Below are 70,671 nucleotides of genomic sequence, written 5' to 3' on the forward strand. Positions count from 1 at the left end.
CAGGTGTTTGACTAGGAACACGGTCGTTAAGCAAACCTGGTTTCCCTGTTTACTTTGCTCGTCAGAAGATCAAAAAAAGGGATATCACGTGACCCCTGGCACACTGTGACCGTCATAAATATGAGTCAGTGGCCAATCTTGATCCCATGATCATGGGGATGCTGCCAGGGTCATAAGTGTGAAAGCTGGTCATGTCCCTTTTTTCAGTTCCGTTCTAACTTTGAACGGTCGCTAAACTGACGGTTGTAAGGCGAGGATTACACCCAATCTTTGGCGATATCCTTTTCAGCCCCCAGTTCCTAGCCATGCTTACTAGAGTCTCCTATCACAACCACAAATTTGTTGTGAAGCAGCTGCTGGACCTCCTCCGAAGTAAAATCGTGTATCTCTGCCAAACGGTAACGGACTTTTTTCATGGCAAAACCGGAACTCGGGTCCCACCTCGGGCTGAGATTCTCCCCTGCTGGAAAACACAGAAGACAGTCAAAACCAAGAGAGAACAGAATAAAAGACTTTGGAAAGGACCTATGAGGTCATCTAGTCCAACCCCCTGCTCAAGCAGGAAACCCTACACCATTCCAGACAAATGGCTGTCCAGTCTCTTCTTGAAAACCTCCAGTGTAGGAGCATCCACAACTTCTGGGGGCAGGTTGTTCCACTGGTTAATTGTTCTCCCTGTTAGGAAATTCTTCCTTCATCCTAGCTTGCTTCTCTCCTGGATGAGTTTCTTGTTCTGCCCTCCGGTGCTTTGGAGAACATCGAGTGAAGGCTTACTCCAGAAAACAGAATAATGGTGTTGGAAGGGACCCGGGAGGTCTTCTAGTCCAACCCCCTGCTCAAGACAAAGGGCTCTCCAGGGCTCTTCTTGAAGACCTCCAGGGATGGAGCACCCACTCCTTCTGGAGGGAAGCTGTGCCAGGGGTTAATTGTTCTACTTGTCGGGAAATGGTGGGTTAAAACAGAAAACTAATTCCTCGTTCCTTCCCGGTTTTCAAATTCTTCCCATTCTCTTGGTCAAGACCCTTGGCTTTACCTACCACAGAGAGACTGATAAGCTAAATATTTAGGACAGGATTTTTTCTCAGCCTGGATGCAACTAGCTTATCACAGAGAGAAAGAGGGAGAAGGAGAGGGAGAGAGAGAGAAAGAGAGGGGGGGAGAGAGAGGAGGAGGAGACAGAGAGAGGGAGAGGGAGGGAAGGATGGAAGAGGAGAGAGAGAGAAAGAGAAAGTGAAAGAAGGAGAGGCGGAGAGAGACACAGAGTGAGGGAGACAGAGAGAGAGAAAGAGGGGAAGAGAGAGGGAGGGAGGAGGAGACAAAGAAAGAGAGGGAGAGGGAGGGAAGAGGAGAGAGAGAGAAAGAGATGGAGAGAGAAGGAGAGGGGGAGAGAGACAGAAAGAGACAGAGAGAGAAAGAGAGGGGGAGAGAGGGAGGGAGGAGGAGACAGAGCAAGAAAAAGAGGGAGGGAGGGAAAGAGGGAGGGAAGGAGAGAAAGAGAAAGAGGGAGTGAGAGGAGAGGGGGAGAGAGACACAGAGAGAGGGGGGGAAGAGAGAGAGGGAGGAGAAAGAGAAAGTGGGAGAGGGAGGGAAGAGGAGAGAGAGAAAGAGGGAGTGAGAGAAGGAGAGGGGGAGAGAGTGAGGGAGACAAAGGGGGGAAGAGAGAGGGAGGGAGGAGGAGACAGAGAAAGAGGGAGAGGGAGGGAGGGAGAGAGGGAAGAGGAGAGGGAGAAAGAGGGAGTGAGAGAAGGAGAGAGGGAGAGAGACACAGAGAGTGAGAAAGAGAAAGAGAGGGGAAGAGAGAGGGAGGGAGGAGGAGACAAAGAGGGAGAGGGAGGGAAGGAGGGAGGGAAGAGGAGAGAAAGAGAAAGGGAGTGAGAAAGAGAGGGGGAGAGAGAGACACAGAGGGAGAGAGAGAAAGAGAAAGAGAGGGGAAGAGAGAGGGAGGAGACAGAAAGAGGGAGAGGGAGAGAGGGAGGGGAGGAGGGAACAGGAGACAGAGAAAGAGGGAAAGAGAGAAGGAGAGGGGAAGGAGAGAGGGAGACAGAGAGAGAAAGAGAGAGGGAGAGAGAGAGAGGGAGGGAAGAGGAGACAGAGAGAGAAAGAGAGAGAACAATCTCAAGCAAACAAAGTTATGAAAAGTTGACAAATAGTTTTTTTTTTTTTTTTTAAAGCACGGTAGTAAAAAAAAACATTGTTCAAAGCAAGAGGAGCCGAATTGCAAATTGCAAACTGCCAGAACGAAAGGGCAATTTCCCTGGGATGGAGACAAACAGAAAAACAAACAAACAAAAAAAAACCAAGCTAATCGCAGATTCCTGTTAACTCCTATTGTGGGAACGGGGAGGGGCAATCACCCTGAGAACTGAAAGGCAATAAAAGATGTAAGAGCAGAACCTTTATGGTTGGGGGGTTTCTCTAAGGGTGGGCGTCTTGCTGCCCAGGAATGCTGGGGGTTCTTAGCCTGGTGTTGAGTTACGCAACTCAGTTAGCGGATCTTTGCAAAGCTTTATCCCGGGCCAGATGCTTAGGAATAGATTCCAGATAATAATAACAATTATTATTATTATTATTATTACTAATAAAATAATAATAATTATTATTATTATTAAAACAGACAAGCACCTGCCACATAACACCCCGGACTTAACAACTGTCGATAAGAAAGACAAAAAAGTCTGGATAGTGGACGTGGCAGTGCCTGGAGATAGCAGAATAGAAGAGAAAGAACTGGAGAAGATAACAAAATACAAAGACCTACAAATAGAAATAGAAAGACTGTGGCAAAAGCAAGCAAGGGTAGTACAAATAGTCATAGGCTCCTTGGGTGCAATCCCAAAACAACTGGAGCACCACTTGAACACCATTGGCATTGACAAATTCGCTATTAGTCAATTGCAAAAGGCGGCCTTACTAGGAACTGCTTCCATCCTGCGACGAGATCTGTGATACCATCAAACATCCACATCTGCCTATCCCAGGTCCTTGGGAAGGACTCGATAGGTAGACAAAAATGCCAAATCCAGTCTGAACATCTGGCTGACTGTGCGATGATCCATAATAATAATAATAATAATAATAATAATAATAATAATAATAATAATAATAATAATAATAATAATAATAATAAATAATACCATCAAACATCCACATCTGCCTATCCTAAGTCCTTGGGAAGGATTCAATAAGTAGACAAAAGGCCAAATCCAGTCTGAATATCTAGCTGACTATGCGATCATCATCATCATCATCATAAAGTTGGAAGGGAACCTTGGAGGTCATCTAGTCCAGCCCCCTGCTCAGGCAGGAAACCCTATACCATTTCAGACAAATGGCTGTCCAGATCAACTTTGTGATCCATTTCAAAGTAATCTCTCCTATTATAGATAGACAAACAGATGGTCCTTGATATACAGCCATTTATTTAGTGACCGTTCAAAGTTACAACAGCGCTGAAAAAAGATACTTATGACCGTTTTTCACACTTACAAGTCTGTGGCCACATCTGCATGGTCACATAATCAAAATTCAGACGCTTGGCAACTGCTTCATATTTACGACGGTCGCAGTGTCGGGGGTGTGTGTGAGTGTATGTCACGTGATCCCCTTTTGCGACCTCCTGACAAGCAAAGTCAAATGGGGGAACTTAACAACTTAACAACTGCAGTGATCCACTTAACAATTGCTGCAAGAGAGGTCGTAAAATGGGGCAAAGTTCACTTGACAAATATCTCACTTAGCAATGGCAATTTGGGGCTGATTGTGGCCGTAAATTGAGGACTACCAGTATATAACTTCTAATCCAAAGCTTGAGTACAGTATAACCGAAAGAAAAAAAAAGAATTCTTTAATTTACATTAACTTACATTAAATTTACATTAAAAGAATTAATTGCAGGTCGTCCTCGACTTACGATCAGAATGGGGCCCAAGGTTTCTGTGGCTAAGTGAGACATTCATTAAGTGAGCGGATCACATGACTCCTGGGACGCTGCGACCGTCATAAATACGAGTCGGTGGCCAAGCGTGTGAATTTGGATCACGTGACCACGGAGATGCTGCCACCGTCGTAAGTGTGAAAAAAACCGGTCGTAAGTCGCTTGTTTCAATGCCTTGGTAAGTTTGAAAGGTCACTAAATGAACTGTTGTAAATCAAGGATTACCTGGAAATGCTTATATTGTTATTTTTTTTTCTTTTTTGTATTTGAGTTAAAGTATATTATTGATTTTACTATTTGTATAGTTGGATAAGTTTATTTAGAATTTGCTTTTTTATTTGTAACCCTGTAACCAGCTCTGGGAAATGAGGGGAGGAGGGAGGGAGGGGGTTATTTTAGGGGGGGATATTATTAAAAATTTGTATAAAACTTTTCAATCAGAAGAAAAAGGATTACCTGTGTAGAGCAGTTTCAATCTTCAGTGAATTGCTACAACCCAGATTGGGCGAAAAAGTCATCATGGGACGAATACAACAATATTAAACTGTCTCTCAAGCAGAAACCCAGTTTTTTTACAAAGACGACATCTCACTTTTGCCCAAGTCAATAAATTACTCTCCCTTCCTGGGGTGAACCTAACTCATCTGCGTCCACACATTCATTGGCTTGTGGTTGTGTGGAAGTGGCCAGCCCAGTGGTTTGGATCTTAAGATAAGGTGGACTTGTAAGAAGAAGGCTACTGAGTGATTCACTAATACTGTTTATGATAATTAATTATATCAGTTATTGTTAGCTAAATACACGTTAGTTAAATACATGTACCCAGACAATATGTTGTTTGCTAAATATTGAAAATGTTACCAAGCCCAACCCTAACCTAAACCCCAATCCTAATCCCGACCCCATTTTATCCCTAACCCTATTAAAAGTAATAAAATTTATTATAATAACAATAATAAAAAAGATAAGGCGGACTTCAGCTCCCAAAATTCCCCATCCAGCGATTGTGAGCAATGTTAAGATGAGTGGATTTACCCAGCTGATCTGATCATCATCATAATAATAATAATAACAACAACAGCAGCAGCAGCAGAATAGACGAGAAAAAACTGGAGAAGATAACAAAATACAAAGACCTACAAATAGAAATAGAAAGACTGTGGCAAAAGCAAGCAAGGGTAGTACCAATAGGCATAGGCTCCTTGGGTGCAATCCCAAAACAACTGGAGCACCACTTGAACACCATTGGCATTGACAAATTCGCTATTAGTCAATTGCAAAAGGCGGCCTTACTAGGAACTGCTTCCATCCTGCAAGGATACCTGTAATACCATCAAACATCCACATCTGCCTATCCCAGGTCCTGGGTAAGGACTCGATAGGTAGACAAAATGCCAAATCCAGTCTGAACAGCTGGCTGACTATGCGATGATCCATAATAATAATAATAATAATAATAATAATAATAATAATAATAATAATAATAATAATAATAATAATAATAACAAAGTTGGAAGGGACCTTGGAGGTCATCTAGTCCAACCCCCTGCTCAGGAAGCCCCTTCCAAAGGACGACAAAGATAGTCCTTGACTTACAACCCCAAGGGGAGTCCAAAATTTCCTTGACTTACAACCACAAGTGGTCCAAAATTTCCACTGCTAAGTAAGAGTTGTTGTGAGTTTTGCCCCGTTTTACGACCCCATTTAAAAGACAAAAGTCTTTCCAAGACAGCAAAGTCGACATTTTGGAGCGAGAGCTGGTTTGAAAGTGGGGTCAAAGAGGCCATCTAGGTTAAAACTGAACAGCCCTCCCTCAACAGAGGGGGAGGGATAAAACACACACACACACACACACACACACACACACACCATCTATTCTATTATTTCCTGATAGTGAGAACAATCAACCAGTGGAACAGCCTACCTCCAGAAGTTGTGGGTGCTCCAACACTGGAAGTTTTTAAGAAGAGACTGGACAGCCATTTGTCCAAAATGGTATAGGGTTTCCTGCCTGAGCAGGGGGTTGGACTAGATGACCTCCAAGGTCCCTTCCAACTTTATTATTGATATTATTATTATTATTATTAAATTATGCATATATACCCATATACATACACTTTTCTGGCCCAGAGAAACAACACAGTCTAGTTCGGATGTACCTATACCTACACGGGAAGAAAAACGAATCTTGCGAGTCTACCACACAGAGGGCAAAGGCAACAAAAGCTGGTCCTACTAGAAAGTGCCCAAGGCTAGGTAGGGTCCCATGCAGTATCTCCCAAACCAACGACAAACCTAGTTTTTATCACAACTCGGCAGCAGGACTTTATATGGCCCTGCTATGTTTCAGGAGCCTGCAAGACCCGGCCTTGACTGACTGGCTGGCTGGCTTGCATAGGGCTCTGAGAGCAACAAAGATGATCAGGGGACTGGAGGCTAAAGTATATAAGGAAAGGCTGCTGGAATTGGGGAGGTCTAGTTTAATGAAGAGAAGGACGAGGGGGGACAGGATAGCAGTCTTCCAGTATCTCAGGGGCTGCCCCAAAGAAGAGGGAGTCAAGCTATTCTCCAAAGCCTCTGAAGGCAGGACAAGAAACAATGGATGGAAACTAATCCAGGAGAGAAGCAACCTGGAACTAAGGAGAAAGTTCCTGACAGTTAGAACAATTAACCAGTGGACCTCCTTGCCACCAGAAGTGGTGAATGCTCCAACACTGGAAGTTTTTAAGAAGAGACAGGACAGCCATTTGTCCGAAATGGTATAGGGTTTCCTGCCTGAGCAGGGGGTTGGACTGGATGACCTATAAGGTCCCTACCAACTCTGTTATTCTGTTATCCTTCCTTCCTTCCTCCCTTCCTCTCTCCCTCCTGATTCCTCCCTTCCTTCCTTCCTCTCTCCCTCCAGATTCCTTCCTTCCTTCCTTCCTTCCTTCCTTCCTCTTTCTCCTTCCTCCCTCCCCCGCCATCCTTAAAGAGCCGAAGCAGCTTTCTTGGGCAAGGGTCAGACTAGAAGACCTCGAAGCTCCCTTTCAGCCCGGGGATTCTAGAGTTCCGCCACCAGCCTTCGGGGCAAGCTAGAAAGTCGCCATCCGCCTCCCCCCCCCCCCCAATCCCGGAGGAGAGGTGACGGGTTGCCTTTTATACCCCGGGCCAGGCTTTCCAAAGCCAGGCAGAAGTTCAACAGGAGAAGCCCTCACTTGCCCTTCCCGCCGCCGCCGCCGCCCCCCCCTCCCCGAGCCGAATGGGGAAGGAACGAAATACCGGAGTTCGACCGACGCGCCTCTGTCGGAGTCCCGGTTCGCGGAGCGGAGCTGCCCCCTCCCTCCCTCCCCCCCCCCCGGAGGCTCGGCCGGCTAGCCGCGCGCTACTTTCCTCCGGGGCCTTCAAGCCGGATTCGCCCGGAGCTCCGAAGCGGCCGATGCAAAAGGACAATTGAGTCCGGCCGGGGGGCAGGGCCGGGCAAGGACCAGGTGGAGCCGGGGGGGGGCGGAGGGGAGGGCCTGGGGAGGGGGGCGGGATTTGGAGGAAAATAAATGATGGGGGGGGGCAAGGGTTCCCACGCAACCTGGGAGTTCCGAGAGCAAAGCAGCCCGGCATTATCCGGACGAGGAGTCGCGACTCCGAAGAGCCGGTCTGATCGGCGCTGGGAAAAAGAGACCACCGGGAAAGCCCCGGATACCCCGGAGAAAGGGAAAGCGGCCGATCGCCTCCAAGCGCTTGCCCGGAGATGTGTCGGCGGGACTGGAGGGAAGTTTGGCTCTGTGACACACACACACACACACACACACACACACACACACACACACACTCTGGAGGAAAGTTTGTCTCTCTCTCTCTCACACACACACACACACACACACACACACACACACTTGGACTGGAGGGAAGTTTGGCTTTTTCACACACACTCATAAACAAACACACACACACACCTGGAAAACGGGGGGGGGAGGAGTTATTTTAGGAAGTTGGGAACTCTGGGGCTAAAAGGTTGAAGGGGGTGGGTGGATGGGTGGGTGGCCATCTAGGTTCACCTCCAGAAAGTAGGTTTGTTCCCTGTTTATGTAGACGTGGCTTGCCCCCCCCATCAATGTTGTTGTTGGTGGGGGTGGTTGTTTGCTGCTTGTTTACAGCCTCACAAACACTGTATATGAAGCCTCCTGTATATAAAGAGAGAACAACCCCCCCCCCTTCTAACATTGATGATGTTCCCTAGTTGGGTCATGAAATGTCTGCAAGGAAACAAGCTCAGAGAGCACGAAGGACCCCACAGTCCCCCCCCTCCTCCTCCCCTCCTCCTCCTCCTCCCCCTCCTCCTCCTCCTCCTTCTTCTTCTCCTTCTCCTCCTCCTCCTCCTCCTCTTCCTCCTCCTCCTTGCAAACCCCACTCCCTTCCAACTCTGATGATGTTCCCTAGTTGGGTCATGAAACATCTACAAGAAAACCACCCGGATCAGAGAGCACCAAGGACCCCACAGTCCTCCTCCTCCTCCTCCTCCTCCTCCTCCTCTCCACAAACCTCAATCCCTTCTAACACTGATAATGTTACCTAGCTGGATCATGAAACGTCTGCCAGGAAACAACCAAGCTCAGAGAGGACCAAGGACTCCACAATCCCACAATCCTCTTCTGCTATTTCCTCCTCCTCCACGCTGATGACGTAACCTAGTTGGGTAATGAAACGTCTGCAGGAAACCACCCAATTCACAGAACACCAAAGACCACACCGTTCAATCCTGACTTACAAATAGTCTTTTTTTTTTTTTCCTTCTTGCTCCTCTTCCCCCTGGCTGGCTGGGAGATTCTGGGAGTTGAAGTCCACACTCTTAAAGTGGCCAAGTTTGAAAAACATTTTAACTTGGGAGAGACACTGACGGAAAGATTACTTGCAAGTGAAAAGTAAAGAGAAGAAACCCAAACAGAATTGATTCGGCATGAAAGCTTTATTCATTTATTCATGCTTTCTGCCCTGACCCTCAATTGACACCAATTGCTATATATACTTTTCTGGAACGAAGTATGTCAGAGATGGGTAAAATGCAAACCAGCTTATTTTAGCCAGTTGAAAACAACTTTTCGAGCATATTCAACTTTGGCCCATATAGGGAAACTTTTTCCCATTCACGTGGAACTGTCTGAAGTCTTTCAGTTCCTCAAAAAATTAGACTGGTCTGAAAAAGCCCACTTGCCTAATTCTGCACTGGGGGTGTTGACACTGAAGGAGGGAGGGGCAAAAACTGTCCAGATGTGCAATGTCCCCAGTTGTATTTTTTTATTTAAAAAAAAAAACACACTTTGCATGATAGACAGACAGATAGAGACGGACAGACACAGACAGATAGAAAGACAGATAAATAGCAAACAGACAAATAGCAAACAGACAGACAGTAGATAGATAGACAGACAGTAGATAGATGATAGACGGACAGACATAGATACATAGGTAGGAGAGAAGATAGATAGAGAGAGATGGCAGACACATAGATAGATAGATAGATAGATAGATAGATAGATAGATAGATAGATAGATAGATAGAGATAATGGATAGATGGAGAGAGAGAGAGATGGTAGACACAGACGAGATATAGATGGATAGATAGATAGATAGATAGATAGATAGATAGATAGATAGATAGATAGATAGATAGATAGATAGATGCATTTATTTATGTTCTTATTTTTTAAACCTATATGCTGGCTATCTCCCTATCAGTTGACCCAAGGCTTGATTAGTGTTAAACAGATGTTATTTTATTTTTTAAATTTGTTGGCCATCCATCTCAACATATAGTGAAGAAATAAAATGAAGGAGAGGGATTGATCTGCAAGTCCCACCACGCTGGTGAGCTGGAGAGAGGATTGGGGCCAGGAGAAGGGTGGGTGGAGCAGCTATCTGGATTTGAACCCAGACCACCGAGGGAGATCTGCAACGGGAATTAAGCCTAACTAAGCGGAATCAAGAGATATTTTTGCAAGACGGGAAGGAAATGCAGGTGGTATAATTTTGGCAGAGCGCATCTAAGCATAGCTGGAGTCTGCAAGGTCACAACACTGTCTTCTTAGTAGACAGAAACCCAGCATAGTCTTGATTCTGGATTAGTGGCAGGACTTCAAGAGGAAGTCGGTTAGACCGAGAGCGAGTTAGCGGAAAGTTGTGGTTCTGTATTTGACAGGTGCACAGGGCAATGCAGTTTCAACACAGGGTCTCCGAGAGGTCCTGCGTGCTCTCTGAGCTGGTGGTTTTCTTGCAGATGTTTCATGACCCAACTAGGTAACGTCATCAGTGCTAGAAGGGAATGAGGAAGGCAGAAAGGAGGAGGAGGAGGGGGAGGAGGACAACGATGACTGTGGGGGTCCTTGGTGCTCTCTGAGCTGGGTGGTTTTCTTGCAGACGTTTCATGACCCAACTAGGTAACATCATCAGTGCTAGAAGGGAGTGGGGTTTTCAGAGAAGAGGAGGAAGAGGAGGAGGAGGAGGAGGAGGAGAAGGAGGAGGAGGAGAAGGAGAAGGAGAAGGAGAAGGAGAAGAAGAATGGCTGCAGTCTTGGGTACTGTCTGAGCTTGGCGCTTTCCTTGCAGACGTTTCATGACCCAACTAGGGAACATCATCAGTGCTAGAAGGCAGTGAGGTTTGGAGGAGGAGGAGGAGGAGGAGGAGGAGGAGGAGGAGGAGGAGGAGGAGGACTATGGGGTCCTTGGTGCTCTCTGAGCTGGGTGGTTTTCTTGCAGACGTTGCATGACCCAATTAGGTAACATCATCAGTGCTAGAAGGGAGTGGGGTATGCAGGGAGGAGGGGGAGGAGGAGGAGGACAAGGACTGTGGGATCCTTGGTGCTCTCTGAGCATGGTGCTTTTCCTGCAGATGTTTCATGACCCACCTAGGTAGCTTCATCAGTGCTTTGCAGAGAGCAAGCCCCACTCCTTTCTAGCATTGATGACATTCCCTAGTTGGGTCATGAAACGTCTGCAAGAAAACAACCCAGCTCAGAGACTATCAAGAACCCCCCCCCCCGCCCAGTTCAACCCTGGGCTAAAAATATTTTCTGAGTTCAGAGTGTTTATTTTTGTTTTCTTGCTTTTGATGGATCCACTCGGGAGCAACCTTATTAATCATTGTGTTTTGCTCAACACCAGTTCCCCTTGTGCCTGGTGTGTTGCTTGGAACGTTCCAGAGCCTTGAGTGGCTTTGCAACCCATCATAAAGAAAGAGCCAGTTTGGTGTAGTGGTTAAGCTAGAAAGCTAGAAAGTGGGCGACGCTGTGTTCTAGTCCTGCCTCAGGCATGAAAGCCGACTGGGTGAATTTGGGCCCAATCCCCGGGAGACGGTGAGTTCTAGTCCTGCCTTAGGGATTGATTACCAATAGGAGGATCCAAGCCAACCACCCTTACTGCTGTACAAATTTTTGACACCTCAGAAACAAAAGACACACAGTTGTTGTTGTTGTTGTTGTTTCAGTTTTCTGCTGAGACAGCTCCTTTTTTCTGAAAATGATTCTCGTTCATTTTCGGTTCTTGTTCCCCCTTCTAAAAATATACCTGAAACTTTTGCTGTCTGCATTTCTTTTCCTGTAAACAAAAAAAAAGGGGGGGGGGGTAGCCAGGAAGAACGTTAAGCCTTGGGGCAAAGGGGTCCTGATTCGTGCTTATTTTAATCCAACCCCTTTATCTTTTATTCTTTTTTCGTTTCTTTTCTGCAGCTTGCTCTTTTTTTTTTTCTTTTCTTTTATACCTTACACTAGTTGGCCAAGTGTGGTTAGATACACAAGGGATTTATCTCTGGTACAGAAGCACTGCAGTGTGCCTGCAAAGCAACAGAAGAGGAGGAGGATGGAGGAAGGAAGGTGGTGGAGGAAGGATGAAGAAAGGAGGAGGAGGGGGTGAAGGGAGGAGGAGGGGTAAGAGGAAGAGGAGGGGGTGAAGGGAGGAGAAGAAGGTGGAGGAAGAAGATGGAGGTGGAGGAAGAGTCAAAGGAGGAGGAGGAGGAGGAGAAGAAGAGGTGGAGGAAGAAGAGGATGAAGAAGGAGGCAGATGGAGGGGAGCAAGGAGGAGGAGGGGGTAAGAGGAAGAGGAGGAGGGGGTGAAGGGAGGAGGAGGAGGAGGAGAAGAGGTGGAGGAAGAAGATGGAGGTGGAGGAGGGGTCAAAGGAGGAGGAGAGAAGAAGAGGTGGAGGAAGAAGAGGATGAAGAAGGAGGCGGATGGAGGGGGTAAGAGTAAGAGGAGGAGGGGTGAAGGGAGGAGGAGGAGGAGGAGAAGAGGTGGAGGAAGAAGATGGAGGTGGAGGAGGGGTCAAAGGAGGAGGAGGAGGAGAGAAGAAGAGGTGGAGGAAGAAGAGGATAAAGAAGGAGGCGGATGGAGGGGAGCAGGGAGGAGGAGGGGGTAAGAGGAGGAGAAGAAGGTGGAGGAAGAAGATGAAGGAGGAGGAGGAGGAGAAGAAGAGGTGGAGGAAGAAGAGGATGAAGAAGGAAGAGGAAGAGAGGGAAGAGGAAAAAGAAGGGAGGAAGAAAAGAGGAAGAGGAGGAAGAAAAAGCCAATAAAAGGCAGAAGTAAAAAAAATAATAATAAAAGGGATAAATAATAATGCTGCAGTATTTTACGTCTCTCCTCTTCTCCTTTCCCTTCCCCACCTCCCAGTCTAAAGGTCCTTCTTCCACCAAGCTTACAGATTAATTCCTAAATCCCTCCTCTTCCTCTCCCATCCATCTCCTCCTTATCTTTTCTCTTCTTCTTTGGCCTCCAATTCTCTTCCTGTGCCTCCGGCCTCGACTTGGAGACAGTCCCACGGAATTGGTAACCTTGACGGGCTAAACCTTGGAAGGAGCGTTTCCCAAGACCCAAATGGGCTTGCGCATTGCCAACCTGCCAAAGGATTTTGCTTCCCGCTATTTCTGTGTCGATTCTGAAATTTCAGATTTGGCCCTGAAAGGGAAGGAAAGAAAACGGAGTCGCTCGGCTGAGACGCAAATGGAGCTCTGAGGAACCAGAGCAAGCAAGACGCTATCAAGGCCTGTAGCATTAGAGTTTATTCTTCTACGTTGGTGCGGAGATACAGCAATTCTCAAGGTTGGCCCCTTCCAGAGGGGTGGACTTCAACTCCCTGAAATACAACAGGGTTTCCTGCTTGAGCAGGGGCTGGACTAGAAGACCTCCAAGGTCCCTTCCAGTTCTATTCTATTCTATTCTATTCTATTCTATTCTATTCTATTCTATTCTATTCTACATTTTCTATTCTATTCTATTCCACATTTTCTATTCTATTCTATTCATTCTATTCTATTCCACTCAAATGCCTGGGACAGAAATTTTGCTAAGAAAGAAAAGAGATTTTATCAGCCCAGGAAAAACGTTCAGATATTTGACAGAAGCACAGAAGCCCTGGAGGTTTTAAAGAAGAGACTGGACAGCCCTTTGTCTGGAATGGTAGGGTCTCCTGCTTGAGCAGGGGGCTGGGCTAGATGACCTCCAAGGTCCCTTCCAATTCTATTCTATTCTATTCCTGTTCTGATTCTATTCTATTCTATTCTAATTATTTCATTCCATATATTCTATTCTATTCTATTCTATTCTATTCTATTATTCTATTCTATTCTATTATTCTATTCTATTCTATTCTATTCTATTCTATTCTATTCTATTCTATTCTAATCATTATTCTATTCTATTCTGTTCTGTTCTGTTCCTGTTCTGATTCCTATTCTATTCTATTCTATTCTATTCTATTCTATTCTATTCTATTCTATTCTATTATTCTATTCTATTCTATTCTAATCATTATTCTATTCTATTCTGTTCTGTTCCTGTTCTGATTCCTATTCTATTCTATTCTATTCTATTCTATTCTACATTTTCTATTCTATTCTATTCCATATTTTCTATTCTATTCTATTCTATTCTATTCTATTCTATTCATTCTATTCTATTCCACTCAAATGCCTGGGACAGAAATTTTGCTAAGAAAGAAAAGAGATTTTATCAGCCCAGGAAAAACGTTCAGATATTTGACAGAAGCACAGAAGCCCTGGAGGTTTTAAAGAAGAGACTGGACAGCCCTTTGTCTGGAATGGTAGGGTCTCCTGCTTGAGCAGGGGGCTGGGCTAGATGACCTCCAAGGTCCCTTCCAATTCTATTCTATTCTATTCCTGTTCTGATTCTATTCTATTCTATTCTAATTATTTCATTCCATATATTCTATTCTATTCTATTCTATTCTATTCTATTATTCTATTCTATTCTATTATTCTATTCTATTCTATTCTATTCTATTCTATTCTATTCTATTCTATTCTAATCATTATTCTATTCTATTCTGTTCTGTTCTGTTCCTGTTCTGATTCCTATTCTATTCTATTCTATTCTATTCTATTCTATTCTATTCTATTCTATTCTATTCTATTATTCTATTCTATTATTCTATTCTATTCTATTCTAATCATTATTCTATTCTATTCTGTTCTGTTCTGTTCCTGTTCTGATTCCTATTCTATTCTATTCTATTCTATTCTATTCTATTCTATTCTATTCTATTCTATTCTATTCTATTCTATTCTATTCTATTCTATTCTATTCTAAACATTATTCTCTTCTCTTCTCCTCTCCTCTTCTATTCTATTCCTTTTCTGAGTCTATTCTATTATTCTATTCTATTCTATATTCTATTCTATTCTATTCTATTCTATTCTATTCTATTCTAAACATTATTCTCTTCTCTTCTTCTCTTCTCTTCTCTTCTATTCCTGTTCTGAGTCTATTCTATTCTATTCTATTCATTATTCTATTCTACTCTGCTCTGGATGTATTCACCCTCTCCAAATATTTTGAGCCTTAAGCTCTGCCAGGCCTGGCGCCCAGGAAGGGACACCAAAGTAGAAAAAGAAACCAGCTAGAGAGATTCGGTGGCAAACACACCAAATATTGTCTTTAGATGCTGTAGATGTGAAGTACAAACAAGGACAAACAAGTCTGGACTTGCCCAGGAACTAACTGTAAAGCTACAGCTTGGGCTGGGTCATTTTCATTTACAGAAAGGCAACTACATTTTGGAAGAAAAAAAATTAAAAAGGATTTTTTTATTGTCTTCTCTATGCTATGGGCTACTTTTCAGTAACGGGGATCTGAAAGGAAAAGAGTGATGGACACAAACCAAGATTGTCATGAAAGAAATAAAAGTTATTCTTTTACAAAATGTAACAATCAAGCTCTAATGTAACAATGTACGAGACTGTATGTTTAGCCCAAATGTATTAATGCAGTGTTTCTCAACCTTGACCATTTTAAGGCATGTGGACTTAAAATGGTCAAGGTTGAAGTCCACATGCCTTAAAATGGTCAAGGTTGAGAAACACTGTATTAATGTAATGTAAATGTAACAAGTGACCACAAGAAGTAATCAGCAAAGATAATTAATTATGACCTACTTGAGTAGAGATTACAAATAAAGATAAGATCACAAAGTGGAAATTACAAATAAACAAAGATAAGACCACATCGGATGGACGGAAATTGCCAGGATGACCTTTGAACCCAATCCACTTTGGGTTCCATGTTTGCAAATGCCTTTCTTTTCTTCTTATTATTTTTATGTTTTTCTCCAATAAAACTTTGTTTTGTTAACCAGACTTGTCTTCGCATTGTGAGCATCAAAATTTGGGGTTTATACCTCTCACAGTCGGTGAACTAGCGAAGCGCTGCTACGGGGCTCCCAGGACGAAATTCAGCTCCGGAATACTGCTAGTCCTCAAGGGCCACAGCTGAGCCCAAAATGTCTGTTGACGGACTACATCTCTCATCCTACCTAACAACTTGCCTGAGGTGGTTTAGAACAGGGGCCTTCAAACTTGGCCTTTTACGATGTGTGGATTTCAACTCCCAGAATTCCTCAGCCAGCAAGGAGAACTGGCCTCTTTATGACTTGTGGACTTCAACTCCCAGAATTCCTCAGCCAGGCATGTCTGGCTGAGGAATTCTGGGAGTTGAAGTCTACAAGTCATACAAGGGCCACTTTTGAAGACCCCTGATATAGACTTTAAGAGTGGACTTCAACTCCCAGAATTCCTCAGCCAGCATGCCTGGCTGAGGAATTCTGGGAGTTGAAGTCCACATACAAGGGCCACTTTTGAAGACCCCTGATATAGACTTTAAGAGGAGTGGACTTCAACTCCCAGAATTCCTCATCCAGTGTACCTGGCTGTGGAATTCTGGGAGTTGAAGTCCACAGGTCTTCAAAGTCCCTAAGCTTGAAAAACACTGCTGTAGCATGACAACGACAGGACATCCTCGCCCAAAATGTTCAGGGAAACATTGGTTCAGTCAGTTTTGCCTCACGTTACGACCTTTCTTGCCACGGTTGTTAAGTGAATCACGGCTTAGGAACACCGGTTGTTAAACGAATCTTCGTGGTTGAATGTGCTTCTCGGAAGGTCGCAAAAAAAAAAAGGGGATGACATGACCCCGGGACACTGCGACCGTTGTAAACGTGAGTCAGCTGGCCAGGGTCCGAATTTGGATCCGTCGTAAGTGTGAAAAACTGTCATACCTAACTTTTTCCAGCGCCGTTGTAACTTGGAACGGTCACTAAGACAGTGGTTCTCAATCTTTTTAATGCCGCGACCCCCAACCGGTCGTAAGTCGAGGACTGCTCAACCGATCGTAAGTCGAGGACTACTCCACTGGTGCAGCACCGTTTGCAGAATGGGACTTTTGGCGGGCTCAGCAGGGCAGAGACAGCCTGGACAATTCCTGTTGGCTTTTGAAAGCCAATAGAATTAGACTCTATTGAAGAGAGTCTATTCTATTGGCTTTCAAAAGCCAATAGAATAAAAGGGAGAAGCACAGCTAAGGAAAAGGGGGGGGGGAAATGGCGGACTGCGTTGTTTGGCGATCCCCAGGTTGAGAACCATTGCACTAAGAGAACTGTAAGTTGAAGGGTGAGCTGTAGTTGAGATGGGGCCTATGAGGCTGCACTACAGGGAAAACAAGATTCATGAATGTTAGCAAACCATGGGCAAACCAGGGGCAACGAGCAAGGAAGTATTCTCAACCCTGGTCGGGGATGGGCTTCCCCAAAGGTGGGTTCATTCCTGGGGAATTTATCTGCAACAGGAAAGGGAAGTTGACCCCCAGATCAACTGCTGGCCTCCTTCAAATTCCTTGATAAGGCCATCTGCTTGTTTTTTTTAAAACCAGGATCCAAGGTCAAAAAAATTAGAAACACAAAAGCTTGTCAACAAAAGCTTTTCAGCAAGGCCAGACAAGAAGCAACGGATGGAAACTCACCAAGGCGAGAAGCAACCTAGAACTAAGGAGAAACTTCCTGACAGTGAGAACAATTAACCAGTGGAACTACCTGCCTCCAGAAGTTGTGGATGCTCCAACACTGGAAGTTTTTAAGAAGAGGCTGGACAGCCATTTGTCTGAAATGGTATAGGGCAGTGGTTCTCAACCTGTGGGTCGGGACCCCATTTGGGGTCGAATGACCATTTCACGGGGGTCACCAAACCATGCTGTCCGCCATTTTTTTCCCTTTTCCCTAGCTGTCCTACTCCCTCTTATTGGTGGCCACATCCACTTGGGGGTCACCACAACATGGGGAACTGTATTATGGGGTCATGGCATTAGAAAGGTTGAGAATCACTGGTATAGGGTTTCCTGCCTGAGCAGGGGGGTGGACTAAAAGACCTCCAAGGTCCGTTCCAACTTTTTTTATTATTATTATTATTATTATTATTATTATTATTATTAGTACTACTACTACTCCTCCTCCTCCTACTACTACTACGATTATCTCAAGAAGAAAGATAATTGTTTCCAATAGTTGGTCCAGAGTCACCTTGCAGGAGAGAAGGGCGGCATCAAAATTTAACAAATAAATAAAAATTAATAAATCAATGGAATTAAAAAATTAAACTGTAAGACCACACTTGGAATCCTGCATCCAGTTCTGAGCTGAATGTGCAGGAGATGGAAGAACATATAGAGGATAGAATAACAGAATTGGAAGGGACCTTGGAGGTCATCTAGTCCAGCCCCATGCTCAAGCAGGAGACCCTATACCATTCCAGACAAGTGGCTGTCCAGTCTCTTCTTCAAAACTTCCAGTGTTGGAGTATTCACCGCTTCTGGAGGCCGGTTGTTCCACTGGTTAATTGTTCTCAATGTCAGTGAATTTCTCCTTAGTTCTAGGCTGCGTTCTCCTTGATTAGTTTCCATCTGTTGCTTCTTGTCCTACCTTCAGGTGCTTTGGAAAACAGATAGACTTCCTTCCTTCCTTCCTTCCTTCCTTCCTTCCTTCCTTCCTTCCTTCCTTCCTTCCTTCCTTCCTTCTTTCTATAAGGTGCACAAGAAATGTACATGTTATAATTTTTCATTTCTGTTAAAGGAATTGGCATATAAAGGCACTTAGCTAAGATATTTTTTTAGGAAAGGAGATGTAGTAAACTGGAGGGGTAGAGAAAAACTATACACTGACTTAAAGCATACTTTTAGAATAGTGCACACTATTGTAGAATATAGCTCATGAATAACACATTATTCATTTATATAAGGTCTGTTCTTTATAAAAACTGCCTGGAGGCAGTATTTTAAAGTATAACTATGAACCAAAGTGCAGCCATGTTTAACCAAAGCACGAACTCTGTTACAGACATAGCTTCTATCTAGATGAAAAGCAGGCACTCTTAGAGATAAACAAGGGAAGACATAAATCTTTTATAATTGCAATTAACCTGTTTGGGTAACAGCTCACCTTGTAAACAAGGCTATACCTCTAGTTAGCAGGATGTTACAAATGCTGCCACAGACAAGGAAGGAAAGATAAGACAGGAACAAAAGGGGCTTTTGATCTAATAAATGGAGGGTTTGGTAATTGTAATGGTTACTAGGCGGTCGGAAAAAGCTTTTGACCAATTGAAGCCTATCAATTGAAAGGATGTGGCCTGATGCACGAGGACAGGGTATAAAAACCTATGCAGAAATTCATTCAGTGTGGCCCTTTATTTGCATTTAGAAGGGTACAACGGCTTTTGCAAAAGCTTTAATAAAAACTTGTTTGTTTTCCAACACCCTTGGAGTTGAATTTTTATTCCTCACCCTTCCTTCCTTCCTTCCTTCCTTCGTTCCTTCCTTCCTTCCTTCCTTCCTTCCTTCCTTCTTTCCTTCCTTCTCCTTTCCTTCCTTCCTTCCTTCCTTCCTTCCTTCCTTCCTTCCTTCCTTCTTTCTTTCCTTCCTTCCTTCTCCTTTCCTTTCCTTTCCTTTCCTTCCTTCCTTCTTTCCTTCCTTCCTTCCTTCTTTCCTTCCTTCCTTCCTTCCTTCCTTCCTTCCTTCTCCTTTCCTTTCCCTTCCTTCCTTCCTTCCTTCCTTCCTTCCTTCTTTCCTTCCTTCCTTCTCCTTTCCTTCCTTCCTTCCTTCCTTCCTTCCTTCCTTCCTTTCCTTTCCTTCCTTCCTTCCTCCTCCTTCCTTCTTCCTTCCTTCTTTCTTCTTCCTTCCTTTCCTTCCTTTCCTTCCTTCCTTCCTTCTTTCCTTCCTTCCTTCCTTCCTTCCTTCCTTCCTTCCTTCCTTCCTTCCTTCCTTCCTTCCTTCCTTCCTTCCCTCTCTTGTATCCATCCATCCCTCTGTCTCTAAGGTGCTAAAATGATCAAAAGCCTGGAGATTAAAACATAGAAAGAACGACTATGGGCTACGGGACTTGGGTTTGGGCTAGTCTAAAGAAAAGAAGAAATAGGGGAGACATGATAGCAATCTTCCAGTATCTGAGGGGCTGCCCCAAAGAAGAGGAGGGGGGTCGCGTTAGTCTCCAAAGCACCAGAGGGAAAGACGACAAAAAACAATGGTTGGGAACTGATCAAAGAGAGAAGCAACCTGGAATTAAGGATAAATTTCCTAAACAGTGAGAACAATCAACCAGTGGAACTGCTTGCCACCAGAAATCATGGGCACTCCATCACTGGATATTTTTAAGAAGAAACTGGACAGTCACCTGTCTGGGATGGCATAGGTTCTCCTGCTTGAGCAGGGGGCTGGACTAGAAGACCTCCAAGGCCCCTTCCAACTTCTATTCTATTCTATTCTGTTCTATTCTATTCTATTCTATTCTATATTCCAATATTTATTCTCTTCTCTTCTCTATTCCATTATTTATTCTATTCTATTCTATTCTATTCTATTCTATTCTATTCTATTCTATTCTATTCTATTCTAATATTTATTCTCTTCTCTTCTCTTCTCTTTCCTATTGTTATTTCTATTCTATTCTATATTCCATTATTCTATTCTATTCTATTCTTTTTTTGAATTTTTTTTATTTTTTTTCCATTTAAACATTATAAAAATACAATACAATTTTAAAATAAGAAAAATTCATAACCATTGGTGCGACCCGCCCATTCCCCCCAGGCTGCGTCCACCCTTTCTTAAAACATTTCCTACTTCCCTCCTCTTTCTCTCCTCCCCTCCTACTCTTTTCCCCTCCCCCTCTCCTCTCAATACCCTACTTCCTCTCTACACCTTCTCTCCTCTCATCCCTATCAAACCCATGAACGCAGCACAAGGGGAGTGCCCGGGCCCCCGAGCAGGGGGTTGGACTAGATGACCTCCAAGGTCCCTTCCAACTTTACTACTATTACTATACTACACTTACCCCCCCTCTTACCCTCCCTCCCATCCCCAACCCCCCTCCCTTCACTTCCCAGAGCAGAATACAGGGTTAATAATAACAAAATTTATAATAATAAAAAAAGAAAAGAAAAAAAAAAGAAAAAAGAAAAGAAAAAAAATCATAATTAACCTTTAACTCCATAACCTATCAGACAATTCTCTATAATATTTGTTATAATATTCATTCATAAAATAAATGAAACTTTTTAATTCCATACTTTTTCTGAATATAATCTATCCATCTTCTCCATACAATAATATATCTTTCTTGTGTATGATCCTTTAAATAAGCAGAATTTTTTGCCATTTCTGCAAAACTAGATACTTTAAATATCCATTCTTCTAAAGTAGGCAAAGAATCTTTCTTCCAGTATAAACCTACTAATAACCTTGCTGCAGTTAATAAATTCAACATCAAAATAGTTTCTTTTTCATTTAAATCAACGAAAATACCCAGTAAAAATAGTTGAGGAGTAAACTTTATCTTCCTTCTAAAAATCTTTTGAATGTTCCACCAAATCATAATCCAAAAGGCCTTTACTTTTTTGCAATTCCACCAAATATGAAAATATGTCGCATCATTATTACCACATCTCCAACATTTGGGCTGTGTATTTGGATACATACAAGATAATTTTTTAGGATCTAAATGCCATCTATAAAACATTTTATAAAAAATTTCTCTCAAATTTTGAGCTTGTGTAAATTTAACATTTCTTGTCCAAATTGTCTCCCATAAATCCAATGAGATCGGTTCCTATATATTCTGAGCCCATTTAATCATACAATCTTTAACCAGTTCTGTTTCCGAGTCTAACTCTAATAACACATTTTAGATTCTTTTTATATGAGCCGGACTTTGGTTTTTAATCTGAATAACCAATTGTTTATCTTCTAATGTTATTCCCTCTTTCTTATCTACAGTCCATCTATACACTATTTGTAAGTATTGAAACCATGACTGTAGAATATTTTCCTGCCTTAATACATCTAGGGATTTCAAATGCCAATTCAAACCAGACCAGATTAACAATTCTTTATACGAGATTTTATCAAAATTTATCCCCTTAGAAGTTCCCGCAATTGCGTGTCTGGGAATCCCCCAGATAGGTATTTTATAATTTAATCTATAATAATACTTTTTCCAAACACGAAGTAGGGCATTCCTCAAAATATGTGATTTAAAAGTCCGATCGACTTTCTTATTAAAAATTAAGTATGCATGCCAACCATATATTAAATCCCAACCTTCCAAAAAAAGAATATCCATATTTGTTAAATTAAGCCAGTCACTTAACCAAGTTAAGGCAGCTGCATCATAATATAATTTCAAATTAGATGCCTTAAGTCCCCCTCTTTCTCGAGCATTCTGTAATATCTTAAACTTGACCCTTGGTTTCTTCCCGGCCCATATAAAATTGTTAATACCCTTTTGTCATTCATCCAAATTTGCCTCTTTTTTTAGAATAGGTATCATCTGAAACAAAAAAAGAAACTTTGGTAGAACATTCATTTTTACAGCTGAAATTCTCCCCAACAATGACAATTGCAATTTTTTCCAGTCTTTTAAGTCCTTTTGTACTTTTACCCATAATGGTTCATAATTATTCTTATACAATTTTCCATTTGAAGCAGTTAAATATACTCCCAAATATTTAACCTTTTTTACCATCTGAAAACCTGTGGCTTTAATCAAACTTTCCCTATCATTAACTGACATATTCTTAGATAGTATCTTGGTCTTGTAATTATTAACTTTAAAACCAGAAACATTCCCATACTGTGTTATAAGTTCTAATAAACTATTCTATTCTATTCTATTCTATTCTATTCTATTCTATTCTATTCTATTCTATTCTATTCTATTCTAATTCTATATTCCAATATCTGTTCTATTCTGTTCTGTTCTATTCTATTCTATATTCCAATATTTATTCTATTCTATTCTATTCTATTCTATTTTCTATTCTATTCTATTCTATTCTATTCTATTCTATTCTATTCTATTCTATTCTATTCTATTGAGGGAAGTTAGCCCCCCCAGAAGGAAATATTAAAAAGGAAAATATATTTTTCACCAAAAGTATTTTTTTTGAAAAGCAGAAACCAAACCTGGCCCCAAATTTCTTTGTTCCAAGCAAGAGCTAGCCTCACAGAAATGCAGATATAAGACCATCAGGAAAGTTGGAGCCAGGAAACTCAAAACAAAGAAACTCTTAAGAGTCATTAGCCCAGCCCCAGGGAAGCAGGAGATGACTTTTGGGATATAATAGGACTAACCCATTACCATCAAGTATACCATAGAGGCACACCTAAAACAGGTCAGAATATGTGACACAGGAAAAAGCCTCAAAGTTCATGCCACAGGAACAGGAAACTATTCCAAACAAAAGGCTAGAGGGGATATAAAAACCTACAACATCATGTGCTCAGCCCTTCTCTCCTCTGCACTTTCCTGAAGAACCATCTCTCTGCAATAAACTGTAACCTTCTTCCCAAAGCAGTCGCCATGTTTGCTTATTTATTCCCGGCTTGGATGAACCAGGATGAAGACTTTACTTCTAACGCTATATCCCAATATTTATTCTATTCTATTCTATTCTATTCTATTCTATTCTATTCTATTCTATTCTATTCTATTCTATATTCCAATATTTAGTCTCTTCTCTTCTCTTCTCTTCTCTACGGTTGCAGTGTCCTGGGTGATCACGTGGTCCCCCTTTTGCGACCTTCTGACAAGTCAAAGTCCACGGGGGGGGGGAAGCCAAATTCTCTAATTTGCCAATTTAACAGCTTCAGATTGCTTATTTACATGGCTAATTTAACAACTCCAGGGATTCACGGAACAAAGGTGGGAAGGAAAGTCGTCAAACGGGGCCAAACCCACTTCAGAAGTGTCTCACTTAGCAACGGAAATGGGGGGGCTTCATTGTGGTCATAAGACGAGGACTGCCTGGTGTTTTTTTATTTATTTATTTTTTAATTTTTTATTTTTTTTTATTAAGTACAAAGAAAAAAAAAGGATTAAAAACACTGAACATGGTAAATTGTCTTTCACTGACATCTCAGTCCATATTGTACATGAATTACATATAATATACCTATATACAACTATACGTTTCTAGTCTCTATCTCAGTTTATCTCTTTACTGTGACCTCCATTTTTTCCCCCTCCATCTATAAAATTTATTCCATATTCGATAAAATTCTGTTTCTTCCTGATTTTTTTAATCTTTTAGTTATCCTATCTAGTTCTGCGCAATACATAATTTTCTTTATTCGTGCTTCCCCACTCGGTACTTCCATTGCTTTCCACTTTTTTTTTTTTATTAAAAGTTTTAAAAATTTTATACAATATATATCCCAAATCCCTCCCAACCCTCCCCCCCTCCCCCATTTCCCAGAGCTGATTACAGGGTTACAAATAAACAATCATAATCTAACTAACATTACCTAACTCTACAAACATTCAAATCCATAACATGCTTTAACTCAGTGGTTCTCAACCTGTGGGTCGGGACCCCATTTGGGGTCGAACGACCTTTTCACGGGGGTCGCCAAACAACGCAGTCTGCCATTTTTTCCCCCTTTTCCTTAGCTGTGCTACTCCCTTTTATTCTATTGGCTTTTGAAAGCCAATAGAATAGACTCTCTTGAATAGAGTCTAATTCTATTGGCTTTCAAAAGCCAATAGGAATTGTCCAGGCTGTCTCTGCCCTGCTGAGCCCGCCAAAAGTCTCATTCTGCAAACGGTGCTGCACCAGTTGAGTAGTCCTCGACTTACGACCGGTTGAGTAGTCCTCGACTTACGACCAGTTGGGGGTCGTGGCATTAAAAAGGTTGAGAACCACTGCTTTAACTCCTTTTCAAAGTAAATATTAACAGATTAAATACAAAAATAATAATATAATTAAACCATAAAACTAAGAGTAATATAAATTCTACCATATTAAACTGTTAGCAATAATCTGAAATTTACTCATAAGCTACATAACATTGCTTTCCACTTTTGAGCAAATAGTATCCTTGCTGCTGTTACCACATGGATAATTAAAGATGTGTCCTCTTTATTTACATTTTTCTCTAGTATTCCTAACAGTAATGTCTCCGGTTTGTATTGAATGTTTTGCCTAGTCATTTCTAATGGGGTGGGGGGGCTCCATTGTGGTCGTAAGTCGAGGACTGCCCGGTGGTTTTTTTTTATGATTGATCCTGAAACGGCGGAGGTGAGATTTTTTTCCCCCCCTTTGAAAAGCAAGCCGCCGTGCTTCCTCTCCCCTCTAGAGGGCGGCCGCGAGCCACGCCGCGGGGAGGGGTTCTGGAGCTGCCCTCGCTCAACATGGCGACGGCCGCTTCCTCCCTTCCGCTTACCTAGGCCGGGAAGTGAGGGCGGAAGTGCTCGGGAGCAGCAAGGAGAGCGGCTGAGCGCCCCAGGTCCTCCAGTTCGACCCGATGGATTGCTACACCGCCAATTGGGATCCCCTGGGGGAATCCGCCTATTATCGGTCAGTGGGCTTTCTTTTTCAGACCCCCACCCCCCCCAAGTAAAGCCCCTGGGCTTTTCTTCCTGCCGTGCCCCTGAGGCTTCCCCCATAACAGGCACCCCCTTTTTTTCCAAACACCCCCAATGTATGTATGTATGCATGCATGTATGTATGTATGTATGATACCCAATCCTCTGCAAAATGATGCTTATTGGGGGGGGGGTTGTCACAAATATTTTAAACCCAAAACAACTCACTTGCTTTGCCTAGGGCATTTTTTTTTTTTAACAGCTTTGCATTGCAAAGCCCATCCTCCCCAGCCAGAGGGGGAGGATGATCAACATGGCAGTGCAACTCCTCAAGCAGGCTAGGATCCCCATGGTTAGGGGGTGCTAAAGCCTTTTGCAGACACCCCCCCCCCCAAAGTACTTGTGGAAATTCTGCCTGCATTTTTAACAGGAATCTCTTTTTTTTTCGGAATTATTTCCCTTTTGATTGCACTGTTGTTTTGGGGCTGGCTTAAAAGGCCGTTGCATTTTACGCGTGGTTCGTGGCACAGGACAGATTGATGAAAGCTAAATTATATATATATATATTTTTAAGAATATATTCTTAATTTAGTTAATGTATATTGTAAGCGGCCCAAAGTTGTTGGGTATGAGATGGGAGGCAAATCAATTTGATCAATAAATAAAATAAATACTTCCTCCCCCTTTCTAGGAAACTGGAACTTTACAGCATGAGCTGGAATTTGAAGGAAGATCTGCGGGATTATTTGGTGGCTGCCGCCCCTTACGGGGGTCCCATCGGTACGTGACCGTCCTTTTCGGCTAGAGCCAGCTAGGGAATCCTGGGAGTTGAAGTCCACCCCTCTATAAAGTTGCTAAAAGCTTGTGTTAAACTTGCCAGGCTGGCCCAGTGGTTCTCAATTATTTTCTGTCATGCCCCCCCTACGAAGAAGAAAACATTTCGCGCCCCCCCCCCGCGTGACTGTCTATCCAATCGGGTCCTTTGTGTGTGTCACGTGTGTCCAATATGACAGTATTTGCCGAGGTCAAATGAGCCCCCCTTTACGGAGCCTTGCGCCCCCCCTGGGGGGCCCGCCCCACTATTTGAGAACCACTGGGCTGGCCTGATCTGAGTTTTAATCTGGGGTGGGGAGGAACCCTAATCTGTTGGTTGGCCCAAAGCAAGAGAGATAGAAATAGAAATAATGGAATAGAATGGAACGGAACGCCGGATACAATGCAGGATAGGATAGGATAGGATAGAATAGAATACAGAATAGAATAGAATAGAATAGAATAGAATAGAAAATAGAATAGAACTAGAATAGAATAGAATATAGAATAGAAAATAGAATAGAATATAGAATAGAAAGAATAGAGTAGAACAGGATAGAATATAGAATAGAATAGAACAGAGTAGAGTAGAATAGAATATAGAATAGAAAATAGAATAGAATAGAATTAGAATAGAATAGAGTAGAATAGAATATAGAATAGAAAATAGAATAGAATAGAATTAGAATAGAATAGAGTACAGAATAGAATAGAAAATAGAATAGAATTAGAATAGAATAGAATAGAAAATAGAATAGAATTAGAATAGAATAGAATATGGAATAGAAAATAGAATAGAGTAGAATAGAATAGAATAGAATAGAATAGAATAGAAAATAGAATACAAAATAGAATTAGAATAGAATATAGAATAGAAAATAGAATAGAGCAGAATAGAATAGAATGTATAGAATAGAATAGAGTAGAATATAGAATATAGAATAGAAAATAGAATAGAATAGAATATAGAATATAGAATAGAAAATAGAATAGAATAGAATATAGAATATATAATAGAACATAGAATAGAATAGAATAGAATAGAATAGAATAGAATAGAATAGAATAGAATAGAATAGAATAGAAACAGGAACAGGAACAGGAATAGAATAACAGAGTTGGAAGGGATCTTAGAGGTCTTCTAGTCCAACCCCTTGCTCAGGCAGGAATCCCCAGGACTTTCCCAATTAAGAGTCTCAAATTACTTATCAATTAAGGAAGCATCAGAAGCTGGCAAGCTATCTCTCAAGGTCTAAATCCACCCAACCCATGTTTAACCCCGGCACGTCTGACTTCCCAAATTCTCTCAATTTGCAATCGGATGTGTGTATGTTTGTGTGTTCTTCCTCTCTTTTTTTTTACTGTCTAGCCCTGATGAAAAACAAGAGAGAGAAATCGCCCAGCTCCCGGCCTCTTCTAGAGATCTACTCTGCTTCTGGGATCCAGCTGGCCAGCGTTGTGGTGAGTAAGACCCAAGGGTCAGTTACAGGCGGTCCTCGTGTCTGAGCGTGCGCAGTCTTACTGCGTGAGATAACCCAGGAGTGGTCTATAGTAAATGGTGGTTTATCTTAAACACTGTCTACAACAGATGTGTCAAACGGATTCCACCTTAATGTGTAAAATCTTTGAGAAGCCTGGCCGTTTCTTCAACGCCTGGAGGAGGAAGAGGAGGAGGAGGAGGAAGAGGAAGGAGGAAGAAGTCAGGGAATGGTCTATGGCAGACATGTCAAACACAAGGCCCGGGGGTGATAATAAAAATCAACTGTGCCAGATTTGTGCTGCGAAATAAATAAACAATGAGATTGCTTTAACAAGAAGGAGGAGATTACGCTGTTGCTTTAAACCAGACATGTCAAACACTAGGCCCGGGGGCTGGATGCGGCCCGTGAAGTGGTTTCATGCGGCCCGCGAAGCCATCCTGGAAACAGTGAGGGAACGGCCCCTGCTGCCTTGGCCCTGGCCCAGGCCAGCTGGGAGCCAATGTACAATTTTGTGGCGGCCATCTATGCTGAAACGCGTTCAGTCTTAGCTCCACAAGGCCGTCTGGAAACAGCGAGGAACCAGGAGAACCTTGAGCAGCAAGGTTCAATACCTTGACACCTCGACGTGCAACAGTCTGCTTAGTGACCGTCCAAAGTTAAAACGGCACTGAAAAAAGGGACCGATGGTCTTTTTCCACACTCTGTTGCAGCGTCCCCATGGTCATGGGATCAAAATTCTGACACCCGGCAACTGACTCATATTTATGACGGTCGCGGTGTCACGGGGGTGCGTGTGTGTCACGGGATCCTCTTTTGCCACCTTGTGACAAGCAAAGTCAGTGGGGGGGAAACAGGGACGCTACAACATTCGTAGGTGTGAAAAACGGTCCTTTTTTCAGGACCGCTGCAACTTCAAATGGTCACTAAACTGAACTGTCGTAAACCGAGCACTCGCTGTCTTTCCCGAGATGGGACTTTTTCAATGTTTCGTACAAAAGGGAAGTCTCAGGTTTCTAGACTCCATGGTTCAGGAGTCCGAATCTTACACAGAGGTGACACGGGGAGTTCTGAGCTGCAAAATGCGGCTTGAAATGGAAGGAGCGTTGTAACCCCCTGTACAGGTTAGTCCTGGACTTACGACTGTTCGTTTACTGGCCATTCAGAGTTAACAACGGCACTGAAAAAAGTGACTTATGAACATTTTTCACGCTTAACGACCGTCGCACCATCGCCGTGGTCATGTGATCAAAATTCCGACCTTTGGCAACTGACTCATATTTATGACGGTCGCAGCGTCCCCAGAATTCCCTTAACAGCCATGTTACCAACTGCAGTAACTCACTTAACAACTGTGGCAAGAAACATCATAAAATGGAGCAACACTCACTTCAACAAATGTTTTGCTTAGCAACAACTGTGGTTGTAAGCCGAGGACTTCCTGTCATGCTACACCAGTGTTTTTCAAGCTTGGCGCTTTTTAAGACCTGCGGACTTCAACTCCCAGAATTTGAATTCTGGGAGTTGAAATCCGCAGGTCTTACAAGTTGCCAAGCTTTGAAAAACACAGTTCTAAACCATGGCTAGGCAACCTTGACTCTTTTATGACTGGTGGACTTCAACTCCCAGAATTCCTGAGCCAGCCACGCTGAGGGGAAAGGGAAAGGTTTCCAAGCTGAGCCTGCTGGCTCAGGAATTCTGGGAGTTGAAATCCCCAAGCCGTGAAGGGGCCATAGTTCCCCCATGCTGGCTCATGAATTCTGGGAGGAAGTCCACGAGTCAGAAAGTGGCCTAGGCCTAGGCCAGAGGTAGGCCACCTTGGCTCTTTTATGACTGGTGGACTTCAACTCCCGGAATTCCTGAGCTAGCCACACTGAGGGGAAAGGGAGAGGTTTCCAAGCTGAGCCATGCTGGCTGAGGAATTCTGGGAGTTGAACTCCCCAAGTCATGAGGAGGCCATAGTTCCCCTATGCTGGCTCAGGAATTCTGGGAGTTGAAGTCCATGAGTCAGAAAGCGGCCTAAGCCTAGGCCAGAGGTAGGCCACCTTGGCTCTTTTATGACTCATGGACTTCAACTCCCAGAATTCCTGAGCCAGCCATGCTGAGGGAAAAGGAAGAGGTTTCCAAGCTGAGCCATGCTGGCTCAGGAATTCTGGGAGTTGAAGTCCACGAGTCATAAAGCAGCCTAGGCCGAGGCCAGGGGTAGGCCACCTTGGCTCTTTTATGACTGGTGGACTTTAACTCCCAGAATTCCTGAGCCAGCCATGCTGAGGGAAAAGAGGTTTCCAAGCTGAGCCCTGCTGGCTCAGGAATTCTGGGAGTTGAAGTCCACTGAGTCATAAGAGAGCCAAGGTTGCCTACTCCTGTTCTAAACCAACTCAGACCGTTGTTAGGCAGGATGGGAGATGTAGTCCGTCAAGCTTTGCAGATTCTAGACAGAACAAAAGGGTGAGGCTTGTGGCTGGGGATACTGGGAGTTGTAGTTGCAGTCGCAGGGCACGCTTCCGTGGATGAAGGGAGGGGAATATATGAACCAAAGCTAACCAAGGCCGAAGCCTTAAGAGACAGCCAGAAAGCAGAGTCCTGGAACCTGCTGGGGTTGATGGGACTTGTGGTCGAGCCGTCTTCAAGCGTCTCCATCTCTTTGCCGACAGTGGAAGGATTCTCCAGCCATGTTCCTGGGCTGGACCACCAACGAGGACCTGCTCAGCATCCAGGAGAATGGCATCGTCCTTCTCCACAGCCTTTTTGGCGAATTCAAGAAAAAGGTCACCATGAACAACGTAAGTGACCCCCAAAATGGAGGGTGGTGGTTGAGCTGGGTTCGAGTCACGATCGTCTGGCCTCTGAGCACATGCGAAGCCTCCGAGAACGACAGGGCTTCACATGGCATGTGAACTCAGATTGAGTCCTTTGGACTTTTGTTATAAACCAGGGTTAACTGTAGGGAGACTTGGAGTCCGCGGTAGAATGGGAAATTTGGGCTCGGTTGTAAGTCGAGGATCAGCTATCACGCAGAGCCGGCTAGAGAATTCTGGGAGTTGAAGTCCACCCCTCTAAAGTTGCTAGGTTTTTTTTTTTTAAACAAAATACTCTGTGAAGAACAGAAGAGAAGAGCAACAAAGAGGATCAGGGGACTGGAGGCTAAAGCATATGAGGAAAGGCTGCTGGAATTGGGAATGTCTAGTTTAATGAAGAGAAGGACGAGGGGGGACAGGATAGCAGCCTTCCAGTATCTCAGGGGCTGCCCCAAAGAAGAGGGAGTCAAGCTCTTCTCCAAAACACCCAAAGGCAGGACAAGAAGCAATGGATGGAAATTAATCAAAGTGAGAATCAACCTGGAACTATAAATACGTGGAACTCCTTGCCTCCAGAAGCTGTGAATGCTCCAACACTGGAAGTTTTTAAGGAGTTCATTTACTGACTGGACATCCATTTGTCTGAAATGGTATAGGGTTTCCTGCCTGAGCAGGGGGTTGGACTAGAAGACCTCCAAGGTCCCTTCCAACTTTGTTGTTGTTGTTGTTATGGGCAGAAGTGAGAGAAGATAATGATGATGATGTTGGAAGGGACCTTGGAGGTCATCTATTGCAACCCGCTGTTCAGGCAGGAAATCCTAAACCATTTCCATCAAATGGCTGTCCAGATTGGGACCAGTGGAAAAATACAGGCAGTCCTCAACTTACAACAGTTCATTTACTGACTGGACAGCCATTTGTCTGAAATGGTATAGGGTTTCCTGCCTGAGCAGGGGGTTGGTCTAGATGACCTCCAAGATCCCTTCCAACACTACTACTACTACTACTACTACTACTACTACTACTACTACTACTACTACTATTATTATGACAGCAAAGTGCACATTTTGGAGCGAGAGGACCACTGGTTTGAAAGTGGGGTCAAAGAGGCCATCTATGTTAAAATTTGAGCAGCCCGTGCTCAACGGGGGGGGGGGGTAGCATGACACCACCCATCACCAGTCTACAACACAGCCCTTTCAGCAGTTCCAAGAAGGCTCCACACCCATTTGCCCACTCTGGTGACCCTGGGGACACAGACAAACCTCCAGGTGGCCTCAACGACTCTCAGAGAGAGTACTAATAACCAGATGACTGAAAGATTTTATTTATTTATTTATTTATTTATTTATTTGTTTGTTTATTTATGAGACTTATATACCGCTTTAAGTGCAAGCACTCTCTAAGTGGTGTACACCAGTAAGCAATATATATATATATATATATATATATATTTACATTGCCCCCAACAATTTGGGTCCTCATTTTACCTACCCCGGAAGGATGGAAGGCTGAGTCAACCTTGAGCCGGTGAGATTTGAACCGCTGACCTGCTGAACACAGTCAGCTAAAGTGGCCTGCAGTACTGCACTCGAACTGCTGCGCCACCTCGGCTCATGTAAATGTAAATCTCTTCATCCTCCACCATTCAGTCAGAACCGAAGAAGCTTCTTGGATGAGAAGCGAAACGTCTTCAAAAAAGTCCAGTTGCTTTTTGGAAAAACATTTTTGGGACAGTTCCTGACTGGGACGATGGAGAATCTTCCCCAGAGGTTCCGTGAAGGTCACTCTTTCTCTCTCCTCCCTCAGGACGTGGTGCAGGAGCGGGTGTTGGAGGCCAGGATATTCTACACAACGTACGGCACCGGCTTGGCCCTCCTGTCTGCCCTCCAACACAGGTTCAGCCTGGCCAACAACATCTACAACATGAAGCTACGCAAACTTCCCATAGTGCCAGGTAGGGCTCCATCGTCCTAACTCACCTCCTCAGAGCTTCCCGGGTCGCTGCTAATGGGATTCAGACTCCTGAACCATGAGGTCTAGAAACCCAAGGCTTCCTTTTGTACAAAACACCGTCCCAGGGAGAGAAACTGACTGGGGTTCCCTGTACAGGTAGTCCTTGAGTAGCGGCCGCAGTGGAGCCCAACATTCCTGTCGCTAAGGGAAACATTTGTTAAGCAAGCTTTGCCCCGTTTTACGACCTCTCTTAGCTCCGTTGTTAAGTGAATTCCTGCAGCAGTTAAGTGAGCATCACAGCTTCCATCTTGACTTTGCTCATTAGAAAGTCGCAAAAAGGTGATCACGTGACCCCGGGACGCTGCAGCCGTCATAAATGCGAGTCGGTCGCCAAGCGTCTGACTTTTGATCACGTGACCTTGGGGGACGCCATGACGGTCGTAAGTGTGAATAACGGTCATAAGTCCCTTTTTTCAGTGCCGTTGTAACTTTGAACGGTCACTAAATGAACTTTTGTAGGTCGAGGACTCGCTGCATTTTCCTGAGATGGGACTTTCAACGCTCCGTACAAAAGGATGTCTCAGGTTTCTAGACCTCATGGTTCAGAAGTCTGAGTCGAAGTGACCCTTGCAAGCTGGAGTTGCAAAATGCGATTTGCAAGGGAGGGTGCAGTCCTCAACTTACGATGGTTCGTTTAGTGACCGTTCCAAGTTACAACGGCACCGAAAAAAGGGACTTGGGACTGTTTTCTCCATTTAACGACCATTGCAGCCTGCCCCACGGTCATGTGATTCAAATTCGGATGCTTGGCAACTGACTCGCATTTATGACGGTTGCAGAGTCTCCCCTTTTGCGACTTTCTGACCAACGAAGTCAATGGGGGGGGGGCAGGAGAGAGAGCCAGATTCACTTAACAACCCTGGTCGCAAAATGAAGCAAAACCCCGCTTAACAACGATCTCGCTTAGCAATGGAAATTTTGGGCTCCAAACTGTGGCCGTCAGCCGAGGACTGCCCTCTCTCCTGACTTCCTTGTGAGATGTTTTAAACACACACACACACACACACACACACACACACACACACACACACACGTCGGTATCCAGGTTAGAGTTCAGCATTTCTTCTTGCCCCAAAGTTCAGATGGATGACCTCTTTTTTTTCCCCCTCTCCGGCCAGGTCTTCAAGGTCCCCCCTCCTGCTGGACGGTCCTGTGCCAAAACAGGGTCACCAACGTTCTGCTGGCTGTCGGTCAAGAGTTGTACTTTCTGGACGACGCCTCCTGCATCCCGGTGGTGCGTGGGACAAATTCCTTTCGGTGTGAAATTGTTGGTTTTTCTGCAAGATGTCTTGACTGGCTAAGCCATGGTTTGTAGCCAGAAGTTGGGCATCAGAGTTTTTTCTCGTGCAACGTGCATTTGAGGGGCTGCCAGAAAGAAGAGGAGGGGGGGTCAAAAGCACCTGAAGACAGTCACTTGTCTGAGATAGTGTATATGTTCTCCTGCTTGAGCAGGGGGCTAGACTAGAAGACCTCCAAGGTCCCTTCCAGCTCTATGCTATGCTATGCTATGCTATGCTATGCTATTCTATATTCTATTCTATTCTATATTCCAATATTTATTCTATTCTATATTCCAATATTTATTCTATGCTATGCTATTCTATGCTATTCTATGTTCTATTCTATTTCATATTCTATTCTATATTCTATTCTATTCTATTCTATTATATTCTATTCTATTCTATATTCCAATATTTATTCTGTTCTATTCTATTCTATTCTATTCTATTCTATTCTATTCTATTCTATTCTATTCTATTCTATTCTATTCTATATTCCAATATTTATTCTGTTCTGTTCTGTTCTGTTCTGTTCTATTCTATTCTATTCTCCATTCTGTTCTATTCTATTATCATTATTCTATTCTATTCTATTCTCCATTGTGTTCTATTCTATTATCATTATTCTATTCTATTCTATTCTATTCTATTCTCCATTCTGTTCTATACTATTATCATTATTCTATTCTATTCTATTCTATTCTATTCTATATTCCAATATTTATTCTATTCTATTCTATTCTATTTTATTCTATTCTATTCTATTCTATTCTATTCTATTCTATTCTATTCTATTCTATTCTATTCTATATTCCAATATTTATTCTGTTCTGTTCTGTTCTGTTCTGTTCTATTCTATTCTATTCTCCATTCTGTTCTATTCTATTATCATTATTCTATTCTATTCTATTCTATTCTCCATTCTGTTCTATTCTATTATCATTATTCTGTTCTGTTCTATTCTATTCTATTCTATTCTATTCTCCATTCTGTTCTATTATCATTTATTCTATTCTGTTCTGTTCTTATGATTCTTCTCTTCTCTTCTCTATTCCAATGTTTATTCTATTCTATTCTATTCTATTCTATTCTATTCTATTCTATTCTATTCTATTCTATTCTTATCATTCTATTCTGTTCTGTTCTATTCTATTCCTCTTTAAAAAATGGACAATTAATGAGACAATTAATGGAAACTAATCCAGGGGAGAAGCAATCTGAAATTAAGGAGAAATTTCGTACAGTGAGAACAATTAACCAGTGGAACCGCTTGCCCCTCGAAGTCATGAGTGCTCCATCACTGGAGACTTTTAAGAAGAGACAGGGAAACCATTTGTCTTTACCCCTGGTCCTCACATTTCACAACCGTCACAACATCTCGATGGTCACGTGAGTGCTTGGCAACCAACATGTATACGTGGCAGTTGCAGCCTCCTGGGGTCACGTGATCCCCCTCCGTGACCTTTCCAGAGGGCTCCCAAGAAGCCACGTCAATGGGGAAAGCGGACTTAATGTCCACCACAGAAAGGTCATCAGTTTGGGTGTGACCCGCTTAACGACCACATTGTGGGCCCAACTGTGGTCGTAGGTCAACTCCCTGCACTGTGAGAGGATCGGTCAATCTGTGGAAGGGCAGTATGGACTTGACTTTAACTGGTGGTCTCCTTTCCTTTCCGTAGACCCTGCCTTGGCTCAGCCCGCAGGCCGGCTCCTTCCTCAGGATGGCCGTGTCGTTCAACCACCGGTTCTTGGCCCTCTTCACCGACACCGGCTACGTCTGGATGGGGCGGTCCAACTTAAAGGTGAGATTCAAGCTCCCAGAATTCCCTGCCAGCATGGGTGGATTTAAACTCCCAGAATTCCCCTGCCACTATGGATGGATCTTAGTTCCCAGAATTCCCCCGCCAGCATGGGTGGATTTAAACTCCCAGAATTCCTCCTCCAGCGTGGATGGATTTAAACTTCCAGAATTCCCCTGCCACTATGGATGGATCTTAGTTCCCAGAATTCCTCCCAGCATGGCTGGATTTAAACTCCAGGAATTCCCCCGCCAGCATGGCTGGATTTAAACTCCCAGAATTCCCTGCCAGCATACGAGGACTTCAATTCCCAGAAGTCCCCAGTTAGCCAGCTTTAGACACCCCAAGTGGGGTGAAAAGTCGGCCATTTTGTTCGATTAGCTGGCCAGATGGCATCTATTCCTCTTTTTCTTCTGCTTCCCACCAGGAAAAAATGGCTGAGTTCACTTGCGACTACCGATCCTGTCCCAAGCAGATGGCCTGGTAAGCACCCCCAAACCCCGAACCCCTTCTTCCGCCTTTCCCTAAAACCAACCTATTCTCCAAAGCCCCTGAAGAAGGCAGGACGAGAAGCAACGGATGGAAACTAAGCAAGGAGAGAAGCAACCTAGAACTAAGGAGAAACTTCCTGACAGTGAGAACAATTAATCAGTGGAACAACCTGCCTCCAGAAGCAGTGAATGCTCCAACACTGGGAGTTTTGAAGAAGAGACTGGACAGCCATTTGTCTGAATGTATAGAGTTTCCTGCCTGAGCAGGGGGTTGGACTAGATGACCACCAAGATCCCTTCCAACTTTATTATTATTATTAACAACCTGCCTCCAGAAGCAGTGAATGCTCCAATACTGGAAGTTTTTAAGAAGAGACTGGACAGCCATTTGTCCGAAATGGTATAGGGTTTCCTACCTGAGCAGGGGGTTGGATTAGATGACCTCCAAGGTCCCTTTCAACCCTATTATTCTGCTATTCTGTCTTCTTAATGGGGCAGGTGTACGCGACAGCACAGCCGCCAGCGTGCCGTTGTGATGGCCTGGGACCGGTGCCTTGTGGTAGCTGGAAGCGACCAGCAAAGCATTCAGTATCCTTATTCATTTTTTATTTGGTGGGGGCGGGGGGGGGGGTAGAAAAGTTTACAGGTAGTCTTCAACTTACACCCTTTCATTTAGTGACCACTCAAATTGGCCCTGAAAAACATGACTTGCAACCAGGGAGAATGCTGAGCCTCCATAATTTGAACCAGTCTACCTTTGGATGTGGCTGGTGTTCTCCAATCTAGGGGGTCTGCTGAGCTGGGGGCAAATCGTGGTGATCAGCAGAGATTATCTTTCTTTATTGGTTTCCAAAACCCAACTCCACATTTCCTTAACGCCAACCCACAGATATCCTCTTAACGAGGATTCGCATCTGGTCCCAGAGCTGGATGGGGTGCGCATTTTTTCTCGCTCCACCCATGAATTTCTCCACGAGATCCCAGGTGGGTTTTTCTGGCCTGACTGTGAACAAAGAGGACTAGAAACTTTCCCTGACTTTTAAATGGCCCGACTGTGAGTTAAGAGGACTAAACTTTCTTTGACTTTTAAATAGTCTGACTGTAAACAAAGAGGACTAGAAACTTGCCCCGACTTTTAAATAGCCCGACCATAAACAAAGAGGGCTAGAAATTTTCCTCAACTTTTAAATAGTCCGACCGTAAACAAAGAGGACTAGAAACTTTCCCTGACTTTTAAATAGCCTAACCATAAACAAAGAGGGCTAGAAATTTTCCTCAACTTTTAAATAGTCCAACCGTGAACAAAGACTAGAAACTTCCCCCAACTTTTAAATAGAGCCAAGACTTGGATCGACCCAGCCGGCCTTTCCGCCCCTGTTTTTCTCTTTCAGAGGCCAGCGAGGAGATCTTCCGGATCGCCTCCATGTCGCCCGGGGCTTTGCTGCTTGAAGCGCAGAAAGAATACGAGGTAATCTCAGTCTGAAAGACTAAAAACAATGTAGATAATATAAATGAGCAAATCTCCAAGTTAAATCTGCAACTGGGAAGTTCCCCGACAACGACTACAAAGTAGGAACGAAGAAACCAGAGATCGGAAGACGAAGCAGAGGAAATGGACCGAGAGACGGAAGAGTTGAAAGAAGGGAAATATAAACTACCGTACACAAATAAAATACTGCAAGACTTACCCGTAACAATGACAACGCAAAAGACTCGTTTACCCTTTAAGTCTACGAGATGCACCTGACGAGAAGGAAGAAGGTTTTGGGGAATGGAACATAGTGCTGTCAGGGGGAAAATTACAATTTGGGGGACAAAAGACGGAGGGAGAAATTGAGGGAGAAGAAAGGTGGGAGTTGCTTAAGCAACACAGAAGGGTGGAATTTGCCCCCCCCCCCCCAAAAAAAATACCCTACCTAAATTGTCTTCCTCATGCCAAGCAACTTGGATAAAAATAGAAAGAAAATTCCCGGATGATTTAATTGGCTTGGCTTGGAAAACGACTTGACCAAGAAAGAAAGCGAGAGTTAGATTTAAAAAAATAGAAGATTTGACCTATTAGAGGGGGCATCATATGTTTAAATCCTTGTTTGAACATGATTAAAAGAACGAATGACCCTTAGATATAATTAGACTTTTATAATGAAAAATATGATGTAGAATTAAAATAGCATTTTCTTCTTCTTCTTTTGATGTGGGAAATAAGAAAATAAGAGGCGGATTGGTAGGAATAAAATTTTTTAGCTAGACAAATGTCAATAATATTGAGGAAATCATAAAGGATGCTTTAAATATTGATGGAAAATCAAACTTTAACAAGAGCACGAAAAACAGGATATTGACATGACTTACGAATGCTCCAACACTGGACAGAAATTTTGGGTTCCATTGTGCTCAATTCTTTCTAGGCCAGGGGTAGGCAACCTTGGCTCTTTTATGACTCGTGGACTTCAACTCCCAGAATTCCTGAGCCAGCATGGCTCAGCTTGGAAACCTCTCCCTTTCCCCCCAGCATGGCTGCCTCAGGAATTCTGGGAGTTGAAGTCCACGAGTCATAAAAGAGCCAAGCTTGCCCACCCCTGGCCTAGGGCCTAAGCCGCTTTATGACTCATGGACTTCAACTCCCAGAATTCCTGAGCCAGCATGGCTCAGCTGGGAAACCTCTCCCTTTCCCCTCAGCATGGCTGGCTCAGGAATTCTGGGAGTTGAAGTCCACCAGTCATAAAAGAGCCAAGCTTGCCTACCCCTGGCCTAGGCCTAGGCCGCTTTCTGACTCGTGCACTTCAACTCCCAGAATTCCTGAGCCAGCATGGCTCAGCTTGGAAACCTCTCCCTTTCCCCTCAGCATGGCTGGCTCAGGAATTCTGGGAGTTGAAGTCCACGAGTCATAAAGCGGCCTAGGCCTAGTTCAGGGGTTGGCAACCTTGACTCTTATGACTCGTGGACTTCAACTCCCAGCATTCCTGAGCCAGCCTGGCTCAGCTTGGAAACCCCTCCCTTTCCCCTCAGCGTGCTTGGCTCAGGAATTCTGGGAGTTGAAGTCCATGCGTCATAAAAGAGCCAAGGTTGCCTACCCCTGATCTAGGTAATCCTTGACTTCTGACTGCAATTGACTCCCAAATTTAAACTTAAAATTCAAATTTAAACTCTCTCCTGTCAGAAGGAAAGCCAGAAGGCAGATGAATACCTGCGGGAAATTAAGGAACAAAAGTTGCTTCCTGAGGCGGTGGAGCAGTGCATCAAAGCAGCCAGCTATGAACACTCCCCACCTATCCAGAAGGCTCTGCTCCAGGTAAGGGGAACAGGTAGATCCCTGCCGGGAGGGGGGGGGCTGGGGCCAGCCTCTGCTCAGATGAGAAAACGGGGGGGGGGTAGGTTGGGAGAGACTAGTGGTTAGCAAACTTGAGAAGTTGAAGACGGGTGGACTTCAACTCCCAGAATTCCCCAGCCTGCATGCTTTAAGTGGGCTGGACTTCAACTCCCAGAATTCCCCAGTCTGCATGCTTTAAGATGGGTGGACTTCCACTCCCAGAATTCCCCAGCCTGCATGCTTTAAGACAGGTGGACTTCAATTCCCAGAATTCCCCAGCCTGCATGCTTTAAGTGGGATGGACTTCAACTCCCAGAATTCCCCAGCTTGCATGCTTTAAGAGGGATGGACTTCAACTCCCAGAATTCCCCAGCCTGCATGCTTTAAAATGTGTGGACTTCAATTCCCAGAATTCTCTAGCCTGCATGCTTTAAGAGGGATGGACTTCAACTCCCAGAATTCCCCAGCCAGCAAGCTTTAAAACACATGGACTTCAACTCCCAGAATTCTCTTTACAAGCTTTCTAACTTCACCTGTCACTGTAAGGACTAGAAACTTGCGCTTTAAGAGGGAAATAACGCCTTCCTTCCCTCCTCCTTTCTCTACCTGCAGGCAGCCTCTTTTGGGAAATGCTTCATCGACAAATTTGCTCCAGAAAACTTTGTCGAAACCTGCCGAGATCTGCGGGTGCTTAACGCCGTCCGAGATTACCAGATTGGGATCCCCCTCAGCTTCGATCAGTATCCTTTCCTGATGGTGGAAGCAAAATGGGTCACGGAAAACTGGAGTTTGGCTTTTTCTGCCTCCGGTTTCAGCATGCAAAGATTCGCTGTGTTGTCAGTTCTGGTCAGCTCCTAACTCAGGGGTCTTCCAACATGGCCCTTTGATGACTCGTGGACTTCAACTCCCAGAATTCCTCAGCCAGGCACGTTGATTGAGGAATTCTGGGAATTGAAGTCTCCTCCTCTTAAACTCTATGTCAGGGGTCTTCCAACATGGCCCTTTGATGACTCGTGGACTTCAACTCCCAGAATTCCTCAGCCAGGCACGTTGATTGAGGAATTCTGGGAATTGAAGTCCCTCCTCTTAAACTCTATGTCAGGGGTCTTCCAACATGACCCTTTTATGACTCGTGGACTTCAACTCCCAGAATTCCTCAGCCAGGCATGCTAGCTGAGGAATTCTGGGAGTTGAAGTCCACTCCTCTTAAAATCTATATCCAGGGTCTTCAAATTTGACCCTTTTATGACTTTTGGACTTCAACTCCCAGAATTCCTCAGCCAGTCATGAAAGGGCCAAGTTTGAAGACCCCTGTCCTAATTCAACCAATTGATTTTGTTCCCATTCTTAGCAAAAAAAAAAAAGTTTCTGCTGTTTAATAAAAAATACAGGTAGTCCTCGGCTTACGACCAGAACTGAGCCCGGAATTTCCATCGCTAAGCAGGGCAGTCGTTAAGCCAGTTTTGCCCCATTTTACGACCTTTTTGCTCATGGTTGTTAAGTGAATCACTGCACGTGTTCAGTGACACATGCAGTCATTAAGAGAATCTGCTTCCCCCCTTGACGTGGCTCGTCAGAAGTCCGCAAAAGATGATCACGTGACCCCGGGACACTGCAACCGTCGTAGTTGCCAAACGGCTGAATTTTGATCCTGTGACCCAGGGCTGTTTGAGTGGTCGCAAATGTGAAAAATGGTCATTAGTCACATTTTTTTCCCAGTGCCATTGTAACTTCAAACAGTCACTAAACGAATACTCGTAAGTCCAAGACTGCCAGTGGCAGGAAAAACATAGGGCGCGTAGACTAAACCCACCACTAGAGGGCAAGCGAGAGATGCAAATATTCTCTCATGCCCCTTGCTGCCCTCTAGTGGCTGTATAGGGTTGTGCAGCTCAGAAGTGGTACCCAGCTGCAAATCTAACTTGCTGATGCTGCTCGAACGCTACAGCCCATCCATCATCCCCTGGAGTGACAACTGTTTTCCAGGCTTCAACCTGGCTTGTAGCTCTTTCCTCTGACTAAGGTGAGGGTGTTGGAGGGGGGCTGACCAGCTTTATCTCCGGGAAGCTTCCAATCTCCCCTCCTTCAAGATAGACTCGCAGTGTTTCTCAACCTTGACCATTTTAAGGCAGGTGGACTTCAAGTCCCAGAATTCCACAGCCAGCAATGCTGGCTGTGGAATTCTGGGAGTTGAAGTCCACCTGCCTTAAAATGGTCAAGGTTGAGAAACACTGAGATAGAGGAATCAACCAGTCCTATAAAATTCTTCCTCCTTAACAGATGATTTACAGATACAAGCAGCTCACCAAGGAGGTTTTGCTGGATCGGTAACGTATCTCTCCTATAAATGTTTTGAACATCTGGGACAGTTTTTTGTCCCCTTTTTCCGTGTAAAAACTGGCAAATCTCAATCCATCTCCTCAATTTAGGGGCTGCTCCCCCTCGCTGGAGGCTGAGGCTGAGCATTGGGAGTAGCCAAAATAGGTTTTTTAAATTATTATTGTTGTTGTTGTTGTTGCCTTCAATCTGGTTGATTCTTCGAGGCATCCTGGATAGTTTCCTTTGGCAAGGTTTTTTTTAGAACTGTTTCACCATTGCCTCCTTCCTAGGGCTGAGATAGAGTGACTGGCCCAGTCACCCAGCTGGCTTTCATGCCTAAGGCAGGACTAGAACTCACCGTCTCCTTTATGATTGGCCCAAAGTCACCCAGACGGCATTCATGCCTAAGGCGGGAATAGAACTCACCATCTCCTTTATGATTGGCCCACAGTCACTCAGCCGGCATTCATGCCTAAGGCGGGACTAGAACTCACCATCTCTTTTATGATTGGCCCACAGTCACCCAGCCAGTTTTCATGACTAAGGCGGGACTAGAACTCACCGTCTCCTGGTGATTGGCCCAGAGTTACCCAGCTGGCTTTCCTGCGTAAGGCAGGACTAGAATGCAGAGTCTCCTGCTTCCTAGCCTGGTGCTTCAATCCCTACACCAAACCGGCTCTCTGTAGCCAAAGATAGACTGTCCCTAAAGCTGGAGGCTTTCTCTAAGCCAGTGGTTCTCAACCTGTGGGTCGGGACCCCATTTGGGGTCGAACGACCATTTCACGGGGGTCGCCAAACAACGCAGTCTGCCATTTTTGCCCCCTTTTCCTTAGCTGTGCTACTCCCTTTTATTCTATTGGCTTTTGAAAGCCAATAGAATAGACTCTCTTGAATAGAGTCTAATTCTATTGGCTTTCCAAAGCCAATAGGAATTGTCCAGGCTGTCTCTGCCCTGCTGAGCCCGCCAAAAGTCCCATTCTGACCGGTTGGGTGTCCTCGACTTACGACCGGTTGGGGGTCGCGGCATTAAAAGGTTGAGAACCACTGCTCTACACCCTTTTGCCTGTTCCTTGAGAATTCAGGCTAGATCCCATGGCTGGTAGCCTAGAGGTGTGACCCCTTCCTTTGGCCCTCGTCTCTTAGGGTGGTTTTAAGAAGACTTTATCCGGTGGCCATCAAGATTTGCGAGTATCTCCGTCTTTCCGAATTCCAAGGAATAAGTCGGATTTTGGCCCACTGGGCCTGCTACAAGGTATGACCCGGACGACCGCCGTTCGTAAGACCTTTCGTTCAACAGCGTCGGAATTTCCAACTTTCGCTAAGCGAACGGTCGTTAAGCGAGGACGGCTTGAAATTGCCTCTTGACGCTCTCTCCCCCCCCCTTTGCTCCGCTCCCTTCCTCAGGTTCAGCAGAGAGACAAGTCGGATGAAGAGTTGGCCCAAGTCATCAACCAGAAACTGGGGGATGCGGTGGGCATTTCGTACTCTGACATCGCTACCCAGGCGTACGAGAGCAACCGGCCCGATCTGGCTATTAAGGTGCGAGGAAAATGGATCCCGATCCCTCCAGGATGGGGGGGGGGTACTGACAGGGAAGGAGGGTCAAGAGAAGGCTAAAACATACAAGGAACGATGGCTGGAATTGGGGATGTCTAGTTTAACAAAGAGAAGGACGAGGGGAGAAAGGATAGCTATGTTCCAGTATCTCAGGGGCTGCCCCAAAGAAGAGGGAGTCAAGCTATTCTCCAGAGTGCCTGAAGGCAGGACAAGAAGCAATGAAGGGAAACTCATCAAGGAGAGAGAAGCAACCTGGAACTAAGGAGAAACTTCCTGACAGTGAGGACAATTAACCAGTGGAACCACCTGCCTCCAGAGGCGGTGAATGCTCCAACACTGGAAGTTTTTAAGAAGAGACTGGACAGCCATTTGTCTGAAATGGGATAGAGTTTCCTGCCTGAGCAGGAGGTTGGACTAGATGACCTCCAAGATCCCTTCCAACTTCATTATTATTATTATTATTATTATTATTATTATTATTATTATTATTATTATTCTCTCAAGAAGAAAGATAATTGTTTCCAATAGTTGGTCCAGAGTCACCTTGCAGGGGAGAAGGCCAGCATCAAAACTTAACAAATAAATAAAATTTAATAAGTAAATTGAATTAAAAAATAAATAAATTGATCCCATCTTCTCAGTTGCAAAAATGTTTATTGGAAATGGGGCAGGTCAGAGGAATGGGTTCTGTCCTGGCTTTTTCCCTGACATGCTAGCTTTTTAGATTAGAATTAGAATTATAGAATTAATTAGAATTATTAGAATTAATTAGAATTCAAATTATTAGAATTTGAATGAATTAGAATTGATCTGAAGGGACCTTGGAGGTCATCTAGTCCAACCCCCTGCTCAGGCAGGAAACCCTATACCATTTCAGACAAATGGTTGTCCAATCTCTTCTTTAAAATCCTCCAATGATGGAATGCCCACAACCTCTAGAGGGAAGCCATTCCACTGATTAATTATTCTCACTGTCAGGAAATAACAGAATAACAGAGTTGGAAGGGATCTTGGAGGTCATCTAGTCCAAACCCCTGCTCAAGTGGGATTTTCCTCCAATGGGATTTTCCCATGTATTTTACCAGGAAACATAGATAGGGCAGCCTAGAAAGGTCAGTGCCCTCCTAACCATACCCAAGCACTCCGAGTTTGTTGGCGGTGTCCATTTTGCTCTATGAGTTCATGGTGTCCTAACCCTAACCCTAAGTGGAATTTTCCTCCATGGGATTTTCCCATGTATTTTACCAGGGAACATAGATAGGGCAGGCTGGAAAAGTCTAACCCTATACCAATCCAGGCAAATGGGTATCCAGTCTCTTCTTAAAAGCCCTCCAGTGATGGAGCGCCCACAACTTATGGTGGCCAGCTGTTCCACTGGTTAATTGTTCTCACTTTCAGGGAAGTTTCTCCTTAGTTCTAGGTTGCTTCTCTCCTTGATCAGTTTCCATCCATTGTTTCTTGTCCTGCCTTCGGGCGTTTTGGAGAATAATTTGACCCCCTCTCTTGTTGATGATGCAAGGGACTCCTATTTCCCTCCGTGGAAAAATACAAAATGGCTTCAGCATTGATGGACGTGCCGCAGACTGATTGGGTCGAGCACACGCAGCAAGAGCAAAACCGTTAGCTGTTATGCTAGAGCAGCGTTTTCCAATCTTAGCCACTTGAAGACGTGTGTGAACTTCCAACTCCCAGAATTCCTTGATGGAAACCTTGTGGATTTTTTTCACAGCTGCTGGAATATGAACCTCGGCCGGGCAAGCAAGTCCCTCTTTTACTGACTATGAAAAAGAGCCATCTGGCGTTGAGCAGAGCCATTGAGAGTGGGGACAGCGACCTGGGTAAATAGGGGCTGAGGAGGGAGGGGGGTATCCATTACTTTTCATGTCCTCCAGCAGAGCTGGAAGGTTTACAGGGCGGGGGGGGAGGGGGTACGCTGCAGCCTCCATCAGGACTCTCCACTCTTTGTCTTCTTTGTAAAAAGTTAACCTAGCATTAATAATAATAATAATAATAATAATAATAATAATAATAATGTTGGAAGGGACCTTGGAGGTCATCTAGTCCAACCCCCTACTCAAAAATAAGAAAGTCCAGTTGCCTCCTGAGAAAGCATCTTTGGGACTGCCCTTTGCTATGGCATCTGCCCTGGATGCGAGAGAGACGAGCGGTGAAGAAATATGTAATATTAATAAATAAATAAATAAAATCAACCATGAAGCAAAGTCAGCATGGGCTTGGAGCAACCCCAGATATTGTGCCCTTAACCTTTTCACTGCCACGCTCAGCTGAGTTGAATTTTTTTTTTTATACTCGTCCCTATCTGCTGTGTTCAACTTTAATCTGCATTGGTTTTTTTTTTAAAAAAAAAACACAGTTTCTTTGGCATTGCATTGTCCTGATATTTGTGTGTCTGAAACTTGGCAACTTTCAGATGGGTGGACTTCAACTCCCAGAGTTCCCCAGCCAGTATGTTTTACGATGAGTGTTCAACTCCCAAAATTCCGTGGCCAGTATGTTTTAAGATGGGTGGAGTTCAACTCCCAGAATCCCCCAGCCAGCATGCTTTAAAAGGGATGGACTTCAATTCCCAGAATTCCCCAGCCTGCATGCTTTAAGATGGGAGAGAGAGAGAATGGATGGTGATAGATATGGAGATAGGTATTAAGATAGAAATCAGATAGATAGATGATAGATAGATACATAGATAGATTGATATAGATAGATATATTTAGATGATAGATAATAGATAGATACATAGATACATACATAGATAGATACATAGACAGATAGATAGATAGATAGATAGATAGATAGATAGATAGATATAGATAGATAGATGATAGATACATAGATAGATACATAAATAGATAGATGATAGATAGATGATAGATACATATACATAGATCAGTGGTTCTCAACCTTTTTAATGCCGCGCCCCCCAACCAGTCGTAAGTCGAGGACTACTCAACCAGTCGTAAGTCGAGGACTACTCAACTGGTGCAGCCCCGTTTGCAGAATGGGACTTTTGGCGGGCTCAGCAGGGCAGAGACAGCCTGGACCATTCCTACTGGCTTTTGAAAGCCAATAGAATTAGACTCTATTCAAGAGAGTTAGTAGGACAATACTGGAAGAAGGAATCTTTGCCTACTTTGCAGGAATGGTTTCTTAAAGTGTCTTATTTGGCGGAAATGGCAAAGATTTCGGCTTTCTTAAAAGAACAATCGCAAGAAAAATTTCTTGCTGTTTGGGATAAATGGATAAAGTTTATACAATTTAAATTGGATATAAAAAAATATCATCTAGCTTTTTTATAACTTTTATTTTTATATATACACATATATTTTAGTGTTATATTCTTTTTTTTCTCTTTTCATATAATTTTTTTAACTTTTTTTAATTAAACCTATATTCTGCTCTGGGAAGCTCCGGGGGGGGGGGAGGGAGTGGGGGTTTGGGGGAGGGTTGAGGAAGGGTTGTTTTGTTTTGTTTTGCTTTGTTTTGTTTTGCTTTGTTTTTGTATTGTATTGTATTGTTTTTTTTTTGTCTTTTTGTAAAAATTTATAAAAAATTTTAATAAAAAAAGAAAAGCCAATAGAAGAAAAGGGAGGAGCACAGCTAAGGAAAAGGGGGAAAAAAATGGCGGACGGCGTTGTTTGGCGACCCCCGTGAAATGGTCGTTCGACCCCAAATGGGGTCCCGACCCACAGGTTGAGAACCACTGACATAGATAGATACATAATAATAATAATAATAATAATAATAATAATAATAATAATAATAATAGTAGTAGTAAAGTTGGAAGGGACCTTGGAGGTCATCTAGTCCAACCCCCTGCTCGGGCAGGAAACCCTACACCATTTTGGACAAATGGCTGTCCAGTCTCTTCTTAAAAACTTCCAGTGTTGGAGCATTTACTGCTTCTGGAGGCAGGCTGTTCCACTGATTAATTGTTCTCACTGTCAGGAAGTTTCTCCTTAGTTCTAGGTTGCTTCTCTCCTTGATTAGTTTCCACCCGTTGCTTCTTGTCCTGCCTTCAGGTGCTTTGGAAAATAGCTTGACTTCCCTCTTCTTTATGGCAGCCCCTGAGATATTGGAATACTGCTATCATGTCCCCCCTTGTCCTTCTCTTCGTTAAACTAGACATACCCAATTCTAGCAACCGTTCCTTATATGTTTTAGCCTCCAGTCCCCTAATCATCTTTGTTGCTCTTCTCTGTACTCTTTCTAGAGTCTCAACATCTTTTTTACATCGTGGTGACCAAAACTGGATGCTGTATTCCAAGTGTGGCCTTACTAAGGCCTTGTAAAGTGGTATTAACCCTTCACGTGATCTTGATTATGTCCCTCTGTTAATGCAGCCTAGGGAGTAGAAGTCCACAAGTTTTAAAGCTGGCCTCCCTAGAACGATGTATTTTGCCAGGAGAAGGCAAGAACAAATCCGCTGTCTCGGCTGAGAACTGCAGCCCCCATCCTCCCCAGCCGAGAGGATGGAGCAGGCCGGTAAACGTTCTCTTCTCCGTGTTTTTCTCCCTGCTCAGTTTACACCGTCATCTCCCGCCTGAAGGACGAACTCGGCCGGGGCGACTTCTTCATGGCTTTGCAGAACCAGCCGGTCGCCTTGAGTCTCTACCGTCAGGTGAGGCTTTGGACCCCACGGTCTGCTGCTAACGCTGGCCCGGCTGCACAGAAACCGGTTGAGATGCCAGAAACAGACCGGATCTTTAATCTGCGCATCTCGGAATATATGAATCTCCAGATTTGGACTGGATGGTTCTGGGTGGTTCTGGAGACAAGATCCAGCCCAAAATTCAAGCTGGACCCTCCTTGCTGTGTATGAACGGTTTCTGGTCATCATAGAGCAGTGTTAATAATAATAATAGTAATAATAATAATAATAGTAGTAATAGTAATAGTAGTAGTAGTAGTAGTAGTAGTAGTAATAAAGTTGGAAGGGACCTTGGAGGTCATCTAGTCCAACCCCCTGCTCAGGCAGGAAACCTATACCATTTCAGACAAATGGCTGTCCAGTCTCTTCTTCCAGTTTTGGAGCATTCACCGTGTTGAAGAGATGTGGACTTCAACTCCCAGAATTCCTGAGCCAGCCATGCTGAGGGGAAAGAGGTTTCCAAGCTGAGCCATGCTGGCTCAGGAATTCTGGGAATTGAAGTCCACCAGTCATAAATCGGCCTAGGCCTAGGCCAAAGATAGGCAACCTTGGCTCTTTTATGACTGGTGGACTTCAACTCCCAGAATTCCTGAGCCAGCCATGCTGAGGGGAAAGGGAGAGGTTCCCAAGCTGAGCCATGCTGGCTGAGGAATTCTGGGAGTTGAAGTCCACGAGTCATAAAAGAGCCAAGGTTCCCCACCTCTTCTCTAGGCTTTTAATCAACCAACTTGGCCCATTTTGGTCCCTTGAATAAGGAAATAAAATAAATCTGAGGTAAAAGCTGCCAAATAACTTCTTGTAACCCTCCTAGACTTACTCCAGGGTGAGATGGGAAGCATATACGTTTAATAAAGAAATACAGTAAATAGATTAAAATGTTCCTAAATAGAAAAAACAAATAGGACAATGAATCAATTTATACCCCACCCTTTTCATGTATGACTCTTGTCCATCCTCAGTTCTGCAAACACAAAGAGCCAAACACACTCAAAGATCTTTACAACCAAGACGACAATCACCAGGAGCTGGGCAACTTCCACGTCCGTAGTAGCTACATCAGCGAAAAGGTGGGTGCTGTTGCAACATGGTGGCGGGGGGGGGGGGAGGCATCAAATTAGGGCTGGCAGATTCCGATCTGGAGGGGTTGCCCCTTGGAGAACGAGTTAAAAAATATATATTTTTCATACCTGGTTGCATGTTCTCCGGGTAGCCTTCCAATCTTTTGCATTTGTGGTTAAAAGGGAAGATAGACAAACCCACAACCGCTGGCTCTCCTTCCTGATTCAGTTTTATGATCTCTCTCGTACTCTGCGAAAGTTTCTAGTCCTTAAGGTTCCGGTTGAAATCTCCGGAAGTGGGCCTGGAAAGATTCAGAAAGAGAGGTAGACAATTTTGATTAGTTCCTCCTTATTGCTATCTTGGTTTGTGTGAGTGTGAGTGAGAGGGAGGGAGGGAGAGAGGGAGGGAGGGAGAGAGAAATAGAGAGATAAGATGGTGGATAGATAGATGGATAGATAGATAGATAGACAGACAGACAGACAGACAGTCAGACAGAGAGAGACAGATAAGATGGTGGATAGATAGATAGATAGATAGATAGATAGATAGATAGATAGATAGATAGATAGATAGATAGATAAATAGGTGGATAGATGGATGGATGGATAGATGGATGGATGGATGGATGGATGGATGGGTGGATAGAGATAGATAGATAAGATGGTGGATAGATAGAGAGATAGAGAGAGAGAGAGAGAGAGAGAGAGAGAGAAGGAGAGAGAAGGTGCGTGCTTATTAACCAGGTTGCCTATTGTGAAGATGTGAGATACAACTGGCAGAGTTAGGGGGCCGAAAGACAGTGGTTGAATCGATCCTCTGAACCCCAAAATCTCCGATCAGGAAGAGGTGGTAGCGAACTGCGCTTTCCTGCCTTCAGGAAGACGTGGTTTGTGGAGTGGGTGATGGTGGTTTGGCTCACGCAAAACGCGATGCTGCAATCATGGTTTATAAACGCCTAAGGCTGCACTCGCACATGGTGCTTACCTAAAACCAAGCCATGACAGCTTCACGAAAAGACAGAGCCAGCGTCTTAACAGAGTAACAATAACAGAGATGGAAGGGAGCGTGGAGGTCATCTAGTCCAACCCCCTGCTCAGGCAGGAAACCCTATACCAGTGGTTCTCAACCTTTCTAATGCCACGACCCCATAATACAGTTCCCCATGTTGTGGTGACCCCCAACCACTTATACATCACTGGGTGCCAGGGGCGTGGCCAAAGAAAAGGGGGAAAAAATGGCGGACAGCCTTGTTTGGTGACCCCCGTGAAATGGTCGTTCGACCCCAAATGGGGTCCCGACCCACAGGTTGAGAACCACTGCCCTATACCATTTCAGACAAAGGGCTGTCCAGTCTCTTCTTAAAAACTTCCAGTGTTGGAGCACCCACAACTTCTGGAGGCAGGCTGTCCCACTGGTTGATTGTTCTCACTATCAGGAAATAATAGAGCTGGAAGGGACCTTGGAGATCATCTAGTCCAACCCACTGCTCAAGGAGAAGACCCTATACCATTCCAGACAGGTGGCTGTCCAGTCTCTTCTTAAAAACCTGCAGTGTTGGAGCATCCACAACTTCTGGTGGCAAGGAGTTCCACTGGTTAATTGTCCTCACTTTCCAGAAATTTCTCCTGAGTTCCAGGTTGCTTCTCTCCTTGATTAGTTTCCATTCTTTGCTTGTCCTGCCTTCAGGTGCTTTGGAGGATAGGTTGACCCCACCCCTCCCTTCTTGTTATTGCTCTGATTCAGGGGTCCTGAAACTTGGCAACTTTAAGACTTGTGGACTTTAATTCCCAGAATTCCTCAGCCAGCCCTCAGGGCTGGCTGAGGAATTCTGGGAGTTGAAGTCCACATGTCTTCAAGTTGGCAAGTTTCAAGACCCCTGCTTCTGATTTTTTAAATTTAAGTTGCAGGCAGTTCTTACAAGCTGGATTAACCCCGCAGGACCTGTTTTTCTTCCTCAGTGGATCGAGGGCCGTGTGGCCAGTCTGCAAAACGCGGTCGACGAGTACTACAAAGCCAAGAATGAGTTTGCAGCCAAGGTGAGGGCACAAGGAGTCATTGGCCAAGTGGGACCAGACTTTATGCCCGGAAGCAAGTTAACTGAATCGTGGCCAATATTTTATTTATGTGTTTATTGGGCTTCTGCCTTTATTATTTGTAACTCAGGGAGGGTGACCATATCCAACACGCCTTCCTCCTCCCATTTTCCTTGTAACGACAACCCTGTGAGGTGGGTTGGGCTGAAAGAGCGGGACTGACCCAAAGTCATCCAGCTGGCTTTCATGCCAAAAGCGGGACTAGAACTCACCGTCTCCCGGTGATTGGCTCAAAGTCACCCAGTTGGATTTCCAGTCTAAGGCGGGACTAGAACTCACCGTCTCCTGGTGATTGGCTGAAAGTCACCCAGTTAGATTTCCTGTCTAAGGCGGGACTAGAACTCACCGTCTCCCAGTGATTGGCTCAAAGTCACCCAGTTGGCTTTCATGCCAAAAGCAGGACTAGAACTCACCGTCTCCCGGTGATGGGTTCAAAGTCACCCAGTTGGCTTTCATGCCAAAGGCGGGACTAGAGCTCACCACCTCCCGGTGATTGGCCCAAAGTCACCCAGTTGGATATCCTGTCTAAGGCGGAACTAGAATTCACCGCCTGGTGTTTTAACCACTAGACCAAGCCGCCTTCTCCGAAAAAAATAAATAAATGTCCTTTTTCTCTCTCCCGCTCACTAGGCCACCGAAGACCAAATCAAGCTGTTACGTCACCAGCGTCGCTTTCAAGAGGACTTTGACAAACCCTACGTGGACCTGTCCCTGCACGACACCGTCTACAACCTCATCCTGGATGGGAAGCACAAATTAGCCGAGCAACTTTACCGGGACTTCCGGATCCCCGATAAACGGTGAGGACAGTCTCCGGGACTGGGCTGTGGTCCGGGAAGGCCAGTGCAAAGGGCTGGACCCCCCAACCCATCCCAGCTGATTTGAAAGGGGCAGGCCTGTTCCTTTCTGCATGGGAAGCTGCAATTGTGCTTCCATTCCGAGACGAACAAACTGGGATAGGTTTATCCGGGTTTGTCGAACCTTGGCTCTTGCGTGACTTGTGGACTTCAACTCCCAGTATTCCTGAGTCAGCACGGCTGGTTCAGGAATTCTGGGTGTTGGGAGTCCGCAAGTCGTAAAAGAGCCAAGGTTGCCTACCCCTGAACTATACCATTTCAGACAAGCGAAGGGACCCTTGGAGGTCTTCTAGCCCAACCCCCTGCTCAGGTAGGAAACCCTATACCAGGGGTAGGCAATCTTGACTTTTTTATGACTCGTGGACTTCAACTCCCAGAATTCCTGAGCCAGCCTGGCTTAGCTTGGAAACCTCTCCCTTTCCCCTCAGCATGGCTGGCTCAGGAATTCTGGGAGTTGAAGTCCACGAGTCATAAAAGAGCCAAGGTTGCCTACCTCTGCCCTATACCATTTGAGACAAACGGCGGTCCAATCTTTTATTGAAAACCTCCAGGGATGGAGCACCCACAACTTCTGGTGGCAAGCTGTTCCACTGGTTAATGGTCCTCACTGTTAGGAAGTTTCTCCTTCATTCCAGGTTGCTTCTCTCCTTAATTAGTTTCCATCCGTTGCTTCAGGCGCTTTGGAGAAGATCTTGACTCCCTCTTCTTTGGGGCAGCCCTTCAAATATTGGAAGACTGCTATCATGTCCCCCCTGGTCCTTCTCTTCATTAAACTAGACATACCCAATTCCTACAACCTTTGAGAGGGATCTTGGAATCCTAGTGGACAATCACTTAAATATGAGTTTTTCATATCTTTCAGCCTCCAGTCCCCTGATCATCTTTGTTGCTCTTCTCTGTACTCTTTCTAGAGTCTCAACATCTTTTTTACATCGTGGTGACCAAAACTGGATGCAGTATTTCAAGTGTGGCCTTAACAAGGCCTTGTAAAGTGGTATTAACACTTCATGTGATCTTGATTCTATCCCTCTGTTAATGCAGCCTAGCCCTGTATTGGCTTTTTGGACAGCTGCAGCACATGGCTGGCTCCTATTTAAGGGATCATCCACTAGGACTTCTAGATCCCTCTCACAGTTAGCTTGATTTGGTGATCAAATCCCAGAATTTACTTAATGCAGTGGTTCTCAACCTGTGGGTCGGGACCGCATTTGGGGTCGAACGACCATTCCACGGGGGTCGCCAAACAACGCAGTCCGCCATTTTTTCCCCCTTTTCCTTAGCTGTGCTACTCCCTTTTATTCTATTGGCTTTTGAAAGCCAATAGGATAGACTCTCTTGAATAGAGTCTAATTCTATTGGCTTTCAAAAGCCCATAGGAATTGTCCAGGCTGTCTCTGCCCTGCTGAGCCCGCCAAAAGTCCCATTCTGCAAATGGTGCTGCACCCGTTGAGTAGTCCTCGACTTACGACTGGTTGAGTAGTCCTTGACACAACCGGTTGGGGGTCGCGGCATTAAAAAGGTTGAGAACCACTGACAATGCTTTAAACGAGATGTGCTTTGTGGTCTGCTTGGATCATGAGATTCCAGAAGATTTAAACCAGGGGTGTGTCCAACCTTGACAACTTTAAGACTTGTGGATTTCAACTCCCAGAATTCTGGGAGTTGAAGTCCACAGGTCCTAAAGTTGCCATGGTTAGACACCCCCTGGCTTAAACTCTGTATGGAGATGGACTGGAATGAGTTAACTCACACGTTCTAGGTTCCTCAAAAAGGCTCATGTGGAGAACCTCAAGTTGGGGCTGGTTGCTAGTTCTTAAGTCTGTTTCTTTGCCGTCTTGACAGGTTCTGGTGGCTGAAGATCAGCGCCTTGGCGGAACAGGGGGCCTGGGAAGATCTAGAGAAGTTCTCCAAGTCCAAAAAGTCACCTATTGGCTACCTGGTGAGAAGATGACGGGGCGAAGGTGGGGGGTCTTTTTGGTGACTCAACGCTCTTGAATTTTACCAACGTTCGGGAATGGGTAACCCCCTGAAAAAGCAGACCGATCCAGAAAAAAGACACCACCAGGATCCCAGGAAAGTTCCTGGATGGTTGTAGGGTGTTTGTGTCCCCAACTTTGGGCATTCCCGGGTAGGTGGATCTGAGATCCCAGCGTTCCAGAGTCGGCGTGGCCATTGATGAGAAAGCTGGGAGTTGAAGTCCATCGTTGGGAACGGTTGTTCCATGGCCTCTGGACTGGATCTTGATTATCCTTGTCCAAATTCTTCAACACCACTTTTGAAGGACAAGGAAGTCGAGTTTCAATTGTGTGTGTGTGTGTGTGTTGTTTCCCCAGAGCAGAATAACACTTTCTCCTCTCTCCGCCCCTTCTCAAGACCAGACCTCAGTTTATCGCTGCTTTCTTTTTTATTTACTGAGGAGTTTATGTAAAATAAAAAAGAAATCAAAGAATGAGACAGGAAAAGAAAAGGAGGGAGGGAGGGAACGAGGGAGGAAAAGAGGGGGGAAGGGAGGAAGGAAAAAGGGAGGAAGGAGAAAAGGATGAATGGAAAGAGGGAGGGAGGGGAAAAGGATGAATAGAAGGAAAGCGATGGAGGGAGGGAGGGAGGAAAAGGGGGGAGGGAAGGAAAAAGGGAGGAAGGGGAAAAGGATGAATGGAAAGAGGAAGGGAGGGAGGGGAAAAGGATGAATAGAAGGAAAGAGGGAGGAAAGAAGGAAAAGAGGGAGGGAGGGGGGAGGGGAGGAAGGAAAAGGAAGGAAGGGGAAAAGGATGAATGGAAAGAGGGAGGAAGGAAGGGGAAACGGATGATAGAAGGAAAGGGAGGGAAGGAAGGAAGGAAAAGGAGGAAGGAAGGGGAAAAGGATGAATAGAAGGAAAGGGAGGAAGGGGAAAAGATGGATGGAAGAAAAGGGAGGAAGAAGAAAGAAAAGGATGGATGGAAGGAAAGGGAGGGGGGAGGGAGGGAGGGAGGGGAAAGAAAAGGATGGAAGGAGAGAAGGAAGGAAAGGGAGGAAGGAAGGAAGGAAAAGAGGGAGGGAGGGGGAGGGAAGGAAGGAAGGAAGGAAAAGGAATGGAAAGAGGGAGGGAGGAAGGAAAACGGATGAATAGAAGGAAAGAGGGAGGGAGGAAGGAAGGAAAAGGGAGAGAGGGGGAGGGAAGGAAGGAAAGGGAGGGAGGGAGGGAAAAAGGATGAATGGAAAGAGGGAGGGAGGAAGGGAAAACAGATGAATAGAAGGAAAGGGAGGGAGGGGAGAAGATGGATGGAAGAAAAGGGAGGAAGAAGAAAGAAAAGGATGGATGGAAGGAAAGGGAGGGAGGGAGGAAGGAAGGGGAAAGAATAGGATGGAAGGAGAGAGAAGGAAAGGAGGGAAGGAGGGAGGAGGAAAAGAAGGAAAATGAGAAAGATAGAAAGATAAAGAAAGATGCAAGAAAAGGAAACGTAATGGGAAAGCCCCAGGGTAAATGAAATATAACGATTTCTGTCCTTATTAACCAAGAGCAAAAAAAAACCCCCCTCTCATCTCCCCTCCTTCTTAAAACCCCCTCATTCACCCCCTCAAGGCCAGAAAGCCAAAAAAAAAAAAAAAAAACCCAGAGTCGTCTGCTCTTCTCTCTCGGGATTCGCCCGGCGGCACTTTGCCCGCGATCACCGGGTGGTCCCCCTTCCTCCTTTTCCAGCCCTTTGCCGAGATCAGCATGAAGTACGGCAACTCCAGCGAGGCCAAGAAATACGCCGCCCGAGTGACTCCCGAACAGAAAGTCAAGGCTTTCCTCTTGGTGGGGTAGGTAGCAAGCGTGGGGGCCTCCCCCCCAACAACCCCCCCCTCCCCGGAATCTCAGCGTTCCCGAGCAGCGGCATCCAAGATGCCAGGGCCAGCGCTTTTCCTGCTCCTCTGACCGGACCCGTCAATCAAAGGGGTGCATTTTTAGACCAGTTCAGAGGGAAATCAGAGGAGACACGGGAGACCCCCCGACAAAAGACACCCCCAAAACGCGATGTCCAGAACTGGAGAAGGGATTTGAATCCCCCTCCCACTCCAAAAAAAAAAAAAAAAAGAAAAAAGCAGATTTGGGTGGACAATTAAGGCAAAATTTAGTAGTGGTGGAGCTGGTAAATTAAAGGGGTGAGCAGGCTGCTGTCCTGCGGGCGAGTCCAGGCAGACAGGCATCTGTCAGGGCGGCTAGGATCTGGTTTACTGCCTTGAGCAGGAGTTGGATAAAATCAAGTGTTTTTCTCCAACGTGGCCCCTTTAAGACGGGTGGACTTCAACTCCCAGAATTCCCCCAGCCAGCAGAGCTGGCTGGGGGAATTCTGGGAGTTGAAATCCACCCGTCTTAAAGGGGCCACGTTGGAGAAAACACAACTAGCCGATCGCAGTGGACCCACTGCTATTTGTGGTTTCAAAGCTGAGCAGAATTCGAACCCAAAGGCCAAAATAACAATAATAATAATAATAATAATAATAATAATAATAATAATGAAGGGCTTTGTATCCAAATACGACCAACGTATTTGGATACAAAGCCCTTTATTATTGTTATTGTTATTATTATTATCATTATCGTTATCATTATTTTATTATTTTCATTATTATTATTTTGGCCTTTGGGTTCGAATTCTGCTCAGCTTCTCCAATAATAATAATTATTATTATTTTGGCCTGTTGATCAGAGGCAGCTTGAAAAGCACCAGTCATTTTGGAAGAGGGAAAGCTGAATTCTTAATAATAATAATAATGATGATGATGATGACGATGATGATGATAATGATAATAAAGTTGGAAGGGACCTTGGAGGTCATCTAGTCCAACCCCCTGCTCAGGCAGGAAACCCTAGACCATCCTTCTCCCAAGAAAACCCTGAGGGATTTAGCGCACCGGCTTCTGAGACGCACCCTCATGAGGACTAGTCCCCGCGCGTTCCCCAGTGGGCAAAAAAATTACCTCGGGGTGGGGGTGGGGGAAGGAACCTTGGACTTCGGACGTCTTTTAAATGTCCTTTTTTTTTTTTTAAACTTCCTTCCGTGGCCGTAGGGACTTCAGCCAGGCGGCCGAAGCGGCCACCGAGCGCAAGAACGAAGGGGAGATGAATCTGATCCTGTCCAAGTGCACCGACGCCGCCGTGGCGGCCAAGCTGGAGCAGGCGAAGACTCAACTGGGAAAGAAATGAGCTCGTCCTGTATACCGCCACCACCGGCTTGGCCAAAAAACGGGAATCCGTTGGGACCTTTCCGCTCTGGACCTATAGCCCAGAAGCAGCTTTGCAGCCTTCTGGGAAGTTTTGGACTACGGTCTCCATTATCCCCAGCCAGCCCCCCCATGCGTCTGGAAGGAGGGCCACTGAGTTGTGGGAAGGAACTGAAATGGGACACGGGGGTCCTGCTGGGCTTGGGGAAGTTTTGACCCTCCTTTTGAAGATGGGGTGCCCTGAATGTGCTGTTTTGGGGGGGGGGTGAGAAAGGAACGCCCCTTTCTCGCCTTCCTTCCTCTTTCCCTCCTTCTTCCCTTCCTTCCTTCCTTCCTCCATTCCTTTTCCTTCCTCCCTCTCTCCCTTCCATCCTCTTTTCCTTCCTTCCTCCTTCCATCCCTTCCTCTTTTCCTTCTTTCCTTCCTCCCTCCATTCCTCCCTCCCTCCCTTCCTCTTTTCCTTCCTTCCTGCCTCCATTCCTCCCTCCCTCTTTTCCTTTCCTTCTTCTTTTCCTTCCTTCCTCCCCCATTCCTTCCTCTTTTCCTTCCTTCCGTCTTCCCTTCCTCTTTTCCTTCCTTCCTGCCTCCATTCCTTCCTCCCTTCCTCTTTTCCTTCCTTCCTTCTGTCCTCCCTCCATTCCTCCATCTCTCCCTTTTCCTTTCCTTCCTCTTTTCCTTCCTTCCTCCATTCCTTTTCCTTCCTTCTGTCCTCCCTCTTTTCCTTCCTTTCTGCCTCCCTTCCTCCCTCCCTCCCTTCCTTCCTTTCCTTCCCTTTCCTTTCTCAGCCCCCACTTCACTGACTTTCTTTGGCTCTTCTGCCTTGTAGTTTGCACACCCGCATTCCTTCAATATGGGCCCATCTAGCTCTGCCCACTTTCCAGAAAAATCACCCCTTGGTGCTCCATCCATTTGGGAAAGCAAAGCAGATGGGTCTGGAAAACGGGTGGCTTTTTTTTTTTTTTTTTGCCAGTTGGGTATCCATCTGGCATCCTGAAGGGCAGACCAATAATTCAACTGGTGTGGTTTGGTTTGCGTTTTAAGATTCCTTTTGTGTGAATTTGCAATGTTGGAGGAATGCAGAAGAAAGGAGAAATCATTTCAAAAAGACGCTTGTCTTCTTGGCGTTTATTCCTTGTTCTATCATACCCTGCCCCAAACTATTTGGAGGGGGGGGGTTAAAATCCAATTGGGGGCATTTCAAGGCCATTTCTTTGCCCTCCCACATCAAATAATTGAGCTGAAAGGTGGGAGAAATTCTTGGTTATCATCCTCTGCCTGCCCCAAATTTCGGCCGTCCCAATGCTTTCGTTTTCCAAGAAAGGCAGATATAAAAAGTTTCCTTTGAAATGAGCAGATGTGGTGTCAACTTTGTGGACAAGGCTGCATGGTGTGCTTGGCACTGGAGATGGGCGAAAGAGTGACTGGCATAAAGTCACCCAGTTGTCTTTCATGCCTAAGGCAGGACTAGAACTCAACGTCTCCTGGGGATTGGCCCAAAGTCACCCAGTCAGCTTTCATGCCTAAGGCGGGACTAGAACTCGCCGTCACCTGGTGATTGGCCCAGAGTGACCCAGTCAGCTTTCATGCCTAAGGTGGGACTAGAACTCACCGTCTCCTGGTGATTGGCCCAGAGTCACCCAGTCAGCTTTCATGCCTAAGGTGAGACTAGAACTCACCGTCTCCTGGTGATTGGCCCAAAGTCACCCAGCCGGCTTTCATGCGTAAGGCGGGACTAGAACTCACCGTCTCCTGGTGATTGGCCCCAAGTCACCCAGCCGGCTTTCATGCGTAAGGCGGGACTAGAACTCACCGTCTCCTGGTGATTGGCCCCAAGTCACCCAGCCGGCTTTCATGCGTAAGGCGGGACTAGAACTCACCGTCTCCTGGTGATTGGCCCAAAGTCACCCAGCCGGCTTTCATGCCTAAGGCGGGACTAGAACTGACCGTCTCCTGGTGATTGGCCCAAAGTCACCCAGCCGGCTTTCATGCCTAAGGCGGGACTAGAACTCACCGTCTCCTGTGATTGGCCCAAAGTCACCCATCTGGTTTTCATGCGTAAGGCGGGACTAGAACTCACCGTCTCCTGGTGATTGGCCCAAAGTCACCTATCTGGCTTTCATGCCTAAGGTGGGACTAGAACTCACAGTCACCTGGTGATTGGCCCAGAGTCACCCAGACGGCTTTCATGCCTAAGAAAGAGCTAGAACTTTGCATCACTTTTCAGAGTATGCCTTTAATGTCAGATCGATGCTGATCTGTAAGGTGCGACAGTACGGTAAAAGCGCCAGGTTCAGAAACAGACTATCCTAAACAGCCAATTTTGGGGGATAAGGAAAAACAAAATGTCTGTTTTTCATTTTGCGACATTTCCTGGAGGCATCCATCCATCCAATCCGAGTCGGAAGGGACCTTGGAGATCTTAAAGTAGTCCAACCCCCCACCTCAAGCAGGAGATCTTATATAATTCTGGACAAGTGGCTGTCCAGTCTTCTTAAAAACCTCCAGTGATGGAGAACCCAGAACTTCTAGAGGCTACAAGCTGTTCTAGTGGTTAATTGTTGGTTTGAGAAAGAACTCCTTCATTTATCAATTTCACCTCCCCCCCCCATTTCCTTTCGCACATGTAGTTACTGGATGCATCTACCTACCTACCTACCTATCTCTCCCTACCTCTGTCCACCCTATCCATCCATCCATCTATCCATCCATCCATCCATCCATCCCATCACTCACTAAAAGTCTCCTGTCTGCCTGTAACCTGTAATGGGATGAAATGGTGCATTGTAAGGTAACCATACTGTCTGTCTGACTGTCTGCTTGCTATTGATCAATCTGTCTATCATTGTCTATCATCTAATTATCCAATTATCATCTATCATCACCTCTCTCTTTGTCTGGTCTATCTATCTACCTATCTATCTATCTATCTATCTATCTATCTATCTATCTATCTATCTATCTATATCTACTTACCTACCTACCTCTATCTATCTATCATCTGTCTGTCTGTCTATCTGTCTCTTTGCTATCCTTCCTTCCTTCCTTCCATCCAACCATCTATCTATCTATCTATCTATCTATCTATCTATCTATCTATCTATCTATCTATCTATCTATCTCTTTCCTATCCTATCCTTCCTTCCTTCTGTCTATCTATCTGTCTGTCTGTCATCTACCTACCCATTACCCATCTACTCACCCACCCATCTATCCCTTCATCTTCCCATCCCTTCATTCATCCATCTATCCACCCACCCACCTATCTAATCTACTATCTCTCCAACCATCTCCCTCCCTGTCCACCCGTCCGTCCATCCCTTCCTCTATCAGATCCATCCATCCACATTCCTCCCTCCTCTATCTCTCCATCCATCCATCCTTCCCCCTCTCTCTTTCCCTTTCTCTCTCTCTCCGTCCACGTGTCTGCCTCCCTTTGTCCATTCAGCGGGCGCCGGCTTGCAGGGCGGCGCGGCGGCTTCCCGTGCGCGGCGAGGCCGGGCCGGGCGGCTCCTCCTCCTCCTCCTCCTCCTTCGGGAGGCCTGGCCGAGCGGGCGGGGCGAAGATGGCGGCTCCCAGCGGCGACCCCTTCGCCTTCTGCCTGGAGGCGCCCCCCGGCCAAGCCCGCCGCGCCCTGGAGCTGCGCCTGACCGGCGGGGCCAAGGTAAGCCCGGCGGGCGTCTGCAAGCGGGCGCCCGCCGCAATAGCAGCCGCAGCGCCGTCGTGGCAAGACCGGGCGGGCGGGCGGGAGCTCCTGCGGGGCTGCCCGGCTGCAGGGCTGCCTACGGGGAGAGTTGGGGGCGGCTGGCCCACCCACGGGGACCCCTCCCCGTGCCTGGGCTGCGGCCGGGGGGCTTCCGCCACGTGCGCCCGCGCCGCGTCGTCTGAACCTGGCCGGTGATCAAGGATGCGGGTCTGGGCTGAGAGTTAGAAGCCAGACAGGATTGGCTGCTTCCGCTGGGGGGGGGGAATCTCTTTTTTGGGGGGGGGGAAGAGAGAGACTTAATTGCTAGGGGATCCTTTGAGATTCTCGCCCGAACGATCCACGGGGAGATTTTTTTTCCCTCCCAGCCTTCGGCTCACGAAGGATTTTCCTGAGCTGTGTCTGGCTTCTATCAGTCAATCCGATCGATCGATCCCTTATTTCTGTCGAGGACCAGCTTGCCAACAAGGACAGATCGATCCGAATAGGGCTGGAAGGGAACCTGGGAGGTCTTCTAGTCTGACCCCCCCAGTCCCTTATTTCTGTCGAGGACCAGCTTGCCAACAAGGACAGATCGATCCGAATAGGGCTGGAAGGAAACCTGGGAGGTCTTCTAGTCTGACCCCCCCAGTCCCTTATTTCTGTCGAGGACCAGCTTGCCAACAAGGACAGATCGATCCGAATAGGGCTGGAAGGAAACCTGGGAGGTCTTCTAGTCTGACCCCCCCAGTCCCTTATTTCTGTCGAGGACCAGCTTGCCAACAAGGACAGATCGATCCGAATAGGGCTGGAAGGAAACCTGGGAGGTCTTCTAGTCTGACCCCCCCCCCCAGTCCCTTATTTCTGTCGAGGACTAGCTTGCCAACAAGGACAGATCGATCCGAATAGGGCTGGAAGGGAACCTTGGAGGTCTTCTAGTCTGACCCCCCCAGTCCCTTATTTCTGTCGAGGACCAGCTTGCCAACAAGGACAGATCGATCCGAATAGGGCTGGAAGGGAACCTTGGAGGTCTTCTAGTCTGACCCCCTGCTCAAGCTGGAAACTCTCTACCATTTCAGACAAGTCCAGTTGCTCCTTAAAAACTTGCACTCTTGGAGTGACCCACAACTTCTAGAGGCAACTTGTGTGCCATGCTGAGGGAAAAGGGAGAGGCTTCCAAGCTGAGCCATGCTGGCTCAGGAATTCTGGGAGTTGAAGTCCACGAGTCAGAAAGCGGCCTAGGCCTAGGCCAAAGGTAGGCAACCTTGGCTCTTTTATGACTCATGGACTTCAACTCCCAGAATTCCTGACCCAGCAGGGGTCAGCTTGGAAACCTCTCCTTTTCCCCTCAGCATTGCTGGCTCAGGAATTCTGGGAGTTGAAGTCCACCAGTCATAAAAGAGCCAAGGTTGCCTGTTCCTGATACAGGGTGCCATGCTGGCTCAGGAATTCTGGGAGTTGAAGTCCCCTCATCTTCCTAGTAACTCGGGTAGGCTACCTTGGCTCTTTTGTGACTCGTGGACTTCAACTCCCAGAATTCCTCAGCCAGCCTGGCTCAGCTTGGAAACCTCTCCCTTTCCCCTCAGCATGGCTGGCTCAGGAATTCTGGGAGTTGAAGTCCACCAGTCATAAAAGAGCCAAGGTTGCCTACCCCTGTTCTAGGTTGCTTCTCTCCTTGGTTAGTTTCCATTTTTCTAGAAAATTCTGGGAGTTGAAGTCCACAGATCTGAAAGCATCCACATCTGGGAGGATGGGGCCCCACTTGGTAACAGGCTAGCTGGGGAATTAGTAATAGTAGTAAAGTTGGAAGGGACCTTGGAGGTCATCTAGTCCAACCCCCTGCTCGGGCAGGAAACCCTACGCTATTTCGGACAAATGGCTGTCCAGTCTCTTCTTAAAAACTTCCAGTGTTGGAGCATTTACTGCTTCTGGAGGCAAGCTGTTCCACTGATTAATTGTTCTCACTGTCAGGAAGTTTCTCCTTAGTTCTAGGTTGCTTCTCTCCTTGATTAGTTTCCACCCGTTGCTTCTTGTCCTGCCTTCAGGTGCTTTGGAAAATAGCTTAATTCCCTCTTCTTTATGGCAGCCCCTGAGATATTGGAATACTGCTATCATGTCCCCCCTTGTCCTTCTCTTCGTTAAACTAGACATACCCAATTCTCGCAACCGTTCCTTATATGTTTTAGCCTCCAGTCCCCTAATCATCTTTGTTGCTCTTCTCTGTACTCTTTCTAGAGTCTCAACATCTTTTTTACATCGTGGTGACCAAAACTGGATGCAGTATTCCAAGTGTGGCCTTACCAAGGCATTGAAGAGTGGTATTAATACTTCACGTGATCTTGATTCTATCCCTCTGTTAATGCAGCCTAGCACTGTGTTGGCCTTTTTGGCAGCTGCAGCACACTGCTGGCTCATATTTAAGTGATTGTCTACTAGGACTCCGAGGTCCCTCTCACAGTTACTACTATTGAGCATGGTGCCACCTATGCTGTACTTGTGCATTTGGTTTTTCTTGCCTAAATGTAGAACCTTGCTTTTTTCACCATTGAATTTCATTTTGTTAGTTAGTGCCCAGTGTTCAAGTCTGTCCAGATCCTTCTGTATCTGAAGCCTGTCTTCTGGAGTGTTGGCTATTCCTGCCAGCTTGGTGTCGTCTGCAAATTTGATGAGTTCCCCATCTATCCCTTCATCCAAATCGTTGATGAAGATGTTGAAGAGTACTGGGCCCAGAACAGAGCCCTGGGGCACCCCACTACACACTTCCCTCCATATAGATGCAGTTCCATTGAGAACCACTCGCTGAGTACGGCCGGTCAGCCAGCTACGGATCCATCTGGTGGTGGTTCTGTCTACCCCACATTTTTCTATCTTGTCAAGTAGTAGGTTGTGATCTACTTTATCAAATGCCTTACTGAAGTCCAAGTAAATTATGTCCACAGCATTCCTCTGATCCACTAATTTTGTCACTTGGTCAAAGAATGCAATAAGATTTGTCTGGCATGATCTATTTTTGACAAACCCATGTTGGCTTTTAGTAATGACTTTGTTTGCCTCTAGGTGTTCGTTGATTCGTTGTTTGATTATCTTTTCCAGGATCTTCCCAGGTATTGAGGTCAGGCTGATAGGTCTGTAATTTCCTGGATCCATTTTTTTTCCTTTTTTGAGGATGGGAACTACATCAGCTCTTTTCCAGTCCTCTGGTAGTTCCCCTGTGTTCCAGGATCTTTGAAAAATATAGTTCAGTGGCTCCGATATCACATCTGCCAGTTCCTTGAGAACTCTGGGGTGTAATCCGTCTGGTCCTGGCGATTTGAACTCATCTAGGCTGGACAGGTGCTCACTAACGATTTTCTTGCCTATCTTAACTTGTGTTTCTGTTTTGTTTTTTGTGGCACTATTTTTGATAGGTTGGTCTGTTTTTTCCCTTTGTGTAAAGACAGATGCAAAAAATGAGTTAAATAGTTCTGCTTTCTCCCTGTTGCTTGTCACCTTCTTGCCACTTCCACCCACTAATGGACCAATCATTTCCTTCACTTTTTTCTTGTTTTTTACATGTTGAAAGAAGCTTTTTTTGTTATTTTTGACTTTGGTCGCAAGCCTTAGTTCATTTTGAGCCTTGGCTTTCTTCACTTCATCTTTGCAGGCTCGGGCTATTTGCTGATATTCTGACTTAGTTATGTTCCCCTCTTTCCACTTTCTATACTTGTCCTTTTTATCTTTCAATTTGTCAGAGAGTTCTTTATGCAGCCATGCTGGTTTCTTTTGAGAGCTGTTATTTTTCCTCTTTGTTGGTATTGTGCTAGACTGTGCTTTTATTATCTCATTTTTCAAAATTTCCCAAGCTTCTTGAGTTGTTTTCCCCTTGAGGATTCTCATCCATGGAATCCTTCCCAAGCCCTCTCTAAGTTTATTGAAATTAGCTCTCTTGAAGTCCAAGACTCTAGTTTGACTGTGTTCTATTGGTTGTGCTTCTATAATGTTGAATTCTAATATTGCATGATCACTTCCTCCCAGGGTTCCTATGGCTCCAACACCGTCTATCATTTCATCTCTGTTAGTGAGAATTAGATCCAAAATGGCTAATCCCCTAGTTCCATTCTCTACTTTTTGGGAGACAAAGTTGTCTGCTAGGTTTGCCAGGAACCTGTTTGATCTTCCACTTGGTGCGGAGTTTGTCTCCCAGTTGATGTCAGGGTAGTTAAAGTCCCCCATTACTATTGTGATGTGCTTCCTACATACCTTAGTTAGCTGACTAGCAAAAAGTTCATCTATTTCCTCTGTTTGGTTGGGTGGTCTGTAGTATACACCTATGGCAATGTCATTTCCCCCCCCTTTTATATTGACCCAAATGCATTCAAGACAGTTTTTATCATTGTTGTACTCTATTTCTGTGAAGATGTAGTTATTTCTTATATAGAGAGCAACTCCACCTCCTCTTTTATTTGGTCTGTTTCTTTTAAATAATTTAAATCCCTCTAGCTGTGTGTTCCATGTGTGAGTTTCATCCCACCATGTTTCCGTAATGGCAACAATATCGTATCTGCCCTCATTAACCTGAATTTCTAGTTCACCCTGTTTGCTGTTCATACTTTGTGCATTGGTGTATAAACATTTGAGTCCTTTGTGGGTGGCCCTGTGTTTCCTTTCTACATAACCTGTGTGGTGCCTGAGTTCCCCTATTGTCTTACCACCTATTTGGTTAGTGCACTTTATATGGCACTCGCTATTAGAGGCTTCATTTTGATTGGTAGCAAGGTTGGTATTCTTGTCCACACACACATCTGTGCTACATGCACTGATAGCCCTATAGTTTTTAAATTGCCGGGGACAGGGTTGTTCCGTATCAATTAACTCCCTGTCCCCGCTGTTTAGTTTAAATTTCCCTCCAGAAAATCTGTGAATTTATAGCCGAGTAACTCTGGGAGTTGAAGCCCACCCATGTTAAATCACTCTGGAGGAGGAATTCTGGGAGTTTATCTATATTCCTTTTTCTTCCTGTTATTTTTTTCTTTTTCTTTCTTAGTATTTTTTTAATGTGTTTTTAATAATAGGGGTGGTATAATGAGAAAAAGATTGAAATAATGGAAGAGATGAAATTAATAATTGGAGAATTATTGAACAAGAATAGAACATAGTTGAGAGATGTAAGAATTTAGTTATGGAAATAATATGTTTAAATAAGAGAAACTTGGGGTACCTGAATAGTATATAAATGTGTTAGTTTAAGTTTAAAGGTTTGAAAAATTAATAAAGCGTAAAACAGGATCTTATGGGATAGATAATGAGCTGTTGGAAATTTTTATTGATTAATGGAATCTATATGGAGTGATATATTAATGTATGAATTTGTTTTAGAAATGTATTAATTTGAATATAATATTTTAAATAGAGTGTTAGTTTTAAGTTTAAACATTTGAAAAACTAATAAAACGTAAAATGGGATTTTTATGGAATAGATAATGTTGAAAGTTTTTTATTCATGAACGGAATTTATATGTATGAATTTCTTTTTAGAACTGTATTAATTTGCTTATAATATCCTAAATAGAGAGAGAGGGGGGAATTTCAAGGAATATTGTGTGAGCTGTATATTTATAATGTTATTGTTTTTAATTGATAACCCTATCTCCACGTTGGTTCTTAAGCTTTGTGGGTGTAAAATGGAAAACTAATAAAAATTGTTTTTTTTTTTTTTAAAAAAACCTCAGGCTGGGGAATTCTGGGGGTTGGAATCTACCCATCTTAAAGCTGGCTGCCTGATGAATTTTGGGAGTTGAAGCCCACCCATCTTCCCAACTCCTTTGGGAAAGAATGGTCTGTTGGTCTTTTTTCTAAAAGAGATGCTTGGGACGGTCAGCTGGGGGTCTTCCCCCAGACAATGCCCCCCCAAACTAGCTAATATTTAATAATAATAATAATAATAATAATAATAATAATAATAATAATAATAATAAAGTTGGAAGGGACCTTGGAGGTCATCTAGTCCAACCCCCTGCTCAGGCAGGAAACCCTAGACCATTTCGGACAAATGGCTGTCCAGTCTCTTCTTAAAAACTTCCAGTGTTGGAGCATTCACAACTTCTGGTGGCAAGCAGTTCCGCTGGTTAATTGTTCTCACTGTCAGGACGTTTCTCCTTTAGAATGGAATGGAATAGAATAGAATATAGAACAGAACAGAATAGAATAGAATAGAGAAAGAATAGAGAAAGCATAGAACAGAACAGAACAGAATAGTTGGAAGGGACCTTGGAGGTCATCTAGTCCAACCCCCTGCTCAGGCAGGAAACCCTAGACCATTTCGGACAAATGGTTGTCCAGTCCCTTCTTAAAAGCCTCCAGTGTTGGAGCATTCACCGCTTCTGGTGGCAGGTGGTTCCACTGGTTAATTGTTCTCATCTCCTTGTGAAGGCCGAGCCCTGAATATTTCCTGAATTCTCCTTCATTCTCTCCGCTTTAAAGGGCAAAGGGCTTTTTGCCACCCGAAACATCAGGAAAGGGGACACAATTTTTGTGGAAAAGCCTGTGGTGTCGGCTCAGTTTCTTTGGAACGCCCTGTACAAATACAGAGGTAAGTGACGAGTTGCAATCTGTCCTCGCGGGGACGATCCGTGTGGCATGCTCCCTGTCATGTGATCACGTGATTGGGGCACTCCGCAACCGGCCCACCTTTCTGAACGTTGCAGTGTCCTGCAAATTGCGGGCCTGGCCCTTCTAACTGTGATGCTCTCTGAGCTGGGTGGTTTCCTTGCAGACGTTTCATGACCCAGCTAGGGAATATCATCAGTGCTAAAAAGGAATGGGGTTTGCAGGGAGGAGGACTGTGGAGTCCTTGGTCCTTTCTCACCCTAATTGTTTTCTTGCAGATGTTTCATTATCCAACTAGGAAATATTTCCAGGGCTAGAAGGGGTAAGGTTTGTGAAGAGGAGGAGAAGGGAGGACTGTGGGGTCCCTGGTGGTCTATGAGCTGGGTGGTTTTCTTGCAGATGTTTCATGACCCAACTAGGTAACATCATCAGTGCTAGAAGTGGGGGGGGGGGTTTGTGGAAAGGAGGAGGAGGGGGGAGGAAGAGGAGGAGGAGGACTGTGGGGTCCTTGGTGCTCTCTTGGTGGTTTTCTTGGAGACGTTTCATGACCCAACTAGGTAACATCATCATTGCTAGAAGGGAGTGGGGTTTGAAGAGAGGAGGAGGAGGAGGAGGAGGAACAAGAAGAGGAGCAGGAGGAGGAAAAGGACTATGGGATCCTTGGTGCTCTCAGAGCTGGGTGGTTTTCTTGCAGACGTTTCATGACCCAAGTAGATAGCATTATCAGTGCTAGAAGGGAGTGATGTTTGCAGACGGGAGGAGGAGGAGGAGGAGGAGGAGGAGAAGAAGAAGAAGAAGAAGAAGAAGAAGAAGAAGAAGAAGAAGAAGAAGAAGAAGAAGAAGAAGAAGAAGAAGAAGAAGAAGAAGAAGAAGAAGAAGAAGAAGAAGAAGAAGAAGAAGAGGGAGAAGAAGAAGAAGAAGAAGAGGGAGAAGAAGAAGAAGAAGAAGAAGAAGAGGGAGAGGGAAGACTGTGGGGTCCTTGGTGCTCTCTGAGCTTGGTTGTTTTCTTGCAGACATCTCATGACCCAACTAGGTGACATCATCAGTGCTAGAAAGGAGTGATGTTTGTGGAGAGAGGGAGGAGGAGGAAGAAGAGGAGGAGGAGGAGGGCGAGGAAAAGGATTGTGGGATCCTTGGTGCTCTCTGATCCGGGTGGTTTTCTTGCAGACGTTTCATGACCCAACTAGGTAGCACTATCAGTGCTAGAAGGAAGGTGGGTTTGCAGAGAAGAGGGTGGGGAAGGAGGAGGAGGGGAAGGGAAAGGGGGAGGAGGAGGACTGTGGGGTCCTTGGTGCTCTCTCAGTTTGATGGTTTCCTTGCAGACATTTCATGACCCAACTAGGTAACATCATCAGTGCTTGAAAGGAACGATGGAGGAGAGAGGGAAGAGGAGGAGGAGGAGGACGAGGACTGTGGGGTCCTTGGTGCTCTCTGAGCTGGGTGGTTTTCTTGCAGACGTCTCATGACCTAACTAGGTAGCGCCATCAGCGCTAGAAGGGAGGCGAGTTTTCTAGTGCCTTGCCCTGTCAGCGTTGGTGGGAGTGTGGGTTTCTTCTTGCTGGTTCCTTGAGTGGGATATTAGTTTGCCTACTCTCCAAACAATTCTAACAAAGCTGGGGGGGGGGTGTTTTTTGCAATCTCCCCCTGCCCTTTCCCTTCCAGCCTGCGACCACTGCTTGCGCGCCCTGGAAACGGCCGAGGAAAATGCTCAGAGGCTGCTGGGAAGATTTCAGCCGCTTCCTCACCCCGAGAAATGCAGCATTCGAAAAGACCTCCACCAGTGCTGTCCCAACTGCCAGGTAAACCGACATCGGCTGCGTACATGTGGGTTTGTGTGCCGTGAAAAAAAATAGATAGTCTATAAAGATTGAATGTTAAAATAACGAGGATATGTATAAACTAAAAATGATTGATCAATGTAAGAAAGTTATTTTTATTTAATTGGTATAATAAGAATTGTATCAGTTTAAACAGGAGACAGTAAACACAGAGGGGGAAATACTTAATGGAATAGTTTGAGACTTGTACTAAAGGTATTTGTATGTTACTGAATTATCGATTAACTCAGCCGCCACGTTGCTTTTTAAATATTTAAATGTAAAAACTAGAAAATCAATAAAACTTTAAAAAAAAATAGAAATAGTTCACTGGGGGGCGTTTGCAAGAGCAATGTTTTACCACCATGTTCAGACAGTTCCAAGGACACACACACACACACACACACACACAGTGTAACCCTGATCCACAAATATTCTCTTTTGCACATAGCTCTCCACTTACAGCTATTCGTTTAGTGACTGTTCCAAGTTACAGCAGCACTGAAAAAAGTAACTTCTAACCGTTTTGTCCCAAAGAGGAAAGTGGACATTCTTGTTTTCCTTTGAAGACCTTTCCCTTCTCATCCTGAAAAAGCACCTTTAAGATATTTCTTCCTTCCTTCCTTCCTTCCTTCCTTCCTTCCTTCCTTCCTTCCTTCCTTCCTTCCTTCCTTCCTTCCTTCCTCCCTCCCTCCCTCCCTCCCTCCCTCCCTCCCTCCCTCCCTCATTCCAGGCCTTCCTTCCTTCTTTCCTTTTTCTTTCTTCCTTCCTTCCTTCCTTCCTCCCTCCTTCTCTTCCTCCATCCATTCATCCTAAATTCCAGGCCTTCCTTCCTTCCTTCCTTCCTTCCTTCCTTCCTTCCTCCCTCCCTCCCTCCCTCCCTTCCATCCATCCTAATTCCAGGCCTTCCTTCCTTCCTTCCTTCCTTCCTCCCTTCCATCCATCCTAATTCCAGGCCTGTCTTCCTCCCTCCCTCCCTCCCTCCCTCCCTCCTTCCTTCCTTCCTTCCTTCCTTCCTCCCTTCCATCCATCCTAATTCCAGGCCTGTCTTCCTCCCTCCCTCCCTCCCTCCCTCCCTCCCTCCCTCCCTCCCTCCCTCCCTCCCTTCCTTCCTTCCTTCCTTCCTTCCTCCCTTCCATCCATCCTAATTCCAGGCCTGTCTTCCTTCCTCCCTCACTCCCTCCCTCCCTTCCTTCCTTCCTTCCTTCCTTCCTTCCTTCCTTCCTTCCTTCCTTCCTTCCTTCCTTCCTTTTTCTTTCTTCCTTCCTTCCCCCTCATCCAGTCAAGAACTGAAGAAGCTTCTGGGATGAGAAGCGAAACGTCTTCAAAGGAAAAACAAATAAAGTCCAGTCCTGAAAAAAGCATCTTTGGGACAACCGGGACCTGGAGGACTCCCTAGACATTTATGACCATTTTTCACACTTACGACCTTTGCCGCATCCCCGTGGCCACGGGATCCAAATTCAGACACTGGGCAACTGGCATGTACTTAAAACGGTTGCAGTCTCCCAGGGTCATGGGATTCCCCCCCCATGGTCACTTTTTAACCCGCACGTCGATGGGAAAGTCAGATTGACCGAATAACCGTGTTGCTAACTTAACTGCAGGGATTCGCTTAACGACCTTGGCAAGGTCGTAAAACGGGGCACCGCTCACTGAACCGCTGTCCTGCTTAGCGGTGTAAATATTGGGCCCAATTGTGGCCATAAGTCAAGGACCACCTGCGTTGGTGGCGCGACTTCTCTTTGCGTTGCTGTCACAGGTGACCTACTGCAGTC

General features: G+C 45.1%; 3 protein-coding genes across 3 annotated transcripts in view; 2 read left to right on the forward strand and 1 right to left on the reverse strand.

The window, feature by feature from the left end:
- Positions 1-8,537, reverse strand: part of LOC120319724 (PC-esterase domain-containing protein 1B-like) — a 29,302-nt gene extending 20,765 nt beyond the window's left edge. Inside the window, exons 1-2 of the mRNA XM_039368846.1 lie at positions 8,483-8,537; positions 314-463 (exon numbers count right to left, since the gene is read on the reverse strand). Of these exons, the coding sequence (XP_039224780.1) occupies positions 314-463; positions 8,483-8,495 (163 nt within the window). The 5' untranslated portion in view covers positions 8,496-8,537. The remainder of the gene's footprint in view (positions 1-313; positions 464-8,482) is intronic.
- Positions 8,538-24,929: 16,392 nt separating this feature from the next.
- Positions 24,930-57,178, forward strand: VPS16 (VPS16 core subunit of CORVET and HOPS complexes). Its single transcript, XM_039368843.1, has 24 exons — positions 24,930-25,083; positions 25,783-25,871; positions 27,274-27,365; positions 30,037-30,165; positions 31,990-32,137; positions 33,315-33,430; positions 35,156-35,278; positions 35,703-35,758; positions 36,265-36,354; positions 36,656-36,750; positions 37,158-37,234; positions 38,927-39,058; positions 39,689-39,816; positions 41,368-41,403; positions 42,539-42,647; positions 42,800-42,934; positions 44,682-44,790; positions 47,491-47,588; positions 48,578-48,685; positions 50,636-50,713; positions 51,401-51,570; positions 53,470-53,566; positions 55,305-55,408; positions 56,660-57,178. Exons 1-24 carry the CDS (start codon positions 25,031-25,033, stop codon positions 56,793-56,795), a joined length of 2,508 nt encoding a protein of 835 aa, XP_039224777.1. The 5' UTR covers positions 24,930-25,030; the 3' UTR covers positions 56,796-57,178.
- A 3,196-nt stretch (positions 57,179-60,374) lies between these two features.
- The window catches only part of SMYD5 (SMYD family member 5), a 23,637-nt gene continuing 13,340 nt past the window's right edge, over positions 60,375-70,671 (forward strand). The window contains exons 1-4 of the mRNA XM_039368847.1: positions 60,375-60,473; positions 66,951-67,059; positions 68,739-68,875; positions 70,656-70,671. The exon at positions 70,656-70,671 is cut by the window's right edge and continues 106 nt beyond it. Of these exons, the coding sequence (XP_039224781.1) occupies positions 60,375-60,473; positions 66,951-67,059; positions 68,739-68,875; positions 70,656-70,671 (361 nt within the window). The remainder of the gene's footprint in view (positions 60,474-66,950; positions 67,060-68,738; positions 68,876-70,655) is intronic.

This window comes from Crotalus tigris, unplaced genomic scaffold, assembly GCF_016545835.1.
Source record: "Crotalus tigris isolate CLP2741 ecotype Arizona unplaced genomic scaffold, ASM1654583v1 scf7180000020941.558017, whole genome shotgun sequence".
NCBI classification, from domain to species: domain Eukaryota; kingdom Metazoa; phylum Chordata; class Lepidosauria; order Squamata; family Viperidae; genus Crotalus; species Crotalus tigris.

What these genes read in the sequence shown, in the direction of transcription:
- VPS16 (XM_039368843.1), top strand. Translation starts at nt 25,031, where the DNA reads ATGGATTGCTACACCGCCAATTGGGATCCCCTGGGGGAATCCGCCTAT. An exon ending in TCCAGCTGGCCAGCGTTGTG is followed by an intron (nt 27,366 to 30,036) that starts GTGAGTAAGACC and finishes CTTTGCCGACAG; the next exon opens with TGGAAGGATTCTCCAGCCAT. An exon ending in AGAATGAGTTTGCAGCCAAG is followed by an intron (nt 50,714 to 51,400) that starts GTGAGGGCACAA and finishes CCCGCTCACTAG; the next exon opens with GCCACCGAAGACCAAATCAA.